This window comes from Nicotiana attenuata, chromosome 11 (genome assembly GCF_001879085.1).
Source record: "Nicotiana attenuata strain UT chromosome 11, NIATTr2, whole genome shotgun sequence".
NCBI lineage: Eukaryota > Viridiplantae > Streptophyta > Magnoliopsida > Solanales > Solanaceae > Nicotiana > Nicotiana attenuata.
The window spans coordinates 19,034,703-19,106,791 of record NC_031999.1 but is presented as its reverse complement, the minus strand read 5'-3'; the positions used below and the strand labels follow the sequence as shown (position 1 = coordinate 19,106,791).

At 40.9% G+C, this 72,089-nt stretch overlaps 1 protein-coding gene across 3 annotated transcripts; it reads left to right on the top strand.

Annotated features, from left to right (window-relative positions):
- Positions 49,838–57,281, top strand: LOC109234212. 3 transcript variants are annotated; one of them, XM_019400095.1, is made up of 5 exons: positions 49,838–49,947; positions 50,889–52,569; positions 53,060–53,242; positions 55,163–55,868; positions 56,292–57,281. In XM_019400095.1, exons 2-5 carry the CDS (start codon positions 50,958–50,960, stop codon positions 56,941–56,943), a joined length of 3,153 nt encoding a protein of 1,050 aa, XP_019255640.1. In that variant the 5' UTR covers positions 49,838–49,947; positions 50,889–50,957; the 3' UTR covers positions 56,944–57,281. The 3 variants fall into 3 exon arrangements, with proteins under 3 accessions (XP_019255640.1, XP_019255642.1, XP_019255641.1); XM_019400096.1 differs by lacking the exon at positions 49,838–49,947 and adding an exon at positions 49,974–50,084; XM_019400097.1 differs by lacking the exon at positions 53,060–53,242.

Here is a 72,089-nt window from a genome sequence, read left to right as displayed (position 1 = left end):
CATGTTTTTTTTTCATGTGCAGATCATCCAGGTACCTCTACTCAGGCGCCCTATCAGTGAGGCGGGAGGACTACGGAGACTTCGAGGTAGATCTGCTGCATCCGCAGACCGACGAGTCTCCCTCTTATTCTATCTTTAGGACCTAGTTTTTCCTTCTTTCAGTTGTTAGAAATTCTGGAGTTGGAAACTTTTACTATACACTTCTGTAGCCTGTGTTGCCCGTGAGTTTCCGGGTTTTGGGAATTGTTTTAGACTTGTGATATTGAGTTGTACTTGCCAAGCGGCAATCAGTACAGTTTCTTTTAGATATTTGATTTGATTTTTCTCTATTTTTCCGCAATTAATATACTTCCGCAAATGTTAGGCTTACCTGGTCATGCGGACCAGGTGCCGTCATGACATGTTCACGGTTGGTGAACTAGGGTCGTGACATTTCTGAACATTGGGTGTTGTAATATTGTTGGAACTCTAGCTAAACGAAGGGACTATTAACCTGCAGATTAGTCGGCTGGAATATTAGGTTTTAAGTTCACAGTCATGGATGTCAGATACATGTTGATGCATATTGGAAGTTTGGTCTTGCTTGTTCAATCACCAGGTGTCCCTTTTGGAAAATCTTTGAAAAGCTTTTGAAAGGCTTTTTAGAGTTTTCCTTTTAGTGAAAGTTAAACTGATTTTGATCTTTGAAAAGCTTCACGTTAGGCTGTGTTAAATGCTAGTTGAATGCTCGTGAAATCATATGGTCTAATTCCGAGATTATTTTTGGACACTGCTGTTTTTTTTTGTTTTTTTTTTTGAAAATTAATACGAAATGGTTAAAGTTTTCTTTTGAAATCAGTTCTGGAAATCAGAGTGGCGTGAATACAGGATGATCACTTAATTTTGAGTTTTTTATTAGTTGTTCTTTCCTCTGAAGCGATTAAGTTCATAAGCTAAATGGGTGTCGGGGTAATGTTGAATTAGATCTGGCGTATTTCATTTTGTTTGGGGTCGATTGGGAGTCATCTAATTTTTTGCTTGTGTAATGGTTATGCTGTCGTAGGGATTCGACCTTGAGCCCTGTTAGCCGTTGTATACTGTTGCGGAATTGGGCCTTCTTTTGGGCCCAGTTCAATTCATTCAGAAATCAAAAGCTGGAGCACTTGCAACACGATATTGGGCTCCTTTTGAGCCTAGACCTGAGACGGGAATTGGACTCACACCCACTTTATAAATCATACATGGCCCTCGTGTTGGTTTAGATATAAAATGGCAAATGTTTGTAGTATGCTTTAGGCACATTTAATATACTATCGTGGTTGTGGACACGTTCATGTGACATGACTACGATCTCTAAAAACAAAACCAGAGTATGCGTTCGCGCAACTTCGGCCAAACTTTTCTTAATAATAATAAAGCGTTATTAATTGTGGACACGTTTGCGTGACATGATTTTTGACGCGCCAAACAAATGGGTATACGTACTCGTAACCCGTTTCAAGATAATTTTCTTAATTAAAAGCGGTGAAAGAGGCAAAAGCACATAGGTTCTAAAATGAGTAATTAAACCATTTAATAAGCCGGGTTTGATCAAAGCGACCGTGCTAAAACCACGGAACTCGGGAGTGCCTAATACCTTCTCCCGGGGTAATAGAATTCCTTACCCGGATTTCTGTGCTCGCAGACATAAACAGAGTCAAATCTTTCCTCGATTCGGGATTCAAACCGGTGACTTGGGACACCATAAACTATCCCAAGTGGTGACTCTGATTTTTAATAATAATCCCATTTCGATTGTCACTTTAATTGGAAAAACTCCCTTATACCTCTTACGGGGGTGTAGTGAAAAAGGAGGTGTGACAGATTCAGAGTCGGATTTGAGTGCAACTAGTCTGATTGGACTTGTCTTTGAATGGTTTGTCGGAGTTTGTGAGTTTTGTCAAGTTTCGGGGTGCGGGCCTGGGTTGACTTTTTAGTTGACTTTGAGTATTTGATTAAAGATTCAACCTTTATTGTTTGGGTTTGCTTCCTATGGCATTATTTGAAGTTTTGAGTTGCTTTTGGTTAGTTTCGAGTTGTTCGAGGTCGATTCGTGTGGGATGGAGCTTGTAGACTATTATTTTGGCTTGCTTGAGGTAAGTATATTATCTAAACTTGGTTGAGACACTACTTGCCAGAGTTATTTGTGATAGTTACATGCTATGGATGTCGCATATGTGTGGAGTTGAGCCCATGAGCATGCATCAAGGTATTTTCCTTGCTCGAGGCAGTATTTAGGCTATGATATGCCTTGGATTGATTTCTAAACTTCACGTTGTGATGGTTCTTATATTTGTACCCCTGTCTTGAGCTGTTTGAGCCATGTTTGAGGTTACATAGACGTTAATATCCTGATTGAACTTTATAATTGCTACTTTCATGTTGTATTTACCTGATTTGAGCTATGATAGCACACTTTGCACATGCATACACTTTAACATGTCACTTATACTAGTCCAAGAGTATGAAATTTGATGTTCATTGATCATGTACATATATTCTCGTATATCTGCTTTTTGTGTTATGTGAATTGGACTAGTAGCCTTTGACCACTCAATACGGATTGCGATATAGCATGTGACCACGCCAAGCGGATTATGATACAGCATGTGACCACGCCGATCAGATTGTGATATAGCCTGTGACCACACTGGGCAGATTGTGATATAACCTGCATTGTGGGCAGATTGTGATATAACATGTGATCACGCCAGGCGGATTGTAATATAGCATGTGACCACGCCAAGAGGATTGTGATATATCATGTGACCACGTCGGGCGGATTGTGATATAACATGTGACCACGTCGAGTGGATTTTTGATATTGAGCCTGTGACCACGTCGGGCAAATTATGATATTGAGCCTATGTAAGGCCGCGTATAATTTTACCTAGAACCCGAGGTTTTGTGATGCCAAGGTAGGCTTATGTGTTTGATGATTGTAGCTCACCGCGGTATGGACTTTTTGGGTTGAAAAGTGTGTTGGGATGTTGAAGAAATTTTTTTGCACAACAAGGCATTTCAGAACTACTCCGCGGACCACAGATTTGCCGCGAAGTGAATCAGAAAAATGGCCACTTTTAGAGGTCGTTTTGCAGTCAACTATGCGACCGCATAGTGGTTTCGCGGGCCGCACATCCGTCACAATACCAGCAGGAGAAAACTTCAGGAGGAGGTTCTGTGGTCCATTATGTAACCTCAGATCAGCCGCAGACTTGAACCGATCAGCCCGGTTTTTGGCATCGCCTCTGCGTCCCATTTCGCGGACCGCATACCTATTCTGCGGTTCACTCTGCAATCGCAGAGCTGTGTTCGGAGGGTCCATTTTCTGGTTTCATAACCCGACCCTATTTCGATATATAGACGTTAAGGACCATTTGTATAGAGAAAATCTGATATTTTTAGAGTGAGGAAGTGCTCTAGAGTGAGAGGGGGGTTCCTAAGGTATTGTTTATCAATCCTTGCTCAAAAGTTGAAGAATTGACAGGGAAAACACACAAGTTCTTCATCCTAGAGGTAAGGTTCCACACCCTAGTTTCTACTTCGAATTTGGGGTAGAAGATGGTTAACGGGGAGTGTGAGTCTTGGGTGTGAGGGTGTTATTTACGCATGCATGTACTATCAAGGTTTGTGGGAAGGTTGTTGAGCTCAAATGGGTAGACTTTAGGTTGTGGGATGAAGGAATCCAACATAGGAGGACCTTGAAATCATAATGCCCACCTAGTGTTTGATAAAATGCTCAAATAAGTTGAAACCACGAATACCTTCCTAGTTTGTGTTCATTTTTGTTATATTTCCAATTAGATCGAAGTTTCTAATGTTTTCCGGAACATTGTAGTAATTAAAAGAAGCTCAAAATGAGGTATGTTGGCTAAACTCCTCTCTTAGAATTGAATCCCACGATGTTCTTGTAAGCCCCGAGTTGTTCATTATAAATTTGACTATTCCGAATAAGCTTTGTGTCGAAAGATGTATGTTCAAAATGTGTTCCGAGTTCTTCTATATGTTGTGTTATCCTTCGGGAATGTAATCTATGTATGGTCTGTGTATTAACATGTTATGACTTCACGTCGTGTTTCAAATGAAAGTTATTATGCCAAATTGTGTAAGAAATCTCAATGTTCCTAAGACTCTTATTTGCTCACATGTGTATTTAAAGTCTTGAATAGAAATGTCTTGTTGATAATCCATGATGATGCTTGAAAGTGAAAAAAGAGAGCATGAGATATGAAATACGACCAACGTGCCAAGAATGATATTAGTATACTCCTTCAAATAACAAATGCTTTGGGAGTATCATTAGTCACCAAGGAAGGGTTGGTTGAAATAACGTAACCCCGAAACTACACGTGCCGGTGTAGGAGTGAGTGAGGGGTAAAATCCCCGTGTGAGGTAGTAAGAGTTTTCCCGGAATATAGGATGAGATTGATGTGTTGAGATAATTATCCTTAAATGGGATGAGATGATTGCTAGTGGAATGTGAGGTGACGTCGACCCACACGGCATTGTGGTGAGATGGCTTAGCCGATCGAGCTGAGATCGGATGTCATGCTGCGACATGGTGGTATTGTGAGTGGACGTCTCAGGGTGAGACGACTTAGCCGACCAGGCTGAGATCGGACTTCGTGCTAAAAGCATGGTGGTGTATCCGTACTAAAGATTTCCCAAACTTAAAAGTATTAAAAATTGCTTGAAATTTATCCTTTCTCCCAACTTGATACTTTAGTATTGCTTGAGGCCCTCAGTGATTCCATGTTTCTTTCTCATGATACTGTTACTCGCTCTATTGAAGGGGTGTTTAGTTTTTCATACTAGTATTATTTCATATGTACTAATGTCCCTTTTGTCGGGGGCACTGCATCTTTAATGGATGCAGGTGGTTCCACAACACGCGACATTGATCAGTGATAGCAGTACACCCTCTCCTCAGCTGACTTGGGGAGCCCCACTTCATTTCGGGGGCTTGTATCTCTTGTCCTTTGTATATAGCTTTTTGAGTTATAACTGGGGCCTTGTTGTCGGCAGTGTCGTAGCACTCTTTTGTTTCTGTTAGAGGCTCCGTAGACATAGTGTGGATTATATCTTGTTTGGGAAAGTTAATCTAAAATGTTGTAATTGTATCACATGTTCCACTTCAAACTATGTTGTGTGGTATACTATTTTGGACGCTTCATAATGACGTAAGTAATGACAATGAACTGGTGTTATACACTTGACCTCTCACTGTCTAATAAATGAAATGTATCTTCTCTTTATTCATGTGTGAGTTAGGTAGACGGCATTGTTCACACTTGCTCGACCAGGGTACCTCGGCAGAGCGCTGGTCGTGCTCCCCGAGGTCAGGGCATGACAGCCTGTAACCACGCCAAGAAGATTATGATAGCACGTGAGTTGTCCGTGCTACGTATGAATATGGATCCATCCCCCTAGAGTCACCCTCTCGTGTGTCTTCTTGATGGTGTACATGCGGATTGTGAGAAACCCACGGGTTACTGGTTGATGTGGTCTCTAGGAGAGCTGATCATTGGTTTGGTTCGGTTACTATTACTCTTATGTGGGCATTAAATCCGTGATGTGATTTCAATTTTGGGATTGGTTTGCATGCTGCAACGACTTGATATTTGGTTATTGCATTTCATCTTTACTTGCAATTTCCTTGGCTATTACCTGATTTAATTGCATATCTTCCTTATATACTAGATATTTGACGGAGCAGAATACGTTAAGAAAATTGTGAGCACCAAAGTGGTTTCATCTGTTATTTCATGATTTAATCATATTTATATTCTATACTTGTTGGAATTTATGAGCTTGTACATGTGATTAGCGGGTATCATTTCTAAACCAGAATAATTCTACACTCACATGGTATACTGATATAGCATACTGATATACTATATCGGTATCATGTTTTACTGATAAAAGATATAGACAAACCAGTACAATTCTATACTCACATAGCACACTGATATACTATATCGGTATCATCTTTTACTGATAATATCTTTTTCTACAGAAAATAAAAACAGTATCAGAACGGAGTTTAATGTGATTGAATTCAAATTTTAATATGACATAGTAAACAAGCAATGGAAATAAGCATATAGTCTTTACTTCCAAAAATGCAAACGAACTTTTTTGGGTCCGATTTATTAACCCGATATTGAAATTTTTCTCTTACGACATACTGTTTCATAACGAGAACCATCAAGTTCTTATCTTTGTAAATTTGTACTTTTTAAACTTTGTCATGAACCAGCTCCCACCGGAGCTGCGGAGGTGCCTAATAGTACTTATTAGGCGAGCCAACAGTCACATAGTACAACGAATTTGATAAAACAAGGTTTAATAAACTCAACAATGGAAATATTATGAAATAGCTGAGAAAGAAACAATAATACTGCTACAATCATCCCAATTATCTGGTGTCAACTAGTACATGAGCGCTACAGATTATCAAAATAGAAGGGCAAATTTTCAATACAACTATTTGAATAATAGAACAGTAATAATAGAAATAATGAAAGAGAACTTCAAGGTTTGCGGACGATATAGCAGCTACCTTGTAGTCTCCCAAAAGCTAGTAGCAACAGAACTCTAGAGATCACCTCATCCGGAAGTACCTGGATCTGCACACCAAGAGCAGAGTGTATCCTAAGTACAACTGACCCCATATACTCAATAATTAACAATACTAACCTTGGGTTGAAAGCAGTGACGAGCTCAGAAACAACAGTCAGAGACCAATATCAATAACCAGTAACAGTTCTGATTATAAAGGAAATAGTAGAAGTAGGTGGCTCAATGATATTATGTTCAGCTCGTTCACATTTCAGATATTTAGGCATGCTTTTCAAGTATAATAGTTTAAGCCCAACACAGATACGACACTTCATTTACCAGCTAGCATAAGGAAGGTACGTTTCAACGCCTACATGTCAATTCAACAATATCACAGTGAAACCATTAAGACTAACCAAACATCAACACATAACACTGTATAGGTGCCTAGCATAATTGCCCATCATCAATAACGTATATCAAACATTGTGTATGTTCCCACAGCTTGTATGTCAGACTCCGGAGGGGCAAATCCTGCCCAAGCGCTAATTATTATCACATAGCCCAATAATAGGGCCTGGTGCACACATCTCCCCAAAACAATAACACTTATCCCAATATGATCTTGGCGTACGCATCACCTCAAAATCAATACCAAATGGGCACTATGGCCCAATTTCAATCATCAACTAGTCAAGTCTCAGTTAACCACATCTCACAATATTCAATTTCAAAAATGTTACACATATATCAACAACATGTGAGGAATAAAATAAGAACATACTAAGACAGAGATAACATACACGGATGTAGCATCATGACCGAGAGTATGTGTAAAATTAAGGCAAATAGCTTAGAAACGACAAGAATAGTCCTATCAAGTCTTAGACGAATAACATATAGCCTAGACATGATTTCTAACATGAATCCGAGCTCAAATGATCGTAAAGGTTTAGAAAACATGGATATAACAAAGGATGTAGCAAAATAATCCCATGATAGCCTAAAAGCCACCTCTAATAATGAACACTTCGGTGCACGCACACGCGCCGGTCACCTAGCACTTACGTCATGCCAATACCTCTCATATAACATAGTTCCCTGAGTTAAGTACCCTCAAATCCGAGTTTAGATATGTTACTTACCTCAAAGAGCGCAAATCAAAACTCCAAAAAGCCCTTACCAAGTGAATCAGCCTCCGAGCGACTCGAATCTAGCCAAAGCAACTTAATGTCATCAATATAAACCATCGAAAACAATTCCGAATGATAAAGCTAAGTCTTGATCAAATATGCAAGGTCAGCCCAAAAGTCAACCCCGGGCTTGGACCCCAGAACTGGACAAAATTCACAAATCCGAACACCCATTCAATTACGAGTCCACCCATACTAATTTCTTCCAACTCCATCCACAAATCGACCCTCAAATCACCAAATATCACTCTCCAGTAATATAGCCAAGATCCCCAAATTTCACTTTATATTCACATAAACTAGGGGTAATTATCAACGGATAATCAATATCTATCAACAAAATTGAATAATCTTTACTCATCTCTTCAATTGTAGCAAAAAGCCTCTCAAAAATCGCCTCCAGCCGAGCTCCGAAGTTCCGACTATGAGAACATGAACAAACCCTTGTTCTAAAACCTTCTGCCCAGCGATTCTCGCACTATGAGAACATGAACAAACCCTTATTCCTATTTCACTGCGATCACCAGGCCACTTCTGCGACCTCACACCTGCGGTCAATCCCTCGTAGGTTCGATTGCACCAGAACCTGCAATCCCTCAGCCATTTCTCTAAGTCCAAACAAGATACGCAACTCATCTGTATCACATACGAGGCCCTCGGGACCCCATCCAAACATACCAACAAGTCCTAAAATACGATACAGACTTACTCGAAGCCTCAAATCACATAACACAACACAAAAACCTCGATCGCACCTCAATTTAAGCCTAATAAAACTAATAAACTTTCAACTTCTAAAACTCATACCGAACCATATCAAATAAACTCTAAAATCACCTCAAATTTTGCATGATTCCCAAACGACACAACAAACCTATTCCAACTCCCTGAACCAAAATCCGAACCCGATATCAACAAAGTCAACTTCCGATCAAACCTCTTACCCTTCCAAACCTTCAACTTTCCTACTTTTTCCAAAAAGCACCAGATCAATCTATGGATGTCCAAATCAACATCCGGACATGCGCCTAAGTCCAAAATCACCATAGAAACTATTGGAACCATAAAAACACTATTGTCAAACTCTGGTCAACTTTTTCAAGTTAAGCTTTCAACCTTGGGCTAAGTGTCCCAATTTATTCTGAAACTTCCCCGAAACCAATCCAAACACCCAAGTAAGTCACATAACTATAATTGAACATAGAAGAGGAAACAAATAGAGGAACGGGGCTGCAATACACAAAATGACCGAATGGGTCACTATATTCTCCCCATCTTAAACAAAAGTTCATCCTCGAACGGGTCTAGAATCATACCTGGAGTCTTAAAAAGGTGAGGATATATGGTCCGCATCTCTTGCTCGGTCTCACAAGTTGCCTCCTCGACCGGCTAATGTCTCCAATGCACCTTCACTGATAAGATATTCTTTTACCTCAACTTTCGAACATGCTGATTCAAAATAGCCATCGACTCCACATCATAAGTCAAATCCCTACCTAGTTGCATCGTGCTGAAGTCCAAAACATGTGACGGATCAGCATAATACTTATGGAGCATCAAAACAGAAATACTAGGTGAACTCCCGATAGACTGGGTGGCAAGGCAAGTCTGTAAGCTACCTCTCCCACTCTCTCAAGCATCTCACAATGGCGAATATATCAAGGGCTCAATTTGCTCTTTTTCTCGAATTGCATCACACCCATGATGGGCAAAACTTAAGGCAGAACCTTCTCACCCACCATGTAAGCTACATCTCGAACCTTCAAGTCCATATAACTCTTCTGTCTAGACTGAGTTGTACAAAGTCGCTCCTTAATCACCTTAACCTTCTCCAAAGCATCACGGACCAAATAAGTTCCCAACAATCTAGCCTCCCCAGGCTCAAACCAACCGATCAGAGAACGACATCTCTTCACATACAAAACCTCGTAAGAAGCTATCTGCATACTCGATTGAAAATTGTCGTTTTAGGCAAACTCAGCGAGTCGTAGAAACTGATCCCGTGAACTTCTGAAATCTATAACACAATCATGTAGCATGTCCTCCAAGATCTAAATAACGTACTCGGGTTGCCCGTCCGTTTAGGGATGGAATATTATACTCAACACTACCCGTGTGCCCAAATCTCGCTACACCGCTCTCCAAAAATGTGATGTGAACTGCGTGCCTCAGTCATAAATGATGGAAACGGGAACACTATGCAGGTCGATAATCTCCTGGATGTAAATCTGAGCCAACCGCTCTGAAAAATAGGAAGTCATCACCGGAATGAAGTGTGCGGGCTTAGTCAACCGGTCCAGATTAACCAGACTGCGTCATATTTCATCAAGTTCTTTGGTAAGCCAACCACAAAATCCATAGTGATGCGCACTTCCACTCTGGTATCTCCAATATCTGAGTCAACCCTCCCGATTTCTAATGCTCATACTTCACCTATTGACAATTCAAACACGGAGAGACATAAGCAACAATATCTTCTTCATTCTCCGCCACCAATAGTGTTATTTCAAGTCACGATACATCTTCGTGACACCTGGGTGAATGGAATAGCGCGAGTTGTGAGCCTCCTCAAGGATCAAATCTCTCAACCCATCAACATTTGGAACACAAATCCAGCCTTGAGGCTGCATAACACCATCATCAGCAATCATAACCTCCTCAGACCCACCTCGCTGCACTGTGTCCCTCAACACCAACAAGTGGGGATCATCAACTAGCGAGCCTTGATACGCTCCAACAACGATGACTGAGCCACAATGCAAGCATGAACCCGGATATGCTCTGAAAGATCCACTCTCACAATACATCGGCCACTACATTGACATTCCTAAGATGATATAATATGGTGACATGATAGTCTTTTAGCAACTCTAACCATCTCTGACGCTGCAAATTAAGGTCTTTCAACTTGAACAGATGTTGGAGACTCTGATGGTTGCTATAGACCTCACATGGAACGTTGTACAGATAGCCTCCAAACCTTCAGCGCATGAACTATGGTTGCTAACTCTTAGTCATGCATAGAATAATTCTTCTCATGCACCTTCAACTACCGAGGCGTATAGCCAATCACCCTAGCGACCCAAGCCCATTATGCGACACATCGCAGCACACGATGTGAGACCCCGAACTTGTAGGCAACACCAATACTGGGGTTGTAGTTGTAGTCAATACAGTCTTGAGCTTTTCAAAGCTCGCCTCACACTCATCGGACCATCTGAAAGGAGTACCATTCTAGGTCATTCTAGTCAAAGGTGCAGCAAGGGATGAGAAACCCCCACAAAACAGCAATAATAACTTACCAAACCCAAGAAGCTCCGAATCTCTATAGATGAAGACGGTTTAGGACAACTCTGAACTACCTCAGTTCTTTTGATCCACGTTGATCCCCTCACTAGAGACCATGTGCCCCAAGAAAACAATTGAATCAAGCCACAACTCACACTTGGAGAATTTAGCGTATAGCTTTTTCTCCCTGAAAGTCTGGAGTACGATCCTCAGATGATGCGCATGATCCTCATAGTTGTGTGAGTACACCAATATATCATCGATGAATACTATGACGAAAGAATCAAGATATGGCTAGAAAACATTGTTCATCAAGTGCATAAACGCTGATGGGGCATTGGTTAGCCCAAAAGACAACACGAGAAACTCATAATCATCATAGCTGTTCTAAATGCCGTCTTCAGAATGTTTGAATCCTGGATCTTCAACTAATGATATCCCGACCTCAAATCAATCTTCGAGAATACTCTAGAACCCTGAAGCTGATCAAATAAGTCATAAATGCACGGTAGTGGGTACTTGTTCTTAATTGTAATTTTGTTCAACTGCCTATAGTCAATACACATCCTTATAGTACCATCTTTCTTCCTCACGAATAGAACCATTGCACCCCAAGGTGACACACTAGACCTGTTGAAGACCTTATCAAGTAATTACTACAATTGTTCCTTCAAAGCCTTCAACTTTATAGGTGCCATGTGGTACGATGAAATGGAGATGGGCTGAGTGCCTGGTACCAAGTCATTACCAAATCAATGTCCATGTCGGGTGGCAGACCTGGTAGGTCTACTGGAAATACATCTGGGAAGTCTCTCACTATGGGAACTAAATCAACGGTAGGAGTATCAGCACTAACATGCCTTACGAAGGCCAAATATACCAACATCCCTTCTCAACCATCCGTTGAGCCTTCAAATGTGAAATAACCCTACTATCAACATAATCCATGGAGCCTCTCCACTCAAACCTCGGCATCCCCTGCATCACCAATGACACGGTCTTAACATGATAATTAAGAATAGTGTGACATGGCGACAACTAGTCCATGCCCAAAATCACGTCAAAATCAACCATCCAAAGCAGTAAAAGATCAACTCTGGTCTCATAACCCCCAATAGCACCGCACATGACCGATATATGCGGTCCACAATAATAGAATCACCCACTGGTATAGATACAAGAATAGGCATAACTAAGAATCACGAGGCATATCCAAGTAACGAGCAAAGTATGATGACACATATAAATAAGTGGAACCAGGGTAAAATAATACTGAAGAATCCCTATGGCACACTGAAACAATACGCGTGATCACAACATCGGAAGCAATTGCCTCTAGTATGGTGGAAAATGCATAGCAATGTCATGCCCCGTACCTGGGGGCAAGACTGACACCCGGTGCCTCACTTAACCTAGCGTACCAACTTGCGATTGATGGACTCTGAACATACAATGTCATACATTGGCCATAGGGACACATTGCAATACAATTTGTAAAACAAAATATAAAACCGAACGGAAACTAGTTCTGACTGAACATCAATATAAAGCTGGCCCGACAAGGCCGTCATAACTACTACAGTTGACAAACAAATATATATACAAGGCCTAGCAGCCCAACGTATTGCACTAACTGACAGGATATGTCTACAAGTCTGTACTTATGGATGTACTATGGTCGGCACAGGGCCCCGACCTACCTATATATATATATATATATATATATATACCCCTAGACTCGAAACCTCCGAAGGACGTGGAGCTTACCAATAAAGCTGATCACAGACAACACCTACGTAGAAGGTCTACCAGGTAGTCTATTCGAACCTGCATGCATGAAATACAACATCCCTATGAATGGAACGTCAGTATGAAATAATGTACCGAGTATGTAAGGCAATAGAATAACTGAAAGTTGAAACTAAACTGATAATATAATAACTGAAAGTAACTGGGAGTCAATGATGATCTGGAGATGTACTTACCTATTGATGCTGACTGAACTCAATAATTATATAATAAGTAAAATAGTTGTCCGGCCCTATAAGGCTCGGAGTGTGTAACTGCTCTACCGTATTAGGCTCACTCATAGGCGCTCGGCCATACTAGGCTCTGTATCTTGGCCAATTAGGGTTCGCTCATAGGTGCACGCCTATAGTAGGCTTGGTATGTAACTTACCATCTGATCAAAGGTTGCCCAATAGGGGCCTGTCCATCGATAATAGCTCGATGGTGGTTAAAATACTATAATATTGTGTATATATATATATATAGACCCTCTGAACTCTTGGAAGAAGGCAATACTTAACTATAAAATCCCGAGAAGGGAGAATACTATAACTTATGAGACTAGGATAATGTACATAAGTTCAGGAATACGAACTTCTCTTTATGTCTCGTTATCAAACTCATGTAGTTACTGGATCATGCCAAAATGAAGGAAAGGTTTAGCCTTAACATACCATATCACAGTCTTTCCAATCACCAAGTTGAAGTCGCCTCTTCGCACCTTAATCTGCAACAACGATAAAAATACTATCATTAAGTTACGAAAGGTACAACTATCGCACAACGAACGACAAGCTTATTTTGTATAAAAACGAGCAGCATCTCCCTTATTATCCTTACTTCATCCAAATTCAAGATAACACCAATAACACAAGAACACGACAATAACAGCATATATACATTATTTTCCAACCATATATACACCACAAAATACTATAAAACAGCCCAACATACCCCAATCTCTTCATACATAAAATGACCACCGTAGTAGTGTCAAACAACCCGAAAATGTTACGACAAACGACCAGCCCACCACCCTGCATTTTTGTGGTGTTTCTCCACACCCTTTATCCTCAAAAACTCTATAAAAATGTAGCAAAACATGCAATCCAACAGAAATACAAAACAGTCCGCAAAACAGTCCGCTACAAGTGAATAACTCGAACTCGCGGCTTCCAATTACCGTCTCGTGAGTTATTACAATTATAGAACGACTTTCCATACATCCCCAGCAGAAAATGTATGAAAAAGCGCAGTAAACTTACCTTATTTGTTGAATAACCCAGCTCATATCTTGGTTCTTCAAACTCTACGTTTTTCCTCCAACTAGAACTTGAAAAGGAGAGAAATTCAATTAGGGTTTGTGTGTAATTTTGGTAGGATTGTTTGCAGGGGTTAAGGTATTGTTATTATGCCCTATTATCAGTGTAGTATATGAAGGAAATAGGCCTTTAAAAGGTCTCTTTGGACGACCCTAACTGGCCCATTTTTGGACATATATAATCCTCTCATTTAAGCAAGTATGTGACACACCTAATTTTCACCTAGCAGTCTGCGCAGTCTCGCAAAAATACATATATCTCTCTACTCCAATGTCATATTGACAAACGGTTTAATGTGTTAGAAAATAGACTCATAGAACGTGAATTTGATGGGTGGAAAACCCCGTAACTTTAAGTATATTGGGAGAAAATCGCAGTTACATTAGACCCAAATTTCAGTAAAACTTACGAATGTAACATGTGATGACTTTCATCGACTTTTGTTCCACAACTCGCTTGACCTCAAAAATTAACACATGAGTATCATAAAACTAAAATAAATCATAACATAACCCTCTTATCATGTTAATAACCCTATCTCATCCCAAAGGTATGGGTTATAACATTCCCAACTTTTCGACTTTCGACGAACCATTCTTTTCTTCAATTCCTTTAGCTTCTGAACCTTCCAACCCTCTTTGTACTTGTTTTTCATGATCTTCAATATTTGTAACCTCCGAGATAACATAATAACTTACTTTATATACTTTTAAAGATGATCTCATACTTGGTCTTACATTATTTTGCTTACGATGCACTTTTACGTACGAAAATATAGGGTGTAACATCATTCCCCTCTTAGGAGCATTCGTCCTCGAATGTTTAACTCTTAGAGACTTGGGAAAATTTTGCGAGTCTCCTCTGTACACTAGACTAAAACCAACCTGCACGCACCCAGAAAACATACTATGCATGCCACACATGGCCAATGTCTATAAATAGCAGCACTTCCCCTCACACGGCCGTAAATCATAAATACTCAAAGTCAAAAATAAGAGCTTACATGATGACCTACTAGCCTGAATAGAGCTGTGTCGAAGTATCCCGTCTCGAGCCATATCTTCAGTTTGAAATAGGTGAGGATATTTAGACTTCATTTCTTCCTCCGCTTCCCACGTCATCTCTTCCACGTTCTTGCTTCTCCATAAAACATTCACGGAGGCTACCTCCATATTTCGTGGTTGCGGATTTTTCGGTCTAGGATGGCAACTGGAACTTCCTCATATGATAAGTCCTCGGTGATATGTACATCATCAATGGGCACCACTCAGGTAGGATCGCCAATGCACTTCCGTAGCATAGATCCGTGAAAAATCAGATTGATAGACTCCAATTCCGAGGGCAGCTCTAACTCAAATGCTACTCGGCCCACTCTTCGAATAATCCTATAAGGCCCAATATACCGTGGGCTAAGCTTGCCTTTCTTGTCAAACGCCATCATGCCCTTCATAGGCGATACCTTTAAGAACACCCAATCATAATCCCCGAACTCTAACTCTTGTCGCCGCACATCAGAATATGACTTTTGACGACTTTGGGCTATCAACAGTCGCTACGACCTACTGAATCAAGTTTGGCCCATGTAACCCAGATTCTCCAACATCAAACCACCCTACAGAAGATCTGCACTTACGCCCATACAAAGACTCGCATAAAGTCATCTAGATACTGGAGTGGTAACTGTTATTATATGCAAACTCGATAAGAGGTAGATGTTCATCACAACGTCTTTTAAAATCCAACACACATTATCGTAACATATCCTCGAGCATCTGAATTTTGCGCTTGGCTTGTCCAACAGCTTGTGGATGAAAAGTTGTACTGAGATTCACCTGAGTCCCAAGCCCTCTCTGAAATGACCTCCAGAAATGTGCTGTAAACTAGGTCCTATGGTGAGATATAATAGTTACCGGTACTCCGTGTAGCCGCACTATCTCCTTATTATATAAGTTTGCATAATCTTCGGATGTATATGTAGATCTAGCCGGTAGGAAATGGGCTAATTTCGTGAGTCTATCGACTATCACCCATATAGAATTGAACTTATGATGAGAACGAGGCAAACCCATGACGAAGTCTATGTTTATCGCCTCCCATTTACACGTCGTGATCTCAATAGTCTACATTAGCCCTCCGGGCTTCTGGTGCTCTACCTTCACCTTCTGGCAACTAGGACACTGGGCGACAAACTCAATAATGTTCTTCTTCATATCGTTCCACCAGTGCACATACTTAATGTCATGATACATCTTCGTCGACCTAAGATGGATGGAGTACCACAAATAATGTGCCTCTAACATAATATTTTCTCGAAGCCCTGCTACATCTGGGACACACAAACAACACCCAATCTTCCTTGAGATCTAACAATGGCTTCTTCTGCTGTGGAACTCGCTCTCTCAACTCGACCAACTTTGGGTCCTCCTACTGCCTTTCCTTGACTTCAGCTACGAGAGATGATTTTGCAGTGTTTTGGAGTACAACTCCACTATCATTAGAATCTACTAACCAAATCCCCAAACAAGCCAATTGATGAATCTCTCTAGCTAGTTCTCTTTTCTCAGCCTCAATATGTTCTAAGCTACCCATAGATCGGTGACTTAAGGCATCTGCTACAACATTAGTTTTCCCTGGATGTTAGAGAATGTTAACGTCGTAACCTTTCAATAACTCTAGCCATCGCCTCTGTCGCAAATTCAACTCTTTTTGCTTGAAGATATATTTCCAGCTTTTATGATCTGTAAATACATCAACATGAACACCGTATAAATAATGCTGCCATATCTTAAGTGCATGGAAAACCCCAACTAATTCGAGGCGTGGGTCGGATAATTCCTCCCGTGCTTCCTCAACTCCCTTGAAGCATACGTAATTACCTTCCCATGTTGCATCAGGACACATCCTAACCCGACACCTGAGGCATCACAATACACGACATAACCCTCTGGACCCTCTGGAAATGTTAGAATTGGCGGTGAGGTCAACCTGTTCTTAAGCTCTTAGAAACTCCGCTCGCAAGCCTTCGTCCATTGAAACTTAGTTCCTTTCGGCATCAACTTCGTCAATGGTGCCGAATGGGAAGAAACACCCTCTACGAACCTCCGATAATATCCTCCAAATACTAGAAAGCTACGAACCTATGTCAGAGTGGTAGGTCTAGGCCAAGATTTCACGGCCTCAATCTTCTGAGTGTCTACCTTTATACCTCCATTGGATACAATAGGCCCCAAGAATGCTGCAGACTTCAACCAAAACTCACATTTAAAAGCTTAGCATACAACTTACGATCACGGAGGGTTTGGAGTACCGCTTGTAGGTTGTCCGCATGCTCCTCCTCTGAACGTGAATAAATTAGAATATCATCAATAAATACTATCACGAACAGATCTAAAACTGGTCGGAATAGGCTATTCATAAGTACTGGCCAGATGAAACCTTTCTCCAGCAAATCTTTTAACTGCTCCTTCAACTCCTTCGATTCGGCAGGTGCCATCCTGTATGGAGGTATGGATATTGGTTGAGTTCCCGAAAGCAAATCGATGCTAAAATCAATCTCTCGCTCTGGAGGAATTCCTGGAAGCTCATCTGGAAACACATATGTGTACTCTCTTACTATTGGAATAGGTTGAAGTGTAGGCATCTCAGCATCTGCATCTCTAACTCGCATAATATGATAATTGTGCCCTTTTGCAATCATTTTCCTTGCCTTCAGATAGGAATTAAACCTACCTTTTGGTGTCTCTGTATTACCTACCCATTTAAGGACTGGCTCACCTGGAAAATGAAATCTGGCTGTCTTTGCTCGGCAATCAACTGTGGCTAGCAAGTTGCCAACCACTCTATGCCCATGATAGCATCAAAATCCATCATCTCTAGCTTAACTAGGTCGGCTGAGGTTTGACGACTATAAATTGTCACCGTACAACCTCGATAAACCAATCTAGCAATAATCGGTTCGCTGATCGGTGTAGATACCGCAAAAGGATCACTTAGTACTTCAGGAACTATACCAAACTTCCCCGCGACAAATAGGGAAATATACAATAAAGTAGATCCTGGATCTATAAAGGCATAGCATCATGAGAGCAAATGGTCAATATACCTGTCACAACGTTTGGTGAAGACTCCTGGTCGTATCGACCCGCTAAAGCATAGATACGGTTCTGATTGCCACCTAAACTGGAACATCTACCTCTGCCTCGACCTCCACAAGCCGAAGACTGAGACTCGCGCCCTGAAGGATGCACGGACATATATGATCCTGTTGTTGAACTCGTTGGTTGTGCCATACCCCGAGAATCTCTATTTGGGCAATCTCGCATCATATGCCCCGGACGTCTACATGTATAACAAGCGTCGGAACCTGCTCGGATTGGCCCAAGTGTCCTCTACCAGAGATGTCACATCGCGGTAGAAATGACCATGTCTGCCCTCAACCTCACTGTCACTGCGAACCCGACGCCCGTGATCTCTCACTTGGTCTTGACTTAGTATAGTGGTCATACATGTAACCCTGTAACTGAGGTGGTAGAGGCCTAGGTGGCCATCCGAAGTACTGGGGCCTATAACTACCCTGAGACGGATCTTAAGACCTGGCAAATATCATCCTCTTACGCTGCCCTTGCTCACTCCTCTTTGTACCCTGCTGCCGATGCCTGCCCCTTTCTATATTCTAGGCGAATGCCTAAATCCGAGAGATATCCATGTTATCCTGCAATGCAGCGGTGGCACATGCATCGGTCAACTATGGGGCCAACCCTGCTATAAACCTATGGATCCTTTCCAGCATAGTAGCAACAGTGGATGGTACATATCTTGCCAATTAGTCAAAATGGAGACTATACTCTCGAACACTCATATTACCCTGCTTGAGGGCTAGAAACTAATCGACTCGAGCCTGTCGGATCTCCCACGGTAAGTACTGCTCAAGAAAGGCATCTGAAAAATTCTCCCAAATAGCTGGAGGTGCATCACGTCCCATAGACCTCTCATGTCCCTCGTACCAAAGGATGGCTATATCGCGGAGTCGAAAAGTTGCCAGCTCAACTGCCTCTTCCTCCGTGGCATGCATAACCCGAAAGATCATGTGAAGTAGTATATGAAATCCTGTGGGTCCTCCCTCTGATCTGTCCCCGTGAACTCTGGGGGACTAAAAACAATAAGCTCTCGGACCTTTGAACTACCAAACCCCTCAGAAGATGTTGCACTAGCTAATGTTGTAGCATGTTTCTAAGTAGCTACCAACTGTGTCAACAAATGCACTGCACTCCTCAAGTCCTGATCTGATGGAAGTGGAGGGGGAACTGGATGTGCGGTATCCCTAGGAATCTACTCGGGTGGTGGAGGAGCCGGTAATGGCTGAGTAGGGGTCTCGCCCTGGACCTCGGACTGGGCCCCATCTACTGGGGTACCCTGCTGGTCCCCTCACCTGCTGTTGTATCTCTCTTCTGGCTAGCCGTAGTCTTCCTAGTCACCGTCATGTGTGTATGAAAACACCACGTAAGTTTAACTCAAATTTCCTATAACTCAATGATATAGCACGATTTAGATTTTAAAGAAGGGTAACCAACTCCTAATTGCCCTGTAGTTCCCTTCTTATAAAATGTGGTGCACAACACATCCATAAACAAGACCCTACTAGACACGGCTCGTATACTCCCTAGGATAGAACTTCTCTGATACCAAGTTTGTCAGCCCCCGAACATATTGCTAACTAACAGGATATGTCTATATACATATATACACAATATGTACTCAAAACCCTAAACTCGGAAACTTTGAAAGACGTGGAGCTTACCGATCAAGGTGATCATAGACAGAACCTACGGAGGAGGTCTACCGGGCGGTTTATTTGAACTTGCATGCATGAAATGCAGCATCCGTAAGAATGGGACGTCAGTACGAAATAATGTACCGAGTATGTAAGACAATAGAATAATTAAAAGCTAAAACTAAACTGATAATATAATAACTGAATGTAACTGGGAGTCAAAGATGATCTAGAGATATACTTACCTGCTGATACTGATTCAACTCTCTCAATATAGTAAGTAAAATAGTTGTTCGTCCTTACAAGGCTCGGAACGTGTAACTTCTCTGTCGTAGTAGGCTTCCTCATAGGCGCTCGGCCATACTAGGCTCTGTATCTTGGCCATTCTAGGCTCGCTCATAGGCGCTCGGCTATAATAGGCTCGGTATATAACTTACCATCTGATCTGAGGTTGCCCAATAGGGGCCTGTCCATCGATTATAGCTTAATGGTGGAGAAAATACTGTAATACTGTATATATATATACCCTCTACTCTCTTGGAAGAAGACAATACTTAACGGAATATAAATTCCCGATAAGGGAGAATACTGTAACTTATGAGACTAGGATATTGTAGATAAGTTCAGAAATACGAACTTCTCTTTTTGTCTCGTTATCAAACTCATGTAGTTACGGGATCATGCCAAAATGAAGGAAAGTTTTAGCCTTAACATACCTTATCACAATCTTTCCAATCACCAAGTTGACTTTCCTCTTCGCACCTTAATCTATAACAACGATAATAATACTATCGTTAAGTTACGATAGGTACAACTATTGCACAATGAACGACAAACATATTTTGTATTAAAACGGGTAGCATCTCCCAATAATCTATACTTCCTACAAATTCAAGATAACACCAACAAAACAAGAATAACATATATACATTATTTTCCAACCTTATATACACCACAAAATACTACAAAACAGCCCAACACACCCCAATCTCTTCATACATAAAACGACCATCGTAGTAATGGCATATAGCCCGAAAATATCACGATGAACGAGCATCCAACCACCCTAAATTTATGTGGTGTTTATCCACACGCTTTCTCCTAAGAAACTCCATAAAACAGTAGCAAAACACGTAATCCAACAGCAACACGAAAGAGTTTGCTACAAGTGAATAACTCAAACTCACGGCTTCCGATCACCGTCCTGTGAGTTCTTACAATTATAAAACGACTTTCCATACATCTCCAGTAGAAAAAATGGATAAAAAGAGTATTAAACTTACCTTATTTATTGAATAACTCACCTCCTATCTTGGTTCTTCAAACTCTAGGTTTTTCCTCCAACTAGAACTTGAAAAGGAGAGCAATTCAATTAGGGTTTGTGAGTAATTTTTGGGAGGATTGTTTGCAGGGGTTTAGGCCTGGTTGTTATGACCTATTTATCAATGTAATATATGAAGGAAATAGGCCTTTAAAGGTCTCTTTGGACGACCCTAACTAGCCCATTTTTGGACATATATAATCCTCTCATTTAAGCAAGTAGATGACACACCTACTTGTCACCTAGCAGTCTGCGCAGTCTCGCAAAAAGGCATATAACTCTCTACACTAATATTGTATTGACAAACGGTTTAATGTGTTTGAAAATAGACTCATAGATATTCAATATGATGGGTGGAACACCCCGTAACTCTAAGCATATAGGGAGAAAATCGCAGTTACATTTGACCCAAATTTCAGTAAAACTTACGAACGTAACATGTGATGACTTTCATCGACTTTTGTTCCACAACTCGCTTGACCTCAGAACTTAACACATGACTATCATAAAACTAAAATAAATCAGAACATAACCCTCTTATCATGAAAAGAACCCTATCTCATCCCAAAGGTACGGGTTATAACATTGCCAACTAGTCGACTTTTGACGAACCATTATTTTCTTCAATTCCCTTAGCTTCTGAACCTTCCAACCCTATTTGTACTTGTTGTTCATGATCTTCAATATTTGTAACCTCTGAGGTAACATAATAACTTACCTTTTATACTTTTAAAGATAATCTCATTCTTGGTCTTACATTAGTTTGCTTACGACGCACTTTTACGTACGAAAATATGGGGTGTAAGAAGAAAAGAGCCTGAACACCACCTAACTGAACTGGCTGAGCACGTGGTGTAGCAACTAGTGCGGGAGTTATAGTCTGGCCGCCCTGTTGCACTGGTCTTCTATAATGACGAGGACAATAATTCCTCACATGCCCCAAACCTCCACAATCATAACAACCTCAAACAGGAATTGACTCTGGGACCTTAATCAGACCCCGATAACTAAAATAACCATTGGAAGAGCCTGGTACTAACGAACCTGAACTGATGGAGCACGGTATGAGCTTTGATCTGCGAGTGCACTAAAAATGACTGAACTGGACGAGTGTTGTATGAAATGTGGCTAGCTGATGAACCACGAGGAACCTGATGAGCCATCTAAGAGGGCCTACAAGGAAGACCTCTGGTGTGATGTGATTGACCTCCAGTCGAGGTATCACTGAAACCACCTAAACCACGAGGCCTCTTGCCCTCCAACTCCCCGTGTTCAAGCCTGCGAACCTGCTCCAAGCGCCTAGCCATCTCGACCACCTGGTCCAACCTAGCATTCGTCTCGGCCTCTCGAGCCAAACTCTAACGTAAACCATAGTTGAGGTCGTCAATGAACCTCCTGATCCTCTCTCTCTCTCTCAGTGGGAACCAACTATATATCATGATGGGCCAAATCCGCGAATCTCATCTCATATTGAGTCACGATCATAGCTCCCTGGTGTAGCTGCTCAAAATCTCTACGCAACTCCTCTCTGCAAGCGTGTGGGACAAACGTCTCTAAGAAGAGAACTGAGAACTCATGCCATGTAAGTGGCACTCGCCAACTGGCCTGCTCAGCTCATAAGCCTACCACCATCTGTAGGCTGCCCCTTTCAGCTGGAAAGTAGTAAATGCAACTCCATTGATCTCCAAAATACCCACTAGGCGAAGAATCTGCTGACACCAATCTAGATAATCCTAAGCATCCTTCGACTCATCTCTGCCGAACTCTGGAGGCTTAAGCCTCCCAAACCACAACCAACCTCTTCTGCTCCTCATCACTCATAGGTGGACCAACCTCGGTCCAAGCAACAACAACCAGCTGAACTAGTAACACCTCTAGTGTCTGATGACACTAAGCTAGCTGTTCTAGAGTACGGGCAGGGGGAGTCTGGGCACCTCCCCTAGCCTGTGAGGTAGCTGGTGCAACTGGAATCGAAACCTTCTGAGCCAGGCTCGTGCACACAATCAAAATCTGGGATTAAGGCCTCCTAAATGCCAGGAATAATGATAGTCATTGCCCGTGCCTAAGCTGGTACCGACTAAACAATATCTGGTACCTGCTCCTCAACTAGAGAAACTGGTGGTTCCACGTGTGCTTCTCTAGTTGTAGTACCAGCCTCACCTCAGCCTCTACTGCGGCCCCGGCCTCTCGCGACCCTAACGAGTGGTACTAGTGGTTGTCCACCTGATCTAGCTGCATGTGTCCTCACCATCTATGAGAGAATAGAAGAGTCAATGTTCAAAATTCGGAAACAAATTTGCACGATAAGAATGCAAAGAAAGAGAAGTTTCCTAAAAGTTTAGTAGCCGCTCAAAGATAGGTACAGACGTATCAGTACCGATCCACAAGACTTTACTAAACTTGCTCATGACTTGTGAGATATAAGAAACCTAGTGCTATGATACAAACTTGTCTCGACCCAACTCTAACCGGAGCCGCGACGGCGCCTAACACTACTTACTAGGAGAGCCAACAGTCACACGAGAACAACGAATTTGATAAAACAAGGTTTAATAAACTCAACAGCGGAAATATCATGAAAATAGCTGAGAAAGTAATAATAATACTTCTACAAACATCCTAAAGATCTGGTGTCTACGAGTACATGAGCACTACTAAGTATCAAAATACCAGGGAAATTCTCAATACAACTGTCTGAATGGTAGAACAATAATAATAGAAATAATGAAAGAGAACTGCAAGGTTTCAGGAGGGTGTAACAGCTACCTTGTAGTCTCCCAAAAGCTAGTAGAACAAAACTCTAGAGCTCACCTCGTCCAGAAGTACCTGGATCTGCACACCAAGTGCAGAGTGTATCATAAGTACAACTGACACCATATACTCAATAATTAACAATACTAACCTTGGGCTGAAAGCAGTGACGAGCTCAGAAACAACAATCAGAGACCAATATCAATAACTAGTAACAATTCAGAATATAAAGGAAATAGTAGAAGTAGATACATCAATGATATTATGTTCCGCTTGTTCACATTTCAGAAATTTAGGCATGCTTTTCAAGTATAATAGTTTAAGCCCAACACAGTTATGACACTTCACCTACTAGCTAGCACGAGGAAGGTACATCTCTATGCGTACATGTCAAATTTACATGTCAAATCAACAATATCACAGTGACACCATTAAGAATAATCACACATCAACACTGATTACTTTACGGGTGCCTGGCATAATTGCCCATCATCAAGCAAGTATATAAAATATTGTGCCCGCACCCGTTGCTGGTATGTCAGACCCTAGAGGAGCAGATCCTGCTCAAGCACTAATTATAATCACATCGCCCATATAATGGGTCCTGGTGCACACTCTTCCCAAAACAGTATCACTTAGCCCAATATGAGCCTGGTGTACGCGTCACCTCAAAATCAATACAAAATGGGCACTATGGCCCAAACTCAGTCATCAACTAGTCAAGTCTCAGTTAACCACATCTCACAATATTAAATTTCAACAATGTTACACATATGAGGCATCAACAACATGTGAGGAGTCAAATAAGAACGTACTGATAAAGAAATATCATACACGAATGTAGCATCGTGACTGAGAGTATGTGTACAATTAATGCAAATAGCTCAAAAAATGGCAAGAATAGTCTTATGAAGTATCAAATGAATAGCACATAGCTTAGACATGATTTCTAATATGAATCAGAGCTGAAATGATCGTAAACCTTTAGAAAACACGGATATAACAGGGCATGATAGCGAAAACAATTCTATGATAGCCTAAAAGCCACCTCTAATCATGAACACTTCGGTGCACGCACACACGTCTATCACCTAGCACGTACGTCACAGCAATACCTCTCATATAACATAGTTTCATGGGTTAAGTACGCTCAAATCCGAGTTTAGATATGTTACTTATCTCAAAGAGTCCAAATCAATACTCCAAAAAGTCCTTGCCATGCAAATCGGTCTTTGAGCGACTCGAACCTAGCCAATGCAACTTAGTATCATCAATATAAGCAATCGGAAATAATTCCAAATGATAAAGCTAAGTATTGAATCAAATATGCAAAGTCAACCCAATAGTCAACCCCAGGCCCGCATCCCGGAACCCGATAAAATTTACAAATTCCGAACACCCATTTAATTACGAGTCCAACCATACTAATTTCATCCAATCCCATCCACAAATCGACCCTCAAATCACCTAATCTCACTCTCCAATAACATAGCCCAAAATTTACAAATTTCACTATAAATTCAATTAGGTGTAATAATCAATGGTAATCAATATCTATCAACAAAAATTGAATAATCTTTGCTCACCTCTTCAATTGTAGCAAAAAGCCTCTCAAAAATCGCCTCCACCGAGCTCCAAAATTCCAACTATGAGAAAATGATCAAACCCTCATTTTAAAACCTTCTGCCCAACAATTCTCGCACCAGCGGCTCACTTAATTGCACCTGCTATCCCATTTTTGTGAAACAGTGGTTGCATCTACGGCTCTCTCTAAGTGCCCGGCCATCCACTTCTGCGGACATTCCATTGCATCTAGTAGTCCGCTATTGAAGGCTCATTCCGCATCTGCGGTCCTTGACCTTCCAGCAACATTTCGCTTTTGCGGTGTCCTATGCACATCTGCACATGCGCACCTGCACCCCAATGTCCGCATCTGCAGAATTCCTCTATAGCCTCTCCTCTTCGCTTTTGCTCTCACACGCCCGCATATGCGGGCTCGCAGATGTGGAAATACCCTCGCACCTGCTCTCTTCCCCAGCTTTTGCCTAGCCCGCATCTGCGATCACCAGGTCGCTTCTGCGGCCTCGCACCTGCAGCCAATCCCTTGCAGGTGCGATTTCACCAAAATCTGCAATCCTTCAACCATTTCTCTAAGTCCAAACATTATCCGCAACTCATCTGAATCACACCCGAGGCCCCCCGGACCCCATCCAAACATACCAATAATTCCTAAAATACGATACGAACTTACTCAAAGCCTCAAATCACATCAAACAACACCAAACCACATATCGCACCGTAATTCAAGCCTAATGAACTTTCAACTTCTATAACTCATGCCGAACCATATCAACTCAACTTGAATGACCTCAAATTTTGCATGCAAGTCCCAAATGACACAGTGGACCTATTCCAACAACCGAAACCGAAATCCAAATACGATATCAACAAAGTCAATTCTCAGTCAAACCGCTTATCCTTCCGAACCTTCAACTTTCCTACTTTTGCCAAAAAGAAACAAATCAACCTACAAACCTCCAAAACAATATTCAGACATGCACCTATTTCCAAAATTACCATACAAAGCTATTGGAACCATCAAGACACCATTCTGGAGTCGTCTACAAAAAAGTCAAACTCTGATCAACTCTTTAAACTTAAACTTTCAGCCCTGGGACTAAGTTCCAATTTATTCCAAAACTATCACGACCCGATTCTCCCTCCGTAAGAAGTCGTGACGGAACGTAGTCTCTATGAGTAGGTAAGCCTAACATTTGTGGAATAACGAAAATGAAAGCAAAAATTTAACAACTAACTACAACAGATAACTAAATAACTGATAAAGATGTCGCTCGGCATGTACAATAACCAACACTCTAGTATACACAGTACTCCCAAAACCCAGAACATCATAAGTCACAAGCTATAGAAGAAACAAAGTATCTCTATACACTAGAGTCAAAGAAAAAGTACGGAAAGGTAAATGACATAGGAGGGAATAGAGGAAGACTTCGAGGTCTGCGGACGCGATAGATATACCTTAAAGTCTCCAAAGTCTCACTACTCACTGATGACGTGGCCGATACGAAGTACCTGGATCTGCACATAAACTGTGCAAAAGAGTAGCATGAGTACCCCACAACGGTACTCAATAAGTGCCTAGCCTAACCTCGATCGAGTGGTGACGAGGCCAGGTCAGGGCCCTACTAGTATATTTAATAAATAAGGCATAAAAATATTGCAGTGCAACTAGAGACTGGAATTTAACAAAGAGGAAATCACAGAAAAATAACAGTACAGCACACGGGGATAAAACAGCAAAAGATCTCCTGAGATACCATCTCGTAGTCCCAAAAGTAAATGTGCAAGGAGATCTCCCGAGGTACCACCTCGTAGTCTCAAAAGTAAATGTGCAGGGAGATCTCCCGAGGTACCGCCTTGTAGTCTTAAAGTAAATGTGCATGGGAATCTCCCGAGGTACCGCCCCGTCGTCCCAAAGTAAACACGCAGCTCGAAACCGATGAATACAACAATTAATAGCAAAAATCCTACAGTTAAGACTGATACAGATAAAGGAAAAATAGGAAATCAACTCAGCATGCTGCACAGAGTTCAAATAAGCATTTAAGACACGTAGACATGCGATATTAGGCTAAACAGGATAACTACACATGCTGGTATAACTTAATTAAGATGAAACAGGTTATAACTCAGTAAGAATCGGATTTTATAACAAATAGCCCGTGTACGCACTCATCACCTCACGTACACGGCGCTCACATATCACAGAAGTAACACAACAGTACCAAATTCTAAGGGGACTTCCCCCGTACAAGGTTAGGCATGCCACTTACCTCGAACCAAACTCAATCAATCAATAACAGTGCCCCTTCCATGATTTCCCGACTCCGAATGGCCCAAATCTGCCATAAGCAATTACATACCATAAATATAACTACAAGAAACTAATCTAATTAATGAAATCAAGGCTAAAGCAAGAAATTAGAAAATCGCCCCAAAAAGTAGACCCGGGCCCACGTCTCAGAATCGGGTAAAAGTAAAAAATTATGAACACCCATTCACTCACAAGTTCACTCGTACGAAAAGTACTCAAATCCGATATCAAAATCCCAATCAAAGCCCAAAAACTTGGTTGAAGAACTTTCCAACTTTTTCACAAATTTTCTCGGACCAAGTCCTTAATTAAATTATGAAATCAACTACTACTTAGTGGAATATAACCATAAATGGGTTAAGAATTGTTACCCAATAGCTCCCTAAAAATCCTTCAAATTATCGCCCAAATCCGAGCTCTTAAAGTTCCAAAATGAAAAATTGGATAAAACCTTCGAAAATAGCCTTTTTCTGCTAGTGATCTCGCACCTGCGACACCGCACCTGCGGAAATTCCATCGCAGGTGCGGAAATGACTTAAGAGGCCTGGGACCGCTTCTGCGACAAGGTGGCCGCAACTGTGCATGCGCACCTGTGGACAATGGTTCGCTTCTACGAAGTCCTCACCCACTCGGCTCCTGCTTCTGCGGTCACTCCCCCGCAGGGGCGGCTCCGCTTCTGCGCTCCTCTTCTCGCACCTGCGACCACTGGTTACCGAGACCAGGGCCGCATCTGCGAGCTCCCTTCCGCACGTGTGAGTGCGCACATACGGTCACCCTACCGCAGGTGCGATTACACCAGCTGATGCCCACTTCAGCAATTCTCACAAGTCCAATTCTAGTCCCTTAACCTCCCAGAATCCACCAAAGGCCCCCGGGACCTCAACCAAATATACCAACAAGTCCTAAAATATCATATGAACTTAGTTGAGCATTCAAATCAAATCAAACAACGCTAAAAACACGAATCACACTCCAATTCAAACTTAATGAACATGAAAATTTAAACTTCTACAACCGATGCCGAAACCTATCAAATAACGTCCGATTGACCCTAGATTTTGCACACAAGTCATAATTGGCATTATGGACCTACTCCAACTTCCGGAATCGGTATTCGACCCTGATATCAAAAAGTCCACTACCGTTCAAACTTCCCAACAACATTCGTCATTTTAAGCCTAATTCAGCTACAGACCTCCAATTCACAATACGGACACGCTCCTAAGTCCAAAATCACCCAACGGCGCTAACGGAACCGACGAAACTCCATTACGGAGTTGTCTTCACACAGTTTCGACTACGGTCAAAATCCTAGAACTTAAGCTTCCCTTTTAGGGACTAAGTGTCCCCAGTCACTCCGAAACCACAAACAAAACCTCCCAGCAAGTCACATAAGCAAGAAATGATACGGGGAAAGTAGTAAATAGGGGATCGGGGCTATTACTCTCAAAATGACTGGCCAGGTCGTTACACCCTCCCCCTTTTAAAACAATCGTTCTTCCTCGAACGAGCATAGAAACATACCTGAAGTGAAGAAAAGTTAAGGATAACGGTTGCCCGTATCATGCTCGATCTCCCAAGTCGCCTCCTCGACTTGCTGACCCCTCCACTGAACCTTCACTGAAGCAATGTTCTTCGAACTCAACTTTCGAACCTGCCTGTCTGAAATAGCCATGACTCCTCAACATAAGATAGATCCTTGTCCAACTGGACTGAGCTGAAATCCAACACATGAGACGGATCGACGTGATACTTCCGAAGCATGGAAACATGGAATATTGGATGAACTCCTGCTAGACTGGGAGGCAATACAAGCTCATAAGCAAACTCCCCAACTCACCGCAACACATCAAATAGGCCAACAAACCTTAGGCTAGCTTGCCCTTCTTTCTGAACCTCACAATGCCCTTCATGGGCGAAACCCAGAGCAAGACCCGCTCTCTAACCATGAATGCAACATCGCGAACCTTCCGATCCATATAACTCTTTTGTCTGGGCTGGGTTGTGGGAAGTCGATCCTGAATCACCTTAACCTTCTCCAAGGAATCTTGAACCAAGTTTGTGCCCAACAGTCTAGCCTTCCCGACTCAAACCAACCCATTGGAGACCGACACTGCCTACCATACAAAGCCTCATACGGTGCCATCTAAATGCTCGACTAATAACTGTTGTTGTAGGCAAACTCTACTAGTGGCAAGGATTGATCCTAAGAACCTCCAAACTCTATCACACACGCACAGAGCATATCCTCTAGTATCTAAATAGTGCGCTCGGACTATCCGTCCGTCTGAGGGTGAAATGTTATGCTCAACTCAACCCTAGTACCTAAATCATGTTGTACGACCCTCCAAAATCGTGATGTAAACTATGAACCCCGGTCAGAGATAATAGATATCGGCACGCCATGAAGCCTAACAATCTCGCAGATATACACTCGAGCCAACTACTTAAAATAAGTAGTCATCACATGTCACGACCCAATTTTCCCTCCGTTGGGTTTTGTGATGGCACCTAGTCCTGCGGATAACAACAATGAAAATAACATCTGAACTTCATTTCTTATACACTGAACATCTTCCCAAAACCCGGTAGTACAAGTCATAAGCTCAATAGAGTTTTCGCTACATTTCTAAACACAACCGTATGGAAATAAGTACAGCAGTGAGAATATAAAATAGGAAGGTGACTCTGAAGCCTGCGAACGCAGCAGCAGGGCTACCTTGAGTCTCCTCGGCAAGAATCGACACAGCTACTAGTGAACAATACCTAGATCTGCACAAAAAAATTGTGCAGAAGTGTAGTATGAGCATACCACAGCGGTACCCAGTAAGTACCAAGACTAAACTCGGTGGAGTAGTGACGAGGAACAGTCATGACACCTATTGGTCAAATGAAATAAACAATAAAGGGAGAACACGGGTAGTAACGAACGACACCAAGTAAATCAACACTGACATAACAGGAACAGAGACAAGTAAGAATATATACAAATAAAGAAGGCAATACCAACTCAATCAATCACATCATGCCTAATACACAATCCCGACCATCTCAATCCTTGGTTTTTCATATCATAATCTCAACTTCCGAACCTTCAGCACATATGGCACCTTGTGCTCCCATATTTTCCCATCTCACTCTTGACAAAAGAAATCCACATACTATACAATACATAATGTCCATACAAATGCACTCAAGATGTTCAAGAAGTCTCATTTACCTAATATAAGAAAATTTCTAATTCAAAACTAATTAGGGAAACCAGCGAGAAAAGATGGAGTTATTATTAGAAATCATTTGCATAAAGAAAGTACCATTCTCAATTAGAATACAACATCGAATGAATTATTACCTTTACCATGGTATTTAATAATTTACAACTTAGTAGAAATTCCTTTTAAGTAGACTATAACCTCAGACGATTTAAGGAAAATTTAGTTGAGAAATAAATTGAGTCAAAAATGTAGAAACTATTGTAGTTGAAGATTTGAAATATATATGTATATATATACGGCTAGGTATTTACAACACTATGGTTCCAACACAAAGACTCACAGAAGCAAGGGAATCTAACCCGTTAAAACACTTGAATTGATAACAACAATTACACACAGCAAGTAGAAAGTGTACGACATCACCCTTCGTGCTTTTACACTCACAGAATATCGACAGGGAATCTCCCGGGGTCCCGTCCCGCAGTCCCAAACGAAAATAATTGGGGGATCTCTAAGCATCCTCAGTATATGAGCTAGGGGATCGCTTGGTATCCCGAGGATCTCTTGGTATCCTCAATATATGTGCTGGGGATCTCTTGGTATCCCGAGGATCTCTTGGTATCCTCAATATACAAGCTAGGGATCTCTTGTATCCCGAGGATCTCTTGGTATCAATATATATGCTAGGGATCTCTTGGTATCCTCAATACATGTGCTGGGGATCTCTTGTTATCCCGAGGATCTCTTGGTATCCTCAATATACAAGCTAGGGATCTCTTGGTATCCCGAGGATCTCTTGGTATCCTCAATACATGTGCTGGGGATCTCTTGGTATCCTCAATATATAAGCTAGGAATCTCTTGGTATCCTCAATATATGAACTGGGGATCTCTTGGTATCCCGAGCCAACAATATGAACAATAACGTCTCGGCAAGGGATCAACAATATAAACAACACATCCCCGCAAGGGAATCAAAAATATAAACAGTACATCCCGGCAAGGGAATCAACAATATAGACAATGCATCCCGGCAAGGGAATCAACAACAATCCAACAATCCAATCACAAGGAAATTCCACCACCAAGACTATGATTACATAGCAACAAGAGAATCACGGGGAAACTAAGAAGGGCAATAACCTTAACAAAACAACAAAGAACAGCTAATTCATTTAAGGCAATTAAGGCCAAGTAACAGGTAGGAGTTAGAGGAAAGCTAACAACATCGTATGGAGCATATAGGGGTAAACTACGCAATTACATAACTAAATCATAACAGAATACTTCCCATATGATGAAACATAAGGACCTAAGAACCCTAAAGGCAATTTTTCCCACAAATATGTCCGAGCACACACTCGTCACCTCGCGTGCACGGACTACAATTAGCATGGAAGACTCAAATCCTAAGGGGAAGTCTCCCACACAAGGTTAGGCAAGATACTTACCTCAATCCGGCCAATTCAATACTCAATTTAGCTTTTCCTTTACCAATTCATCAATGCTCGGCTCAATCTAGCCAAAAGCGACTTGAATACATCTAACAATGCAAGAGAAAATAATTCCAATTAACAAAATTATGATTCGTATACAATTTGCAAAAAGTCAAAAAAAGTCAACTCCCCAGGCCCGCACCTCGGAACCCGACAAAATTTAAAAAAATCGAATACCCATTCTGATACGAGTTCACCCATACAAAAATTATCCAATTCCGATACCATTTGGTCTTTCAAATCATCATTTTACATTTTTGAAAGATTTCACAAATTTTCTTCCCAAACTCCATCCCAAATCACGAATTAAATGATGAATTCAATGATAGATTCATGTACTCTAGCCAAATCCGAGTTAGAATAACTTACCCCGATGTATTTCTTGAAAAACCTTCAAAAAATCGCCAAAATCCGAGCTCTCTAGGTCAAAATATGAAATAAAACCCTAAACCTCGTATTTGTAGTGCACCTCCCAGATTTCCACCACTGCTGACCGCACAAAAACCAGTGCTGTCCGCACAAAAACCAGTGTTGTCCGCACAGAAACCAGTGCTGTCCGCGGAGGATTTGACTGTAGTGACAAGCTTTAGTATTTTGGACATAACGTTCTCTACAGATGTCCAAATTTTGATTTCGTCACTATTCTGGAAACTAGACACGAAGGGCTACAACTTTTGCTTTTGAATCATCTCATTCCTTGTAGATCAAAAGATATAGGCTTCCGAAGTCAGACCAGTGGACCTGCGGAACATCTTGATGTGCGGCCGCACACCAAATTGTGCGGTCCGCACCGAGGTCCGCATAATATTAGTGCGGTCCGCACACTCCTCTGCGGTCTGCATATTTTTGGTGCGTTCAGCAGTCCCAAAAGTGCCAGAACCATCTCAGAGTACCGATATGCCTGGACTCGCTCAAAATTCACCCCGAAACTCATCCGAAGCCCCCGGAATTTCAACCAAATGTACCAACACATCCCATAACATCATACGAACTTAGCCCCACACTAAAATCACTTCAAACATCGCTAAGACCACGAATCACATGCCCAAACGCATGAAAATCTCTATGAACTTCAAGAACCTCTAGAATTGCAACAAAGCGTCCGAACCTATCAAATCAACTCCAAACGACACTAAATTTTGCAGGCAAGTCCCAAATGACATAATGGAGCTGTTCCAACTTTCGGAATCGCATTCCGACCTCGATAACATAAAAGTCAACTATGGGTCAAACCTCTCCATTTCCCAAACTTCAACTTTTCCAACTTTTACCACAATGCCCCAAATTACCTTACGGGCCTCCAAACCCAAATTCGAACACAAGCCAAAGTCCAGAATCACCATACGAAGCTACTGACATCACCCAAAACTCATTCCGAAGCCGTTTACTCAAAAGTCAAATTTCGGTCCAATTCTCTCCGCTTAAACTTCCAGAACTATATTCCTTCTTTCCAATTCGACTCCGATTCATCCGAAAACTGAATCCAACCCTGCACAAAAGTCGTTATACATAATGTGAAGCTGCTCTTGAACTCAAACTGCCGAACCGAATGCAATTGTTCAAAACGACCAGTCGGGTCGTTACATCCTCCTCCACTTAAACATACGTTTGTCCTCGAACGTGCCCGGAGTCGTTTCCAAAGCCATTGAACCACTGCATGAGCTCCTCATACATACACCGGGTGTGTTTCCCCATCACCCAACCTATGCAGAACTGGCGATGCCACTTAACTGAATGTCTCATCTCCTCCTTAGTCCATAACCTTAGAACAGAACCCAAACTTCATCATCTGAAATTAGTCATAGAACCCAAATTCCACATCATCACACTGATTACACCCGAACAAGACGAATCGAGCCAAAAATTCCAACCTAGGATACAATCACGTGCTGATCCACGCAGCTCAAATACTCGAAGCAATAACCTCTGACCACCATATCTGCTCAAATAACACTCTGGATGCCGACAATACACTTCACATTGAACACAACCTTGTTACGGACTTCCACAACACTAACATGATAAAGAAACATGCGGAAACTCATAGCCGCTCATGAAGTTAACAAGTCAAGAAACTCTCTCGTCCGATACCATAGTACTAATCTCATGTCTAAGAACCTCATCTCCGCCAATACAAGCAGCACAACTAATAGCTCATCACGGAACCACACAGATTCTCACATTACACAATTCGTACACCAAACCAATAATTACTCAATTATGTAACACAAATAAAGAAAACCAAAGTAGAAGAATTTTTAACAAGTGTAGCATGTGCAACAACAAAAATATAGTGTTCATCAAAATGGGTTCACGGAGGAAAACAGAACACCAAATAGACACAAGGAAAGGGTATGCCACATAACATCCGTTGCGGCGTGCAGCCCGCTCCCAAATACTCATCAAGCCACTATGCTCGGGCCCACTGATCATATGAATACTGAGATTTAGCACAATAGAGTGCACAACTAAAACTGTGGGAACAATGAATAGAAGCAATAAAATATGAGAGAAGCAAGAACATATATAAGGTGCAAATGAGCAAATCAACATCACGATGGCTATCTTACCCGCATCGCCATAAGGCCTGAACAGAACTACAACATGCTTGGGGAATAATCGTACAACCTCATAGCTCACCACAACATAACAAAGCAGCACATAACATAGGCTAGAGGCACAAATAATGTCCATTCTGCTTGAGAACATAACCAAAATGACAATCTCACAGGAGCACACAAGCCTGACCCAATACAAAACACATATTCTCGCTGATCTTCCAAGTAGCCCCAACAAAATCCTAGTTCTTCTCAATTAGATAAATATTCTTCAAAAGATCCACAACAACTTATCGGTATTGTATGCTATTAATTATCCCATTCTCAACATTTCTTCAGAGTCTGCAAACAGGAATTAGTCTAAATATGAAGGTATCTAGCCCCAAACCTCCGGAGTACTAAAATTTCCATACCCAACAACAACTACGCAAATAAAATGGCTGATATATCACTCACACCCTATTACTCCGCTGAATCACCCATATAGAGTTTCTTGCCGCGTAACAAAACATGAACCTTGAAAGCCTCAAAACCCAGTAATCACCATGCTACCAGCCATGCACCCGCACGCAACCAAGCCATCAGGACTGCACCTCCCCAACTCAATCGAGTTACACAAACCGCCCAATCCAAGAGTGCTGGAACAAATGCCAGTAGAGGATTCCTATTCAAAGGACCAATCACTCCATCACTATGTTGACCCAACACCACAGAGCTGACCCATTTTCTTCGGATAGTCAGTATGCAATAATCCCAAGCAAAGCCCCAATATCGTCCCTTGCAAGATCTCAGTCTTTAGTGATATAAAAATTTCGAAAACCTTCCAATACCACTTATATACATACCTCAGGCCAATACTGATGTAAATCTGACTCTGCAATCCGGACGCCGCTAGTGGACTCCTCCACTTAGCGCGAAGCCATAGAAAATAGCAATTGATGATCCGCAAAACTAACTTTCGCAACTCGCACAACACCAATCACAAGGTACCCCAACATCACCAGCCATCCTCAATCAACATCCACCTCGCATCTTTGCCACAATTGCGACGACTAGTCAGCTAATTAAACCTTCACAAGCTCGCACTTATCAACCAAATGTTGGAAACCGCTGCGCGTCCATATGAACAACTGAATAGTCTCTCAATACCTCTGTATCTTCAGCCTGGGCAGTACGTTGAGACAATGCCTGAGCATCCCTGACTCCTTCGTAGCCCGTTTGTAGCATCACGAACCACTGCCGCATGGCGGACACTGAGAGCGTAATATCATACACGAGGGGATGTAGTGGAACATAAGTTATATACTTCGAGTTGAATCAATATCGCACGATAAGGATTGAAAGAAGTGGAATTTCCTAACAGTTTTGTAGCCTCTCAAAGATAAGTACAAACGTCTCCGCACCGATCTGCAAGACTCTACTAAACCTGCTTATGACTCATAGCACCCATGAACCTAGAGCTCTAATACCAACTTGTCACGACCCAATTTCCCCTCCGTTGGGCTTCGTGATGGCACCTAGTCTTAAGGACTAGGTAAGCCTAATAATTGTGGAATAACAACAATGAAAATAACATCTAAAATTCTTCTGAAATAAATTTCTTATACACAGAACATCTTCCCAAAACCCGGTAGTACAAGTCTTAAGCTCTATAGAGTTTTCGCTACCATTTCTAAACACAACCGAATGGAAATAAGTACAGCAGTGAGAATATAAAATAGGAAGGTGACTCCGAAGCCTGCGAACGTAGCAGCAGGGTTACCTTTAGTCTCCTCGGCAAGAATCGACACAGCTACTAGCGAACAATACCTAGATCTGCACAAAAAGATCTGCAGAAGTGTAGTATGAGCACACCATAGTGGTGCCCAGTAAGTATCAAGACTAACCTCGGTGGAGTAGTGACGAGGAACAGTCAAGACACCTATTGGTCAAATGAAATGAACAATAAAGGGAAAACACGGGTAGTAACGAATGACACCAAGTAAATCAGATAACCAAGTAAATCAACACTGACATAACAGGAACAGAGACAAGTAAGAATATATACAAATGAAGAAGGCAATACCAACACAATCATTCACATCATGCCTAATACACAATCCCGACCATCTCAATCCTCGTTTTTTCATATCATAATCTCAACTTCCGAGCCTTCAGCATACATGGCACCTTGTGCTCCCATATTTTCCCATCTCACTCTTGACAAAAGAAATCCACATACTATACAATACATAATGTCCGTACAAATGCACTCAAGATGTTCAAGAAGTCTCATTTACCTAATATAAGAAAATTTCAAATTCAAAACTAATTAGGGAAACCAGCGAGAAAAGATGGAGTTATTATTAGAAATCATTTGAATAAAGAAAGTACCATTCTCAATTAGAACACAACATCGAATGAATTATTACCTTTACCATGGGATTTAATAATTTACAACTTAGTAGAAATTCCTTTTAAGTAGACTACAACCTCAGACGATTTAAGGAAAATTTAGTTGAGAAATAAATTGAGTCAAAAATGTAGAAATAGTATAGTTGAAGATTTGAAATATATATGTATATATATACGGCTAGGTATTTACAACACTATGGGTTCCAACACAAAGACTCACAGAAGCAAGGGAATCTAACTCGTTAAAACACTTGAATTAATAACACCAATTACACACAGCAAGTAGAAAGTGCACGACATCACCCTTCGTGCTTTTACACTCACAGAATATCGACAGGGAATCTCCCGAGATCCCGTCCCATAGTCCCAAACGTAAATACTTGGGGGATCTCTCAGTATCCTCAGTATATGAGCTAGGGGATCTCTTGGTATCCCGATGATCTCTTGGTATCCTCAATATATGTGTCGGGGATCTCTTGGTATCCCGAGGATCTCTTGGTATCCTCAATATACAAGCTAGGGATCTCTTGGTATCCTCAATACATGTACTTGGGATCTCTTGGTATCCTCAATATACAAGCTAGGGATCTCTTGGTATCCCGAGGATCTCTTGGTATCCTCAATACATGTGCTGGGGATCTCTTGGTATCCTCAATATACAAGCTAGGGATCTCTTGGTATCCCGAGCATCTCTTGGTATCCTCAATATATGTCCTGGGGATCTCTTGGTACCCCGAGCCAACAATATGAACAATAACGTCCCGGCAAGGGAATCAACAATATAAACAACACATCCCGACAAGGGAATCAACAATATAAACAGTACATCCCGGCAAGGAAATCAACAATATAGACAATGCATCCCGGCAAGGGAATCAACAACAATCCAACAATCCAATCACAGGGAAATTCCACCACCAAGAGTATGATTACATAGCAACAAGAGAATCACGGGGAAACTAAGAAGCGCAATAACCTTAACAAAACAACAAAGAACAACTAATTCAATTAAGACAATTAATGCCAAGTAACAGGTAGGAGTTAGAAGAAAGCTAACAACATCGTATGGAGCATATAGGGGTAAATTATGCAATTAGATAACTCAACCATAACAGAATATTTCCCATATGATGAAACATAAGGACCTAAGAACCCTAAAGGCAATTTTTCCCACAAATAAGTCCGAGCACACACTCGTCACCTCGCGTGCACGGACTACAATTAGCATGGAAGACTCAAATCCTAAGGGGAAGTCCCTCACACAAGGTTAGGCAAGATACTTACCTCAATCCGGCCAATTCAATACTCAATTTAGCTTTTCCTTACCAATTCATCAATGCTCGACTCAATCTAGCAAAAAACGATTTGAATACATCTAACAATGCAAGAGAAAATAATTTCAATTAACAAAATTATGATTCTTATACAATTTGCAAAAGGTCAACAAAAGTCAACTCCCTGGGCTCGCACCTCGGAACCCGACAAAATTTACAAAAATCGAATACCCATTCCGATACGAGTTCACCCATACAAAAATTATCCAATTCCGATACCATTTGGTCCTTCAAATCATCATTTTACATTTTTGAAAGATTTCACAAATTTTCTTCCCAAATTCCATCCCAAATCACGAATTAAATGATGAATTCAGTGATAGATTCATGTACTCTAGCCATATCCGAGTTAGAATCAGTTACCCCGATGAATTTCTTGAAAAACCTTCAAAAAATCACCAAAATCCGAGCTCTCTAGGTCAAAATATGAAATAAAACCTTAAACCTCATATTTATAGTGCGCCTCCCGGATTTCCACCAGTGATGTCCGCATAAAAACCCAGTGCTATCCGCGGAGGATTTGACTGTTGTGACAGGCTTTATTATTTTGGTCGTTACTTTCTCTACAAATGTCCAAATTGTGATTTCCTTACATTTCTAGAAACTAGACACGAAGGGCTACAACTTCCGTTTTCGAATCATCTCAAATTTCCTTGTAGATCAAAAGATATACGCTTCCGAAGTCAGAGCAGTGCACTTGCGGAACATCTTGATGTGCGGCCACACACCAAATTGCGTGGTTCGCACTGAGGTCCGCATAATTTTAGTGCGGTCCGCACACTCCTCTGCGGTCCGCATATTTTTGGTGTGGTCCGCACTCCCAAAAGTGCCAGAACCATCTCAGAGTACCGATATGCCCGGACTCGCTCAAAATTCACCCTGAAACTTATCCGAGGCCCCTGGAATCTCAACCAAATGTACCAACACATCCCATGACATCATACGAACTTAGCCCCAATCTAAGATCACTTCAAACATCGCTTAGACCACGAATCAGATGCCCAAACGCATGAAAATCACCATGAACTTCAAGAACCTCTAGAATTGCAACCAAGCGTACGAACCATATCAAATCAACTCCAAAAGACACCAAATTTTGCAGGCAAGTCCCAAATGACATAACGGAGTTGTTCCAACTTTCGGAATCACATTACAACCTCGATAACATAAAAGTCAACTATTGGTCAAACCTCTCCATTTCCCAAATTTCAACTTTTCCAATTTTCACCAAAATGCCCCAAATTACCCTACGGGCCTCCAAACCCAAATTCGAACACAAGCCAAAGTCCAAAATCACCATATGAAGCTACTGACATCACCCCAAAACTCATTCCGGAGCCGTTTACACAAAAGTCAAATTCTGGTCCAATTCTCTCTGCTTAAACTTCCAAAACTATATTCCTTCTTTTCAATTCGACTCCGATTCATCCGAAAACTGAATCCAACCCTGCACACAAGTCGTTATACATAATGTGAAGCTGCTCTTGAACTCGAACTGCCGAATCGGATGCAATTGTTCAAAACGACCAGTCGGGTCGTTACATCACAGGAATGAAATAAACTGACATGGTCAACCTATCCATAATCACCGAAATTGCATCAAACTTCCGCAGAGTCCATGGGAGTCCAACAATAAAATCCATAATAATCCGCTCCCATTTCTACTCCGAAATCTCTAACTTCTGATGCAATCCACCTGGTTGCTGATGCTCATACTTTACTTGCTGGCAAATTAGACACCGAGCTACATATTCCACTATGTCCTTCTTCATTCTCCTCCACCAATAATGTTGCCTCAAGTCCTGATACATCTTCGCAGTACTCGGGTGAATGGAGTACCGCGAACTGTGAGCCTCCTGGAGAATCAACTCATGCAATCAATCTACATTGGGCATACATAGCCTGCCCTGCATCCTCAATGCAACATCATCACCAGCAGTGACCTCCTTAGCATCACCGTGCTGAACCGTGTCCTTAAGGACAAGCAAATGGGGGTCATCATACTGACGCTCCCTGATACGATCATAAAGAGAATACTGGGAGACCACACAAGCCAAAACTCGACTCGGCTCAGAAATATCCAATCTAATAAACCGGTTGGCTAAGGCCTGAACATCCAATGATATCGGCCTCTCTGCTGCTGATAGATATGCTAAGCTCCTCAAACTCTCCACCCTGTGACTCAAGGCATCGGTCACCACATTGGCCTTCCCGGGATGGTATAGAATAGTGATATCATAATCCTTAAGCAGCTCTAACCACCTCTGCTGGCGCAAGTTAAGATCCTTCTGTTTGAACAGATGCAACAAACTCGGGTGATCAGTGTAGATCTCACAAGGGACACCATACAAATAGTGCCGTCAAATCTTCAAGGCATGAACAATAGCTGCTAACTAAAGGTTGTGGACGGGATAGTTCTTTTCATGCGCCTTCAGTTGTTGGATGCGTAGGCAATCACCCTACCGTCCTGCATCAACACCGCGTCAAGTCCAATCCATGATGCATCACAATATACGGTATATGACCCTGGACCTTTAGGAAATACTAATACTAGGGCCATAGTCAAAGTTGTCTTGAGTTTTTGAAAGCTCTCCTCACACTCCTCTGTCCACCTGATCGGAGCACCCTTCTGGGTCAGCCTGGTCATAGGTGCTGCAATAGATGAGAAAACCTCTACAAATTGATGGTAATACCCCGCCAAACCAAGAAAACTCCGGATCTCCGTAGCTGAGGACGGTCTGGTCCAACTCTGCACTGCTTCCACCTTCTTAGGATCCACCTTGATCCCCTCACTCAACACTACGTGGCCCAAAAATGCCACGAAATCTAGCCAGAACTCACATTTGAGAATTTTTCATATAAATTCTTTTCTCTCAAGGCTTGAACCACAGTCCTCAGGTGTTGCTCATGATCCTCTCGACTCCGGGAGTACACCAGAATGTCGTCAATAAACACAGTGATGAATGAGTCAAGATAGGGACGGAATACACATTGCATCAAATGCATAAATGTTGGTGGGGCGTTGGTCAGCCCAAATGACATCACAAGGAACTCGTAGTGACCATACCGAGTCCTAAAAGCAGACTTCGAGATATTTGAATCCCGAATCTACAACAGATGATAGTCTGAATGCAAGTCAATCTTGGAAAACACTCTAGCACCCTATAACTGATCAAATAGGTCATCAATACGAGGCAATGGATACATGTTCTTCACTGTAACTTTGTTCAACTGGCGATAATCAATGCACATATGCATAGAACCATCTTTCTTCTTCACAAACAAGACTGGGGCACCCCAAGGTGACACATTGGGCTAAATGAAACCCTTTTCAAGCAAGACTGGGGCACCCTTCTCACATAAGCTAGATACGCATCACACCCCTTCTCAACCATTTGTTGAGCTTTAAGAAATGAAATAACTCTGCGGGGAGTATAATCAAGAATAGCGTAATGGAGAGACAACCAGTCTATGCCCAAGATAATATCAAAATCTACCATACTAAATAATAATAAATCGGCTCTGGTCTCAAAACCATGAAGAACAACCAAACACGACCGATACATACCGTCAACAATAATAGAATCTCCCACAGGTGTAGACACATAAATAGGAGAACTCAAGGAATCACGGATACGCCCAAATACGGAGCAAAATAAGATGACACATAAGAATAAGTGGAGCATGGATCAAATAAAACCGACGCATCTCTATGACAGATCGGAACAATACCTGTAATGACAGAGTCAGATGCAACTGCCTCTGTACGAGCAGGAAGGGCATAATATCTGGGCTAGCCTCCCCCTCTAGGTCGACCTCTACCTACCCGACCTCTACCTCAAGCTGGCTGAGCAGGTGGAGTGGTAGCTGGTGCTGTAATCATAGCATGAGAACCTACTGGAGCACGCGTTGCCTGAGAAGTATGTGGAGGTGCACCCCTCCTAAGTCTGGGGAAATCGCTGACCATATGGCGAGTATCGCCACACTCAAAACAAGCTCTCGAAGGGCGTGGCTGCTATGAAGGGCTCGGGCCAGGTCGGCTGAACTCAGCGCTGAAAGAACCCCGTGCAGCAGGTACACTAGACACTGGCGGTGCATAATACTGCTACTGGGGCCTAGGAATAGCTGGAATACCACTGGCGGCTGGAAGTGTTGAATGAACAGAGCGACTCATATAGCCTATACCATAACGAACTGCAGCTGGGGCACGAGTACCAGTATAAGAGCCAGTCTCTCGAGTCTTCTTGGCCTCCCTCTCCTCTCTCTCCCGAGCAAGCATGCCCTCCACTCCCTAGCAATAGTTATAACCTGCTAGTACGAAATATCCATCTCCAACTCCCGGGCCATGCTAATCTTGATGTTGGGATGGAGCCCCTCGATAAATCGACTGACCCTCTCTCGAACTGTAGCAACCAAGATTGGTGCATGCCTAGCACAATTACTAAAGCGAACCGCATACTCTGACACGGCCATAGAACCCTAGCACAATTGCTCAAACTCTGCGCCCCAAGCATCCCTGAGAATCTGGAACATACTCCCCCAAGAACATATCCGAGAACTGAGTCCAAGTAAGTGAAGCTGCCTCAGCCAGACTACCCAACTCATAAGCATGCCACCACTGATAGGTCACTCCTCTAAGCTGGAACATAGTGACAGAAACCCCACTCAACTCTGCTACGCCCATAGTACGGATGATACGGTGGCACTCCTCAAGAAAATCCCGGGCATCCTTTGATGCCAAGCCACTGAAAGTAGAAGGGTGGTACTTCTTGTACCTCTCGAGCCTACGCTGCTCCTCCTCAGTAACTGTTGCCCTACCCTCGGGCCGAGCTGGGGCTACCGGCTGTACTGGTATAACCTCTAGAACGTGATCGACCTGAACCGGTGCTCTAGGGTGCGGGCGGCGGGAGTCTCTGCTCCTCCCCCGGCTTGAGATGTGGTTGGAGCAAGGGGAATCAACCCTGCTTGAGCTAGAGTATCGAACATGCTTAGGAACTATGCAAGGGTCTCCTAAAGAGCTGGTGCGGTAACAGGCATCTCAGGTGCCTACGCTCCGATTGGAGCTACTGGTGGCTCCTATGTAGTAGCTCGTGCGGGTGCTCTGGTTGCACCATGTGGATGTCCTCGGCCTCTACCCCGGACCTGATCTCTCACGGCTCTAGCAGGGGGGTGGAGTCTCTTGAACAGCTGATGCGGTAACAGGCATCTCAGGTGCCTGTGCTCCGACTGGAGATACTGGTGGCTCCTATGTAGTAGCTCGTGTGGGTGCTCTGGCTGCACCATGTGGATGTCCTAGGCCTCTACCCCAGCCTTGACCTCTCGCGGCTCTAGAAGGGGGTGTAGGTGCCTGGTCGTCTGATCTGGTTGTACGTGTCGTCCCAAGCTGTGAGATAATAGAAGACAGAAGTTTAGAATTTCGATGTCAATAATTTTGCATGACAAGGAATCAAAAAAAGTCAAATTTTCCTAACAATTCCATAGCCTCCCGAAGATAAGTACAGACGTCTCCGTACCGATATGCGAGACTCTACTAAACCTGCTTGTGACTCACGACACCTATGAACCTAGAGCTCTGATACCAACTTATCACGACCTAATTCTCCCTCCGTAAGATGTCGTGACGACACCTAGTCTCTATGACTAGGTAAGCCTAACATTGCGGAATAACAAAAATGAAAGCAAAAATTTAACAACTAACTGCAACAGATAACTAAATAACTGATAAAGATATCGCTCTGCATGTACAATAACAAACACTCTAGTATACTCAGTACTCCCAAAACCCCGAACATCATAAGTCACAAGCTATAGAAGAAACTAAGTATCTCTATATGCCAAAGTCTAAGAAAAACTACAAAAAGGTAAATGGCATAGGACGGAATACGGGGGGCCTCCGAGTTCTGCGGACGCGGTAGATATACCTTGAAGCCTCCAAAGTCTCACTACTCACTGACGACGAGGCTGATACGAAGTACCTGGATCTGCACATAAACATGTGCAGAAGAGTAGCATGAGTACACCACAACAGTACCTAGTAAGTGCCAAGCCTAACCTCGAATGAGTAGTGACGAGGTCAGTCAGGGCCCTATTGGTATATATAATAAATAAGGTAGAAAAATATTGCAGTGTAATTAGAGACTGGAATTTAACAAAGAGGAAATGATGAAAAAATAACAGTACAGTACACAGGGATAAAACAGCAGGGGATCTCCCGAGATTCCGTCTAGTATTCCCAAAAGTAAATATGCAAGGAGATCTCCCAAGGTACCGCCTCGTAGTCTCAAAAGTAAATGTGCAGGAGATCTCCCGAGGTACCGCCTCGTAGTCTCAAAGCAAATGTGTTGGGGGATCTCCCGAGGTACTGCCTCGTAGTCCCAAAGTAAACACACAGCTCGAAACCGATGAATACAACAATTAACAGCAAGAATCCTACAGTTAAGATTAATACAGATAAAGGAAAAACAAGAAATCAACTAAGCATGCTGCACAAAGTTCAAATAAGCACTTAAGACACGTAGACATGCGATATTAGGCTAAACATGATAACTACACATGTTGGTATAACTCAATTAAGATGAAACAGGTTATTACTCAGTAAGAATTGGATTTTACAACAAATAGCCCGTGTACACACTCGTTACCTCACATACACGGCGCTCACATATCACAGAAGTAATACAACAGTACTCAATCCTAAGGGGACTTCCCCTACACAACGTTAGGCAAGCCATTTACCTCGAACCAAGCTTAATCAATCAATAAGAATTCCCTTTCCACAATTTTTCGACTCTGAATAGCCCAAATCTAGCCAAAAGCAATTACATACCATAAATATAACTATAAGAAACTAATCTAATTAATGAAATCAAGGCTTAAGCAACAAAATAAGAAAATTGCCCCAAAAAGTCGACCCGAGCCCACGTCTCAGAATCAGGTAAAAGTCACAAAATACGAACACCCGTTCACTCATGAGTTCACTTGTACCAAAAGTACTCAAATCTGATATCAAAATCCCAATCAATACCCAAAAACTTGGTTGAAGAACTTTCCAAGTTTTTCCCCAATTTTCTCAAACCAAGTCCTTAATTAAATGATGAAATCAACTATAGATTAGTGGAATATAACCATAAATGGGTTAAGAATCGTTATCCAATAGCTCCCTCTAAAGATCCTTCAAATTATTGCCCAAATCCAAGCTCTCAAAGTCCCAAAATAAAAAATGGGATAAAATCCTCGAACTTAGCCTTTTTCTGCCAGTGATCTTGCACCTGCGGACCCTCAGCCGTACCAGTGATGCCGCAACTGCGAAAATTCTATCGCAGGTGTGGAAATGACTTAAGAGGCCTGGGACTACTTCTGTGATAAGGTGGCCGCACTTGTGCGTGCACACCTGCGTACAATGGTCCGCTTGTGCGAAGTCCTCACCCACTCGGCTCCCGCTTCTACGATCACTCCCCTGCAGGAGCGGCTCCTCTTCTACGCTCCTCTTGTCGCACCTGCGACCATTGGTTACCCAGACCAGGGGGCATCTGCGAGCTCCCTTCTGCACGTGTGAGTCCGCACCTGCGGTCACCCCACCGCAGGTGCGATTACACCAGCTGATGCCCACTTCAGCAACTCACAAGTCCAATTCTAGTCCGCTAACCTCCCAGAATCCACCGGAGGCCCCCGGGACCTCAATCAAATATACCAACAAGTCCTAAAACATCATACAAACTTAGTCGAGCCTTCAAATTACATCAAACAACGCTAAAAACACGAATCACACTTTAATTCAAACTTAATGAACTTGAAACATCAAACTTCTACAACCGATGCCAAAACCCATCAAATCACGTCCGATTGACCCCCATATTTTGCACACAAGTCATAATTGACATTACGACCTACTCCAACTTTCGGGATCGGAATTCGACCCCGATATCAAAAAGTATACTACCGGTCAAACTTTCCAAAAATTCAACTTTTGTTTTCAAGCCTAATTCAGCTACATACCTTTGATTCACAATCTGGACACGATCCTAAGTCCAAAATCACCCAACAAAGCTAACGAAACAGAAGAAACTCCATTCCGGAGTCGTCTTCACACAGTTATGACTATGGTTAAAATCCTATAACTTAAGCTTCCGCTTTAGGCACTAAGTATCCAAATCACTCCGAAACCACAAACTAAACTTCTCGGCAAGTCACATAAGCAGAAAAAGATACGGGGAAAGCAGTAAATAAGGGATTGGGCTATTACTCTCAAAACGATCGGCCGGGTCATTACGAAAACTTCCCCGAAACTAATCCAACCATCCCGGTAAGTCACATAACCACAAATGAACATAGAGAAGGCAAAAAATAGGGGAATGGGCTGCAATGCACAAAATGACCGACCGAGTAGTTATAGGTGTCATCTCCTTCTTGCACATATAAAGTGTTGATCACATCACTGGTTTCAAATTGTGCAATTTCTAATGAAGTTGTATCAACATCGACATTGGAGGTGCTTGCATCTATAGTATTTTTAGCAAACAACACACATAGTGGGAGTGTTGTCATCTTGCGTTTAATTTTTTCAATTCCATGTAAACACTAACGCTCATATCGCTGCAAATTGTAATTGGCAAATATCATTGAGCAATATCATACTGAATAACTATAGTGCTATTGTCCTTCTGTAGCAGTTTTACAATCTCTCTAAGAAGTTGTTCAAATTTCCAACAGGTCTTTATTAGAATTGCATGCTTTTAATCCTCCAAGCTACCAACAAATGAACTATATACCATTTGATCCCTCTATCAGCCAAAAAATATTAATTGTGATAAAATATGTCATCGAGGGATTTTACTTTATCATGAATCCATTGATTCCATATGACTTATTACTACTCCCCCTTTCGCACTTTATTCGTACATGGAGTGGGGAAGGGGGAAATGAAATTTTATTTTTTATTTCACAAATGGGCATGCACATGAAAGTTTATGAAATTAAAGTTATCATCACATTCTTCGTTGTGCTACAAAAAAATTGGTATATTTTCCATGGTTCTACAAAGTCTCAACTTAGATTATCAAACTAAACTGCTTTTATCTCGAAAATTGAATCTTAGTAGTGCTATTTTCAGCACTCTTAATGTCAAATAGTAAATTTGAGTAGGAAATTTATACAACTTAAATCAGCTGCTATGATATATATTCCTCAAGATGTTCAGATCTCCAAATTGACAACAGAATTTCAGTTAAAAATCAGTTTTTGTTCGATGCTTTTACACAACTTGAGCGCTGAACTGCTTTTATGTCCAAAATTGAATCTCGACAGTGCAAATTTCAACACTGTTAATGTGAAATAGTGAATTTCAACAACAAATTTTTTCAACTCAAATCATTTGCTATGATTCAAACCTCCAGATATCTAGATCTCCAGACTAAGAACATAATTTTTAGTTAAAAATTCAGAAGTTTGAGCACTAAACTTCTTTAGTCTCAAAAATCAAAATATGAACAACACGATGCGAATTTTGAGCAGCAAAAGTTTCAACATCTTCGAACTCATATCAGCTACTATGATTCAAATAGATTGAAAATATTTTCACTTCAATATAATTTGAGTAGAAAAAAGTCGGATTTTCAGTTGCTATCACTCTATTTTTTTCAGGCTTTAGATCGCGATCTTCAAATCTTCAACAACAATTCTGTGATCTACAGTATTTGCTAGTGTAATCTCAATTTTTTGTGTGCTAATCTTTTGTGAAATTTTATCAAAATTTGAGCTGCTCTTCCGTTTATAGTTAGGGCATTAGGTGTTGGTCGTTATTTTGGAGTTTAGCGTCTTTTAGATTAAGAGACCGTTTGGCCAAGTTGCCAAAAACTGCTTATTTTGAAAAATACTTTTTTTCGGAAGTGCTTGTTTTCAAAAGTACTTATGAAAAAAAATAGTTTGTGTTTGGCCAATTAATTTAAGAAGTACTTTTTGTAATATTTGGTAAATAAATTATGTTTGAAAAATATTTCTAAAATGTGCTTTTGAGTGTCGAATTATCAAAAAGGATAGTACCAAGGCCTTATAATTATTATTTTTTCTTAAAATGAACTTAAATTTTTATCGCGAGAGGCTTTTATTATTTTTTATTTTCTTTAAATAAAATATACAACATAAAATAAACATACATATTAAAGATTTAAATCAATAATATATATATATATATATATATNACATATATAGTTATACCAAAGCATATAATATTATCTAGTATCTAGTATAAATACTTATTATATTGTCATCATTCAGTATGAGTTAGAAGTCTATTCCAAAAATTACTATATATTGATAATCCACCATGAAATAATAAGCAAAGTCACTCACACATGATAATATTTCTCAACAAATTCATTTCTAATTCTATCATACAAAGCCTCCATATTAGTAGAATACTTGCCTTGCATTTCTAAAGGAATACCAGAAGGCTCATCTCTTTCCTCAATCTCTGCAGTAGTATCTTCATTAGCATAATAGTTGAATTCCTAATCGGTAGATGAATGTCGTTGTACAGCCATGATAGTTGTAACAAGATGATTCTAAGTGCTAAACTTGAAAGATAACATTGAACATAAAATAAAAATAATTTTAAATATATAAAAAATTATTATTTTCATAAAAAGAACGGTTAAGTATATTTTAAATTTACATTAAATATAATGCATAATTTCATTTTTTTTAAAATTTAAATTCAAAAAAATTAAGTATTAGCTATCATAACTTACTTTGCCCAAAATTGCCAAGGGCCGGATTGCGGGTTTGGTTGCAGGATGCGAAATCCGACGCAAAACGAACCCTTGTCCGACCCGATCGAGGAGAGCAGCATAGTCTTTGAGAAAGAGATGATGGTCGGATAAGGATAGAAAGCCCCACCTTTCGTTTCCCTCTTTTTTATTAGCCATATACTCATTCATTCACTCACTCTCACACATTGAACTCAGAAACTGGGAGAGAGAGAGAGAGAGAGAGAGAGAGAGAGAGTGTAACACCCCTATCACCTCAGCAAAAACAACTTCAAAGCTGGGTTTGTCCTTAAACCTTCTGTTTTTAGTTTCTACTCCTTTCTTTTGAATTTCTATTTTTACCTTCATTTGCGAGTTGTTGTGTGAAAATGGTTTAAGTTCTTCGTGTAACTGTGCCATTGAATCTTTTAATTGAAAGGTAACTCAGTCTCATGTTGGTTTTGGTTTATTGAATTGTTAAAGATAAATTTCTGGTGAGATAATCAGCGACTTTACTTGGTTGTTTCAAAATATATCATATTGAATTGCATTTGTGAATTATCTTTTTATGAGATACATTCATTTTACATCTGATATGTGGAGAGTTGGCTTGTCAGCTCTTTCATTCTTTTTAATGAATTTGAGTTCTTCTAAGCTGCTGATCTACATGTTAAACAAACTAACTGGAATAGAAAGAGTTTTTAGAGTTTGGAATTGCTTATACTCCCTCCTATGCGAAGCTATTGACTGAGCACCAAATTTAAGAATGAGAAAGAAGACTTTCGAAACTTGTGGTCTTAAACGTGCCATCCAATTGTTTGGCTATAAAAGCTTGTCATTGATAATAGAATGGGAAGTGTAAGTTAAATTGTTTCCAAATTTAGAAAGGGACCATTCTTTTCGGAATGGACTTAAAAGGAAAATAAGGTCACATAAACCGGAACAGAGGGAGTAATAATTTTTCAACCACAATCTTGATGTTTAAGTACAAATCCATCTTTAAATTATGTTGTTTGTGTGTGCTTTTCGATCAATTAGCAGACACATGCCTAGATGGCTAAAGTTTAAACGTATGCCGTTACCCATCAATTTAATGAACTCTAGTACTATATTACCCTGGGCTTTGCTGGTTTTCTATATATTCATAGTCTTTTGGCTCATGGTGCAATTGCTATCACAATATTATGACATTGAATGACAGTCATGTTTTCTTCTTTCTCTAACCGTTTCATTTACTTCGCAGGTGCGAAACAGATGACCCAATCCTTGTAGTTCACAAATCTTTGACACAACTCAAATCAACGTGGCTCCAATGGTTCCAATTGCAACTAGCAATGTTTCAGTTACTCCAGGAGCTGTCTTTATCACGAGAAAGAACACATGTTTATCAAGATGCAATGTTTTGCGGAAATCGAGCAAGCAGTCTTTACCTACCCCAAAATATAACCTGCCTCTGTCAACATCTGCTAAATTGTTTCCCCATTTTAGAGTTGGTTGCATTTTACGACCTAAATTAAGAGGTTTCATAGTATCAGCAACTGAAACTGGTGTAGCAGTGGAAGAAGTAGAATCAGCTGCTACAGATGATGGATCAGGTGAAGCCTCAAAAGCTTCATCCGATGCTTCTAACACAAGTGAAGAAACGTCTGTTCGATCTAAGCGTACAAGACCTGCTAGGAAAAGTGAGATGCCCCCTGTGAAGAATGAAGATCTTATTCCGGGTGCAACTTTTACTGGAAAGGTCAGATCAATCCAGCCATTTGGCGCTTTTGTTGATTTTGGAGCTTTTACAGATGGGCTTGTGCATGTTTCTAGGTTGAGTGATAGTTTTGTAAAGGATGTCGGAAGCATTGTATCCGTTGGACAAGAGGTGACAGTGAGATTAGTTGAAGCAAACACTGAGACTGGGCGCATATCTCTCACCATGCGTGAAAGTGATGATCCTAGTAGGCCTCAGCAACAGAAAGATGCTCCAACCAGCAGTGACAGACCCCGAACTCCAAGGAAGAACACACAAAGGAACAACCAAAGGAGAGATGAGGTTAAGAAAGTCTCGAAGTTTGTCAAAGGGCAAGATCTTGAGGGCACTGTAAAAAATTTAGCCAGATCTGGTGCTTTTATATCTCTTCCTGAAGGAGAGGAAGGATTCCTGCCTGCATCAGAGGAAGCTGATGAAGCGTTTGGAATTATCGACAGTGGCTCTTCACTACAAGTAGGTCAAGAAGTTAGTGTCCGTGTATTACGCATTACCAGAGGACAGGTAACTTTGACTATGAAAAAAGAAGAAGCTGCTTCAGAGTTGGACTCAAAGCTCAACCAGGGTGTTGTCCATTCGGCGACAAATCCTTTTGTTTTGGCTTTCCGTAGCAATGAAGAAATCTCTTCATTTTTGGATGAGAGGGAAAAAGAGGAGGAACTAGCTGAACAATCAAAGGAAGATGTAGAGGAAGCAGATGTGGCGGCTGATAAGACGGATGTCTTGCCTGAAACTACAGGCAAAGAGGAAGAATCAGTCAATGCTGCAATTGATGGTGTTCCTGAAACTCTAGATGACGAGGATACAAAACCAAACATTGATGAAGAAGCGGAGTCAATTTCTGAAAATTTTACTCCTGAAAGAAGCACATCCACCATTGGTCAGCAAGCTGAGGCGTCACCTGTTGGAGATGCTGTGGAACCTGTAGCTGAAACTGGCTCATCTGAGCAAATAGCTGATCAGATTTCAGCATCTGAAACTGTGGCTGGCGAGGAGGTCGTGGAGAAACTAATTGATGATGCAGTATCGAAAAATGAGGTTGAAACTCAAATAGCAAGTGTCACAGAAGCTGCCAAAGAAACAGAGGAACCTAGTGGCGATGAGAATGGAAGTATACCAAGCCCAGCTGGACAATCTGAAGCTCTTTTGGAGAATAGCAAGGATGAAGGTTTCTACTATGAAACTTTCCTATTTCCCCTCTGATTTATTACTCATTTCACATCCTTGCTTCTTGCATGCATATTTGTGACAAACAACCAGATACAATTATTACATTGCTGAGCCGCCAAATGTGTGATTCCAAAATAAGGTGTTGATGCATGATATACGTACACTTTACATATTATCTGTGGAAAAGATGGGTGGTAAGCAAAGGCACTTCTGGTATAGTTCATGTTGAAAGTTTGGTATATTATTCTTCTGTTGCTTCATCCTATTGCATCTTGTTCAGTCCTTACACAGTCTCCAATTTTATCTATAGAGTGCTTTCTGACCAAAACATGTGCTTTTAGGTTTGATTGACATATTGAGAGAGAATCATCTTCTTGCTTTGGGCAAATCTTGAAATTTACTTAAGGACATAATGTTGTGTTATGTGAGAAAGATAAATTTATGACGTGTCACCAAGAAACTAGCTGACAATCCAATTTTGCATACAGTAAGTCAGGAAGGCGCTGAAGTTGTGGAGAGTATAGTTGAAAATACTCCTTCCATAGAGGACCAATCATCTGATACATCTGCTCAACAGGAAGAGGTGGCTACCGCTGCTGAGCAAGATAGAAATGTTGCGAACTCAAGTGAGCAAAATGGGACTGCTTCATCAAATGAAGCCGCAGTAAAAGGTTTTGCCTTTATTTTCCCTTGCTTTTCTGGGAATAAGAATAAAATTTGTGGATCTAGTTGCCAAACATTTGTTTAGTAGGTACGATGTGAAAATTTCAGCACTGAGTGCTGTAATATATGTTCGACAAAGATTTAGAAGCTTGTTGCATCCGGAAGGGATGGCCGTCTACCTACTACTTGGAGAAAGACGTTGCATTAGAGGATAGTCACTTTTTACACATGTACACCTGACTGCATGCTAAATATGTCTCTGAAACTGTGAACCAGAAACGTTCTCGTTATAAAGTGCAGCTACATTTAGTTGTTTCATTGTTCATTAATTGAAGTGGTAAACATCATTTTTTTGCGAGCAAGATAGAAATGTTACGAACTCAAATGAGCAAAATGGGACTGCTTTATCAAATGAAGCCGCAGCAAAAGGTTTTGCCTTTATTTTCCCTTTCTTTTCTGGAATATAGCTGTCGTTAACATGTTAAAGTGGAAATAAGAATCTCTAGAGTAAAATTTGTGGATCTAGTTGCCAAACATTTGTTTAAGTAGGTATGATGTGAAAATTTCAACACCGAGTGCTGTAATAATTGTGCGACAAAGATTTAGAAGCTTGTCACAGCTGCAAGGGGTGGTCGTTTACCTACTACTTGGGGAAAGACGTTGCATTAGAGGATAGATTTTTTACACATGTACACCTGACTGCATGCTAAATATGTCACTGAAACTATGAACCAGAAAAACTCAAGTTCTGGTTCTAAAGTAGCTACATTAGTTGTTTCTTTGATCATTAATTAAAGTGGTAAACATCATTCAGAGTTTGTGATGAAGGAGACTCCAAATTGAAGAGAACTTCTTCTCTCTACCTACGTTGTACTTATAAATCTCAAATCTATCGTAAGCTTATATCTTTATTTGATCCCAAATATTTCGTCCCCAACAATGGTAAAATTTGCTCGTTCTACTGCCTTCATCATTCGATTTGGGAGTATGAAAACACCAATGATGAGATTTGTGCTACAAACACAGTTCCCTGCTCATCGAATCTTTAGTCACAGTAGATTCTTTCGTCTTTTTCTTTTTTCCTTAAGGAATAAAAAAAGAATGTAGCATCACTAAAGATAACAGATTGCAGGCTTCACCCTTACAAGAGATCTAATACATTATATAGCTTATCCAAACAGCTACTACTTTTACGCTGCAATTCCAAGCTAGTCGGGTCAGAGGGAGAGGAAGAGAGCACACAAAGTGTGTGTGTGTGTGTGTGTGTGTATGCATATAGGACAAAAGAGGATTTAATTCAGTGGTTATCCTCTTGAAACATGGTAAGTTGTAATTTATTTACTGGGAACATTTATGAATAAAGGAACTAAGTGATAAAAACTGCTGCTAGAGATAAATCTTGAAGAGAATTTGAGTACTAATATCCAGAAAGTTCAGGTTGACTCTTTCCTTATTGTGTCACAAAAGGTCAGACTTGTGGAAAGTCTTGATGTATGAATATAAATTCTGACAATGAGGATGGGTGATGTCTATATTTAACGTTACTGGTTGTTGAAATCTGAGTGGATCACTAGTTTGCCTGTGTAGGTGAAATCTGTAGTTTTGTAAAATTTAACCTATTCATTTCTTCCTGACTCTACCCCTTTCAGTCCGTCTAGAATCTGTTAATGGGATTAGTTATGTTCAGATACTCTATTACGGTTGTAGGGCCATCCAACATCCTCTGCTTTCTTGTCTCTTGACCTTCTTTTTGTTGGTCTAATTGACTTATTCCGCCAAGCTATCTCTTTGTAATGCGAATTTGGATAAACTGAAATAAAGTAAAATTGTCATCCATCATAATTATTTGATGGTACTGTTATAGCGAAATAGTACTTTGAAATGCATGTCTGCTCCACTAAATCCTGCCCTCTGTGGTATTGTGGCAGCTATTTCACCTGCTCTTGTGAAACAATTGCGTGAAGAGACAGGAGCTGGAATGATGGACTGCAAGAATGCTCTTTCAGAAACTGGAGGTGACATTGTTAAAGCGCAGGAGTATCTCAGGAAAAAGGGGTTGGCAAGTGCTGATAAGAAATCAAGTAGAGCTACAGCTGAAGGTAGAATTGGCTCATACATCCATGACAGCAGAATCGGTGTCCTGGTAGAGGTTAACTGCGAGACAGATTTTGTATCGCGTGGTGACATTTTCAAGGAATTAGTTGATGACTTAGCCATGCAAGTGGCTGCATACCCCCAAGTGCAGTATCTTGTTCCAGAAGATGTTCCAGAGGAGATCATCAACAAGGAAAGAGAAATCGAGATGCAGAAGGAAGATCTATTGTCAAAACCTGAGCAGATCAGATCCAAGATCGTTGATGGGCGGATAAATAAGAGGCTTGAAGAACTGGCCTTACTGGAGCAACCTTACATTAAGAATGATAAGTTGGTGGTAAAGGACTGGGTCAAGCAGACAATTGCAACGATTGGTGAAAACATTAAAGTGAAGAGATTTGTGAGATACAACCTGGGAGAAGGTCTTGAAAAGAAGAGCCAAGACTTTGCAGCAGAGGTGGCTGCTCAAACAGCAGCTAAACCTGTCGCCTCACCAGGAAAAGAGCAACCTGCTGTTGAAGCCAAGGAGACTACTGTTGAGTATGTTTCTAATTTCTTGAGAATTACTTCTTACCAATTTATTACGTTTCTTCAAACTCTGAGCAACCAGAAATGTGTATAATTTCTTGACGACTCAGATTATAATTTCCCTTTTTCAGCTGGCTAATTGTTGTTACACAACTTTTCATTATTATATGAGAATTTCAGTTTTCTGCTATGTTTTTAGGCTCAAAAGGTGCTTATGCAATCTTCTAAACCTAAGCACACATTTTACTTTATCTATTTCAAATGAAATCTGGTTCCAGCAGCATTATGGAAGAGGTAATCTGAAATAATTTATCAGAGTTTGTTTCTCATCTTACTCCACGCCGATATTTTGTCCTAACCTGTTTTGAACCCCAAAAAAACCATATATTTTTTTATCTCTCACGATTAGTTTATGTTTAATGGATGTTAATGCAGGCCTCCAAAAGCAGCAGTTTCAGCCTCTTTGGTTAAACAGCTGCGAGAAGAAACTGGAGCTGGGATGATGGATTGCAAGAAAGCTCTCTCCGAAACAGGAGGGGATCTTGAAAAGGCACAAGAATACCTCCGAAAAAAGGGTCTTTCGACTGCTGATAAAAAGTCCAGCCGACTTGCTGCTGAGGGGAGGATTGGTTCATACATTCATGACTCCCGAATTGGTGTGCTAATTGAAATTAATTGTGAAACCGACTTTGTGGGGAGAAGTGAAACCTTTAAGGAATTTGTCGATGATTTGGCAATGCAAGTTGCAGCCTGCCCTCAGGTGCAGTTTGTATCAATTGATGAGATTCCAGAAAGCCTTGTCAACAAGGAAAAGGAGTTGGAAATGCAGAGAGAAGATCTTAAGAACAAGCCTGAAAATATAAGGGAGAAGATTGTTGAGGGCAGGGTCTCGAAGAGGCTTGGAGAGCTTGTTCTTTTGGAGCAGCCTTTCATAAAAGATGACAGTGTCTTGGTGAAGGATTTGGTAAAGCAAACTGTTGCCGCCCTTGGAGAGAACATTAAAGTTAGGAGGTTCGTCCGATTTACTCTAGGCGAGGAAGCTAAGGAAGCCAAGGAAGGAATAATTGAAGAGACAGCTGCTGTATGAAGTTAACTCTAACTTGGGATGCTGAATATAAGCAGGCAGAAGATGCATAGGAAGACTTTCCACTTCTGGAGATGGAGCAAGTTTACATCAGTTGAGCTATTTTTGTATCCGAGTATAATGTAGTCATACTTGATGTGCTGTGAGGCGATTAGTATTCATTTTTTTCCCCTCCTTTTTCCTTTTTCTTTTATATTTACTGGTTATGTAACTGTTATATTATCATCAGAAACTAGGATCTTTCGGAAGCCATTTTGAAGCAAGATGTCAAATGAGTACCATTAGAGGCAATTTAGTGAGTTAATTTTTTCAGCATTAATCTGTTACGTTTGCCTGCTTAATGTGCGCAGCTGAAAGCCAGTTTTTCCATTCATATGCCACTCTAATTTATACAAATAGTATATTTTTGTGCTGATATTTGGATTTTGTGCCTGCTCTTGACATTTGTGCAAATATGGTCCAAGTTTAATGAAAATATTCGGACTAAAATACTCAAGAACTTTTGCAAGCAGCCGCTCAGCCACTTCAACATGACGATGATGAAGCCTTTGAATAGAAGGGATAAGCTCAGAGCGGATCAGTTTCACTGTTCCACCCCTCTATATTCCTAGTTCTTAAATTTTGTATTTTCTCTATTAGGCTTTTAGTCTTTGACGTTTGAGGATTTGTTTGTTGCTTCCTAGTATTATAGATGGGGTACTAATTATGCTTGTCTGTTGCCATGAGGCTGTGGTTTCACAGGCAGTCATGCCAATTCGGTAGGATAATGAACAAACGCTACTTGATTGTCATGATTTCAAAGTTTTACTTCCGATGCTTTCTTTTTTTGAAGATTTCAAAGCTACAAAAGGAAACATACATTTCAAAATGATGGCATGCATGTCATGATAAATCGATAGGACTTCATGCTATATCCAACATAGCTATCTTGTTGGATAACTCAAAAAAAACTCTATGGTATGTCACACCCCAAACCTCGGGAGGCGTGGCCGGCACCCAATGTCATACTCGACCTGAGCGTACCACTCTGTAACTGCAAACTCTGGAGGGGTAACCCTCAACTTAGGCTGACGAGGCCTACTTGCAAGCTGACAATACCAATCAAGGCCGGCGAGGTTATATTCTGAATCATCTGAAACTAGCATCTATCTCATCCGAGAGGTAGACATATGCAAAATCTCATATACATGACTGTGCAGGCCGACGAAGCCGCCATGAACGTCTACTACCAGTAATACCAAACTGAACATGTACATAGGGCTGGCAAGGCCATAATAGTGATACACAAAATATAAATGACTCGTCTACATGCCTCTAGAGATAATTGAACTGTATCATGGTCGGGAGAGGGCCTCGACCTGCCCATCAAATCTGTATAAATAAAGTGGACTCCAAAGTTTAGACCTGGTAACTCCGGGGGAGTGGAGCTTACCAATCAAGCAATGTTTGGTTGTCTACTGGGAAGGCCTATCTAGCTGTCAATCAGGATCTGCACGTATGAAATGTTGTGTCCCCCGGCAAAAGGGACGTCAGTACAAAATAATGTACCGAGTATGTAAGGCAATAGAATAACTGAAAGCAGAAACTTAACTGATAATATAATAATTGAAAGTAACTAGGAGTCAAAGATGATCTGAAGATATGCTTACCTGTTGATACTGACTCAACTCTCTCAATATAGTAAGTAAAATAGCTGCCCGACCCTATAAGCCTCGGTACTAGGCGTAGTAGGCTCTCTCATAGGCGCTCGACCATTCTAGGCTCGGTATCTCGGCCATTCTAGGCTCTCATAAGCACTCAACCACAGTAGGCTCGGTAAATAACTTATCATCTAATCAAAGGTTGACCAATAGGGGCCTGCTGCCACGACAAAAAATTCAGCTAGTCGTGATGGCACCTAACCCATCCCGCTAGGTAAGCCAAATGATAGACAACACAACTCAAATAGGATAACATGAATCAATAAATAAAATAATTGAGCTTTCTATACAAAATCCCAAGGATTGGTAGTACAAGTCATGAGCTTCTAGGACTTAGAATTTACAAAGCTGGTACGAAATAAATACATCATTTGTTCGAAATATACATAAACAGATTTATAAAACTAAAGCTACCAAGAACAAGAGGCAGCTATAATCGGGACGCATCATCTTCAATGCCAGTTCCCGCCATACACAGCAACATCAACTCCAAAATCTGCACGCAAGGTGCAGAAGTATAGTATGAGCACAACCGGCCACATGTACTCAATAAGTAACAAACCTAACCTTAGATTGAAAGCAGTGATGAGCTCGAAAGAAGGTCAGTGTCCAACACCAATAGCCAATATTAACTCATAATAATATAATGGAGGCAGTAAAAGTAATAGCTCAAAGATATTATGCTCAGCTTGTTCATAGTTACGAAAAAGTAGAGACACTTTCTAGGTATAACAGTCAAGTCCAGATATTACAACTAAAAATCAACTAAACATGAGTTTATCAATAGAACTGTATTTCAAATTCACAACACCAGATAAGAATTTCTGTTTACCAATTAGCATGATGAAGCTTACATGTCAATATACATGTCAAGTCATCAATTACTATATACCGTCTAGCATGAGGAGTATACATCTCTATGCCAACATGTCAAATGTACATGTCAAATCATGAATGTCACAATACCGTCTAGCATGAGGAAGATGCATCTCTATGCTTACATGCCAAGTATGCATGTCAAACGAATGATTTCACGGCGATATTCCCAGGTACTCTCACTCTTAACATACTCAAGGTGTCTGTCTCAATTGCCCACTTCATCATACACACACACAATCACTCAGCACTGCACGAGTGCCTGGCTCATAAGCCCCCCACCAAAGCACGTATATATATATATATATATATATATATATATATATATATATATATATATATATATATATATATATATATATCACTTTACCTGCGCTCACTGCTGGTATGCCAGACTCCGAAGGGGCGGATCCTGCCCAAGCACTAATATAAAGACTATAAGGCCTACTGTGGCGTGCAACTTGATCCACGATAATAAATAATAGTAAAGCCAATATGGCCTCCTACAGCATGTAGCCCGATCCACAATAATCACTCATAGCACGGCTCTCAGGCTCACCTCAGTCATCAATATCTCAAGTCTCAAGGGCTTACAAATCTCGTACCACTCAACCCAAATCATGATAACATGTGATGTAACAATGAATGATGAACAGAGACTGAGATGTGATATGCAAATGATGAACCATGACTAAGTATATGTAATTGCAGTTAAAGTAGATAACTCAAAAGAATAGAAATAACCTCATTAGTCTCAGCTGAATAAGCACATAGTCTAAAAATGATTTCTAACATGAATCACAGCTCAATTACTCTAGCAAGTAAGGAATTCACGAATAAAACAAAATAATAGGAACACAAGTTCGGTCATAGTCTAATAGTCAACTTGAATCATGTTTACCCCGGTGTACGCCCACAAGCTCGTCACCTAGCATGTGCGTCACTCCAATACATCTCTTATAACATAGTTCCCTGGGTTAATATCCTCAAATCCAAGATTAGATAAGTTACCTACCCCGAACAAGCCAAATCTAATACCTAGCAAGCCAAACAACACTCTAGAAACGCAATCCCACGCAAATCAACCTCAGATGGCTTGAAACTAGCCAAAAGCAACTAGAAAATAGCAAATAATGCCTAACGAAACAATACCAAATGATAAAAGTCAAATCTTTACTCATTTATTCAAAGTCAACCAAAATGTCAAACTCGGGCTCACACCTCGGAACCTGACAAAACTCACAAAATCTGACAACCCATTCATTTACGAATCCAACCATACAAATTTCACTCAAATCCGATTCTGAATTGATGTTCAAAACTCAAAAATTTACTTTAGGGAAGATTAGACAAAAACCCCAAATTTCTCTTTTGAAATCATCAATCAAATGCCAATCGAAGATGGAATCACGGAATATAATCAAAACCGAGTAGAAAACACTTACCTCAATCCATGTGGTGAAAATCGCCTCCAAAATCGCCCAAATCCGAGCTCCATAGCTCAAAATATGATTAAATGAGCGAAACCTTCGAAATAGAGTACTTATAATCACTGAACATCAATACCCATCGCGATCGTGGGATTTCCTTCGCGATCGCGAAGAACAAATACTACTGCCCCCAAAAAGCTCTAGGCGCTCGCGATACTGGTAGCGTGAACTTGATGACAACAGACACCAATGCTTCGTGAATGTGATAAGACTTACGCGAATACCATTAAGGATCCACCAGCCCCCAAGCTCTCCTTCGCGACTCTACACGAACGCGGTATTAAAATGCGACCGCGATGATCAATCCTCACAAAGCTATGCGAAGCGACCACAAGTCCGCAAACACGATGAAGAAATTACCCAGCTCCAGATTTTCGATCGCGAGCCTAGCTCTGCGATTGTGATGCTTTACAGACACACCAGAAATTAGCTGTCACGCCCAAACATCGGGGAGTGTGACCGACGCTCAATCGAGTGAACCCGGTCAAGCAAGTCTGTTAGTCAATTTCTACCCGACTCACTTATGATCAAGAGAGGGCATGTTTTCATTAATTAGACAATAGGAAAATCATATATACATTACTAAATCATTTCATTAGTTACATACATTGTTAAGTTTCAAGATACACACATTCTTATGATTGAGTGGAACAAGAGTTTAAAACACAACATAATCCGTTGACCTTTCTAACAACCATATGCAACCCACATAGTATCTACGGAGCCTCTAAAGATATAAAAGAGAGTTATGCTAATGCTGGAAACAAGGCCCCGGCTATACCTCAAAACGTGGTAAAAATATGAACAAAAGATACAGTACATGACCCCGGGATGAAATGGAACTCACCGAGTCTGCTGGGAAGAGGATGCACTATTAACTGCGATCAACACTGTCTGCTATGGAACCACCTATATCCATTTAAAGATGCGGAGCCCCCGGCAAAAGGGACATTAGTACTGTCGAATAGTACTAGTATGTAAAGCTAAAACACCATCTCAATAGAATGAACAATAATACAAGGGGGGAACAGTCATGAGTTCAATAAGAGCTTGAAACAATACTAAAACATCAAGTAAGGATCATATAAGTTCTCAAGTCAATTTCCATCTTATTAGGTTGGGTGATCTTTAGTGCCGATATGCCACAATCCACAGTACCACCGTGTTCTTCCACGGAGTCCGATCTCGACCCGATCGGCTAGTTTATCTCATTTGAGACATCAACCATATCCTCAATTTAAATTACCATTTCCCGCACAGTTACCACCATGTGTACGGCATGGAGTTCGATCACGGCCCGATCGGCTAGGCCATCTCATTTGAGACATCATCCTTTCAATCAATCATCTCGCTTCATGTTTCATTCCCATCTTTTCAATACATTGGCACGAGTGGCCTCATTTATAAAGTCATTCTTGGCACTTGGCCGAATTTCAAAATTCAAGTTTCCCTTTTTACATTCAACATTATTATCACCATCAACAACACTAAGCCTATCATATAAGACATTAGTACACATGTGAGCAATTTGGGAATCCTAAGCACATAAAGGTTTTTCATACACTTTGGCATAACAATCATTATTCGAATTTGACTTGAAGTCCTAACATTTTAACACATATTTCCATATTTTGAACACATCCTCAATTGATAAGATAACATGATGAAGCATTAAGGCATTTCGATTACACATTGAACATATATCTTACAACACATACATATTCGGAATAGCTAACTCTATAATGATCAATGGGGGCAGGGGGCTTACACCAATTACGTGAACACCGTGGAATTTCATTCTAAGAAGAAGGGTTTTAGCCACATACCTCAGTTGAGCTTCCCTACACTATAAAATGTTTTGGGAATCTTAGAAACACCAATCTATTGTAGAAATATAACCAATTGAACTAAAATTAGGGAAATGATCATGGTTCTAGCTCATTGGAGCATTTTATCGACCACCAAGTGTGCATTAAGGTTTTAAGGCCCTTTTTATGAAAGATTTCACCATCCCGCTCCCCAATCTTTACTATCATTAGCTTACAACCTCCCCACATACTTTAGGACTACATGAATGCAAGATTTCCACCCCACACCCAGTAATTCTTTCTATCCCCTTTTTACTAAACTTTCTAAATTAACAGCTAGGGCATAGATTCTTACCTTCAATGTGAGGGACTTCTTGATAATCTTCAAGAGTTGAACAAGAATTGATGGATATTGGTGTGAAGGTTATTCTCTCACTCTACAAACTCTCTCCCTCACTCTAAAAATATCAGGAATAAGCTCAAAAGTGGTCTATGGTATATGTTTTAACGGAATAGGGGAGGATTTAAAAATTAGAAAATAGGAGCCCCGACACAGATCTGCCGTCGCATATGCGACCGGATAATGTTCTGTGGTCCGCAAAATGGGCCACATAATTTTCCCTCCGGAGCTTATATTTTCGCTTCCGTGTGCGACCAGTCTGCGGTCCGCAGACCTATTCTGCGGTCGCATAATGTACTGAAAAACCACCTTCTGAAAAATCTCAAGGTTGGATATGCGATCAGAGTGTGGCCCGCGAAATGGTTCTACGGTGCCATATTAGGCTGCAAAAAATGACATAAAAATGGCAAAAAAGACTCCGCACTCTGCGGCCATTCTACAACGCAGAGTGATTATGCGGCCGCATAATGCGCCGTAGAAACGCACACCTTTGCAAAACATTTTACTTGAACTCTTTAGTGTATGGTTCAACCCAAAACGTCCGAGCCGCGAGGATTTTCTACTATTTTTAAGCCATAAGCCTATCTCGGCCCCATGAATTTCCGTTTTTTTTCTTCCTTTTTTTGGTAAGATTTTACGGGGCCTTACATCCTCCCCCACTTAAGATCATTCGTCCTCGAATGAGGATCAAGGTTCCCTATTAGCATCTTAAGCAACTCAGTTTATCATACCACACACCCGCAATCCCAAATTTGACTAACTCCCTAAATTCCCAAAATTTTTGCCAGAGTTTCCTTTGTAACTGGGCCTATCCACCTATCAGAGAGCCCCTAGAAACACATCCTAACAAGACATATATATGATCAAATGACGTAACATAACACAAAATGACACCAACTGTGGCCTCATAAGCAACATATAACAAAAAAAGGAACACCTTTACATCAACTAAACAAGTGATACAAAATTTATGGGAAGTAGCTTCATAGAACTATTACATGGCTATTCAAACAAATGAGGGTACTTCTTTTTCATTTCTTCCTTGGCTTCCCAAGTAGCCTCTTCAACCTGCTGATTTTGCCATAGCACTTTCACGGAGGCAATTTCTTTATTTCTCAACTTTCGGACTTGCCCATCAAGAATGGCAACTGGAATTCTACATATGACAGTTCCTCATTAAACTCAATGGTCGCAACTGGAACAATAGTTGATGGATCTCCCACTACCTTCTTCAGCATAGACACATGGAATATCGGTTGTACTAATGACATCTTAGGTGGTAGCTCAAGTTTGTATGCCACCTGACCGATCCTTTGAATGATTTTCTACGGCCCGACCTACCTCGGACTCAATTTCCCTTTCTTTCCGAACCGCATTATACCCTTCATGGGGAAAACTTTCAAGAATACCCAATCATCTTCCTTGAATTTCAAATCTCTTCGACGAACATCCGAATAGGACTTTTGACTGCTCTGAGTAGTTTTCAACCGCTCCTTAATGATCTTAACCTTTTCCATAGCTTAATGCACGAGGTCTGGCCCTATCAATTCAGCTTCCGCAATCTCAAACAACCTAATAGGAGATCTACATCTCCTACCATATAATGCCTCAAATGGTGCCATCTGAATACTAGCATGAAAGCTGTTGTTGTAAGAAAACTCTACGAGTTGAAAATGATCATCCCATCTACCCCTGAAGTCAAGAGCGCAAGCACGCAACATATCCTCAAGCGTCTAAATAGTCCGCTCTGCCTACCCGTCAGTGTGTGGATAAAAGCTTGTACTAAGATTCACTTGAGTACCCAAACCTTGCTGAAATTTCTTCCAAAAGTTAGCCGTGAACTGAGCTCTGCGATCTGAAATGATAGAAACTGGAGTGCCATGCAGCCTGACTACTTCCTTGATATATGACTAAGCACATTGTTCCGCTATGTTGGTAGATTTAATTGGCAAAAAGTGTGCTGACTTCGTGAGTCGATCCACAATCACCCAAATTGAATCAAACTTGCACGAAGTGCGCGGTAACCATACCACAATATCCTATCTCGGCACCACGAATATCCGGTTTGGTAAGATTTTACGGGGTCTTACATTAGCAATACAAAAACCATCCGAAATGATCTGAACCACATCCGAAACTCACCCGAGCCCCTTGGGACACCGTTCGAACATACCAACAAGTTCCGAAACATAACACCTACCTACACGAGGCCTCATATCACACATAACAATATCAAAATCATGAATTGCACCTAAAATCAAACTTTATGAACTTTTGAACTTTCAACTTCCAAAACTCGCATCGAACCATATCAATCAACCCAGAATGACCTCAAATTTTGCACACAAGTTCCAAATGACATAACGAAGCTATTCCAATTGAAAGAACCAATATCTGGACCTGATAACGTCAAGGTCAACTCTCGGTCAAACTTATGAACATTCCAAACCTTCAAATATTTAACTTCGGCCAAATAGTGTCGAAACCTTCTAGAAAAATCCAAATGCAATTTCGGGAATACGTCCAAGTCCAATGTCACCATCCATACCTAATAGAACCATTATAACTCCGATCCGAGGTCAAATACACAAAAGCCAAATTTGGTCAACTCTTCTAACTTAAAGCTTCCTAGTTGAGAATCATTCTTCCATATCAATCCCAAATCACCTGAAAACCAAAACCGACAATTCAAACAAGTCATAATACATGATATGAAGCTACTCAAAACTTCAAATAGATGAACGAAAATGTAAATTCTCAAAACGACCGATTGGGTCGTTACATTCTCCCCCACTAGTTCGTCCTCAAACTTGCCAAGAGTCACTCCAAAGACATCAAATCACTGTGTAAACTCACCTTGAACATACTCGGGGGTGATCCTATGTCACCCAATCCATATAAGCCTAAAAACACAACATAACTAAAGATCCTTACTTCAACCTTAGTCCGTAAACCTTAGAACAAATTTCCAACATCAAAAATTCATTACATAAACCAAATCACGCATCTACACACTGTATAAGTCTGAACAAGCTGTATCTAGCCATAACCATAACCCAAGGTGTAATGACAATATATACCACATAACTCGCATACTCACAACAATAATTTCCAATCACAGTAGCTGCTTAAAAACAAACCCGGTACCGGTAATAAACCTCATATCAAATAAAACCTCGTTCAAAACCTTCATACACTGCGAATGTTGAAACATGCAGAAACTCTTAACCACTCATCATATCAATAAGTCATGGAGCTCTCTCTTGTCCGACAAGAACCAAAGCCAAATTGTAAGCCAACTTCCGATATTATTCTTCCAAACAAACCATAATCAATGACCTCATCTCATCAAACACAACTTTCTGAAATTTGCCAATGAACCTGTGCCTAACTAATTATCCCACCAAAAATTGGATGTGCCAAAATGAAGCCTCCACAGAGTGTGAGGTTCAGCTTCCTTTTTGTTGATCATCATCTTTTTCCAGCTCTGAGATTGTCCAGAGTTCCATTTCTTGGATACTAGATGTGACCTCTTACAATACTTAGCCTCAAAAACTCACTCGACAGGGATTTCTTAGTTCTAAAGGACCGCCATTGTTTGAAATCCATAGAGTTGCACACATCAACTATTGTTCTAAAGCCAGTACCCCCCCCCCCCCTCTCAAGAGGATAGGACATTTTTTCACTTGAAGCCCAATGATATTTGATTCCATATTTGTCCATACCCCAAAAGAAGTTAGCTGCCATTCTTTCAATTTGTTTCTCGACAACTTTAGGAGATGACACGGATGAATGGGTAGAGATTGCAACACATGTTTGATTAGTGTAGCTTTTCCTCCATAGGATAACATTCTACCATTCCATCCTCTGATTCTTCTAACAACCTTGGAAATTAAGTCATTGAAGTGTATGATTCTCTTCCTCTCAATGTAGAGCGGACAACCAAGGTAAGTGATTGGGGATTCCCTTCTGGTAAAACCTGTAATCTGTTGAATTCTATTAGCATTGTACCGGAACACATAGGATGGGGTCATAAAGTGGCTCTTGGCCTTGTTGATTTTCTGCCCTGAGGTGTTTTCATAATCCTCCAAGATCTTCATTATTTTCAATAATGACACCCTGCTCCTTGATGTGAAGATGATCACATCATCAACAAAGCTCAGGCGGTTAACTTGTGGACCCCTCTTCTCCATATAAAACCCATTGGAAAACTGGTCATGAGTGACTTTGTTAAGCATATGGGAATGTAGTTCTGCCGCAATGATGAAGATAGATGGATACAATGGGTCTCTGACGGCTCGAAACTAACCAAAAGTAACTCAAAAATAGCAAATAATGCCTAAAGAAACAATACCGAATGATAAAAGTAAAATCTTTTCTCATTTATTCAAAGCCAACCAAAAAGTCAAACCTGGGCTCGCACCTTGAAACCTAACAAAACTCACAAAATCTAACAACCCATTCAATTACGAATCCAACCATACAAATTGCACTCAAATTCGAATCTGAATCGATATTCAAAACTCAAAAATTTACTTTAGGAAAGATTAGACAAAAACCCCAATTTCTCTTTTGAAATCATCAATCAAATGCCAATCGAAGATGGAGTCACATAATATAATCAATACCGAGTAGAAAACACTTGCCTCAATTCATGTGTTGAAAATCACCTCCAAAATCGCCCAAATCCGAGCTCCTTAGCTCAAAATATGATAAAATGTGCGAAACCTTTGGAATAGAGTACTTATGATCACTGAACAATAATAACCATCGCGATCGCGGGATTTTCTTTGCGATCACGATGAACAAACGCTACTGCCACCAAAAAGCTCTATGTGTTCGCAATACTGGTCACGCAAACGTGATGAACACAGATACTAAGGCTGCGTGAATGCGATAAGACTTATGCAAACGCCATTAAGGATCCACCATCCCCCCAGCTCTCCTTCCCGAACGCGGTAATACAATGCAACCGCGATGATCAATCCTCACAAAGCTATGCGAACGCAACGACAAGTCTGCGGACGCGATTAAGAAATTACCCAACTCCAGATTTCCACTATGTGATCGCGAGCTTAGCTTCTTGATCGCGATCGCGATGCCTTCCAGACACACCAGAAATCAGCAATACAAAAACCATCCGAAATGATCCGAACCACTTCCGAAACTCACCCGAGCCCCTTGGGACCCCGTACAAACATACCCAAAAGTTCCAAAACATAACACGTACCTACTAGAGGCCTCAAATCACACATGACAACATCAAAATCATGAATTGGACCTCAAATAAAACTTTATGAACTTTTGTACTTTCAACTTCAAAAACTCGTGTCGAACCATATCAAATCAACCCAGAATGACCTCAAATTTTGCATACAAGTTGCAAATGACATAACGAACCTATTCCAATTCCCAGAACCACTATATGGACCCGATAACATCAACATCAACTCCCGGTCAAACTTATGAACATTCCAAACCTTCAAATTTTTAACTTTTGCCAAATAGTACCGAAACCTTCTAGAAAAATCCAAATGCAAATCCGGGCTTACGTCTAAATCCAAAGTCACCATCCGGACCTAATAGAACCATCATAACTCCGATCTGAGGTCAAATACACAAAAGTCAAACTTGGACAACTCTTCCAACTTAAATCTTCCTAGTTGAGAATCGATTTTCCAAATCAATCCTGAATCACTAGAAAAACAAAACCGACGTTTCACACAAGTCATAATACATAATATGAATCTACTCAAGACTTCAAACAGCTGAACGGAAATGTAAATTCTCAAAATGACCGGTTGGTTCGTTACATTCTTTCCCACTTAAATATACGTTCGTCCTCAATCGTGCCAAGAGTCGCTCCAAAGCCATCAAATCGCTGTGTAAACTCCCCTTGCACATACATGGGGGTGATCCCATGTCACCTCAATCCATATAAGACCGACAACATAACATAACTGAAGATCTTTACTTCAACCTTAGTCTGTAAACCTTAGAACCTAATTTCCAACATCCAAAATTCGTTACATAACTCGAACCTCGCACCTACACACTGTATATGTCTGAACAAGCTGTATCAAGCTACAACCATAACCGAAGGTGTAATCACATGAAATACCACATAACTCGCATACTCGCAGCAATAATTTCTAATCACAATAGCTGCTCAAAAACAAACCCGGTACCGATAATTAACCTCATATCAAATAAAACCTCGTTCAAAAGTACACTATAGATGATGAAAGAAACACGCAGAAACTCATAACCACTCATTAGATCAATAGGTTATGGAGCTCTCTCTCGTCCGACAAGAACCAAAGCCAAATTCTAAGCCGACTTGTGATATTATTCTTCCAAACATACCGTAATCAAATCCGATAGAACCCATTATAGGTCCAATGACCTTATCTCATCAAACACAAATTTCTGAAAGTTGCCAATGGACCTGTGACTAACCAATTTTTCCCCAAAAACTGGATGTGCCAGAATGAAGCTTCCATAGAATGTGAGGTTCCACTTCCTTTTTGTTGATCATCATCTTTTTCCAGGTCTGAGATTGTCCAGAGTTCCATTTCTTGGATACTGGATGTGACCTCTTACAGTACTTAGCCCTCAAAAAGTCACTCCACCGGGATTGTTTAGTTCTAAAGGACCACCATTGTTTGAATTTCATAGACTTGCCCACATTAGCTATTGTTCTAAAGCCAGTACCTCCTTCCATAAGTGGATATGAAATTTTTCCCATGAAGCCCAATGATATTTGTTTCTATCTTTGTCCATACCCCAAATGAAGTTAGCTGTCATTCTTTAAATTTGTTTCATGATAGCTTTAGGAGGAGACACTGCTGAGAGGAGATGAATGGGTAGAGATTGCAACACATGTTTGATAAGGGTGGCTTTTCCTCCATAGGATGACATTCTACCATGCCATCCTTTGATTCTGCAAACAACCTAGGAAATTAGGTCACTGAAGTGCATGATTCTCTTCCTACCAATGTAGAGTGTGTTGGCCCAAGTTCAGATGAAGGTTTGAAGATTGACAAAATGAACTCAGTCATGAACCAGGTCCATCATGTAGGACACAGTGTTGATATGCTTGCACATGTGACATACGCGTGAAGAAGATAAGTCTCAAGGATCAGCAACAATATCTTCTGAATTGATCGAAAAGATTGCATACAGGATAAGGAGTTGAAGTCTCCTTATGAAAAGAGAATTATATCCGGATCAAGGATATGGATTAGGAGTTAGAGTTGTTCTTGGACTCGAATTGTCAAAGGATCCACAATTCGAGTTCTTATCAAACTCTGATTACTAACTCTATAAATATAACGATTCTTCTCTTTTACAGGTGATTGCACATAAGCAGAAGTTAAGCATATTTGAGAGCAAAAAGATCAAGTCTGATTTGCAAGCAACATATGCGAGATACAAGTGTGCACGTCTGAAGCTACATGAACTAAGATAGAAGAACCAGTTTCATCATTGTGTTTATTCTAAGTCTAGTTCAATTGTAGTAGGTTTTCATATTGTACCTTTCAGCTTTCATAGATGCAATTGTAATAGGTATATTGAGTATTCAAGTTAGAGTTAACTTGAAAGTGTCGCAACAGTTGAGGCTGTGTGCTACACTGGGATTAGAGTTAATCCTTAGTTTTACAAAGAGTTTTGTAAATGCAGTTTTTTGCTCAGTGATTTTAGTGGAGTTTGGGAAAATCCTACTGAGTAGTAGGTCGTGGTTTTTTCACCTTTTGAGCCAGGTGTTTTCCATGTAAAAACTCTGTGCACTTTACTTTCAGCATTTATTATTCCACAAACTACTGTAGTTAGAACACTTAGAAGAACCAGGTTCTTCTAATGCGAAAATTAGGTACCACACAAATCACCCCCCCCTCTTGTGTGGTATTGACGTTTATAACATCAGAGTGGACATCCAAGGTAAGTGATTAGGGATTTCCTTTTGGTAAAACCTATAATCTGTTGAATTCTGTTGACATTATACTGGAACACACAGGATGGTGTCATGAAGTGACTCTTGGCCTTGTGGATTTCTGCCCTGAGGTGTCTTCATAATCCTCCATGATCTACATTATTTTCAATAATGAAACCTTGCTCCCTGATGTGAAGATGATCATATCATCAGCAAAGCTCAGGTGGTTTACTTGTGGACTCCTCTTCTCCATATAAAACCCATTGACAAATTGGTCATGAGTGAGTTTATTGAGCATATGGGAAAGTAGTCCTCCCTAATGATGAAGAGAGAGGGAAACGGTGGGTCTCCCTGCTTTAGGCCCCTAATAGACTTGAAAAAACCATGCCTGGAACCGTTAATAACCATAGAATACAGTTGTTTGACATGATTCTTCGGATCATGTCTATGATGAATTCATGAAAACCCATTCTCCTAAGCGTAATGCAAGTAAATGCCTAGGAAACTCTATCATAAGATTTTGCCATATCTAGCTTAATGACCACAATAGCTCCAACATTTGGCTTATTAATTCCTTGGATAATATCTTGAGCAAGAATAATGTACTCTGAAATGCTTCTCCCTTTGACAAATCCAGACTGATTTGCTGAGATGATGTGTGGTAGTATGGGTGCAATTTCGATGCCAATCAGTTTAAATGTGATTTGTTGATGAAGTTGCTTAGGCTTATGGGCCTAAATTCCGTTAAAGAGTTAGGAAAATTCCACCTTGAGTAACAGAACTAGGCATGCATTGGTCATGCATCTTGTAAGGCCCCGTAAATTTAAACCTAAAACCTGAAATTACGTGGTGCCAAGTTAGATTTATGTGTTATAACTCGCCGCGGTTCAGAACTTTTGGATTGAACAGTACGCTACGGAGTTACAGGAAAATGTTTTGTAG

Coding starts and splice junctions, on each gene's coding strand:
- LOC109234212 (XM_019400095.1), top strand. CDS start 50,958: ATGGTTCCAATTGCAACTAGCAATGTTTCAGTTACTCCAGGAGCTGTC. Junction 52,570..53,059: donor GGAGAATAGCAAGGATGAAG/GTTTCTACTATG, acceptor TTTTGCATACAG/TAAGTCAGGAAGGCGCTGAA. Junction 53,243..55,162: donor AAATGAAGCCGCAGTAAAAG/GTTTTGCCTTTA, acceptor GTATTGTGGCAG/CTATTTCACCTGCTCTTGTG.